General features: G+C 33.3%; 2 protein-coding genes and 1 long non-coding RNA gene across 3 annotated transcripts; 2 read left to right on the top strand and 1 right to left on the bottom strand.

Moving 5' to 3' along the window:
- The first annotated feature begins 26,913 nt into the window (after window positions 1-26,913).
- Window positions 26,914-28,240, top strand: LOC127726446 (muscarinic acetylcholine receptor M3-like). Its single transcript, XM_052233822.1, has 2 exons — window positions 26,914-26,924; window positions 27,334-28,240. The coding sequence occupies exons 1-2, from the start codon at window positions 26,914-26,916 to the stop codon at window positions 28,238-28,240; spliced, it is 918 nt and encodes a 305-aa protein (XP_052089782.1).
- A 9,285-nt stretch (window positions 28,241-37,525) lies between these two features.
- LOC127726445 (uncharacterized) lies at window positions 37,526-45,391 on the top strand. The gene is made up of 7 exons (XM_052233821.1): window positions 37,526-37,556; window positions 37,956-38,033; window positions 38,773-39,000; window positions 39,545-39,772; window positions 40,493-40,600; window positions 41,419-41,590; window positions 42,995-45,391. Exons 1-7 carry the CDS (start codon window positions 37,526-37,528, stop codon window positions 43,491-43,493), a joined length of 1,344 nt encoding a protein of 447 aa, XP_052089781.1. The 3' UTR covers window positions 43,494-45,391.
- Window positions 45,392-53,048: 7,657 nt separating this feature from the next.
- LOC127726245 (uncharacterized) lies at window positions 53,049-57,436 on the bottom strand. Its single transcript, XR_007993419.1, has 2 exons — window positions 56,871-57,436; window positions 53,049-53,624 (listed from the first exon to the last, which is right to left on the bottom strand). It is a non-coding gene; the product is annotated as an uncharacterized LOC127726245 (long non-coding RNA).
- Window positions 57,437-72,089: the final 14,653 nt, after the last annotated feature.

Raw genomic sequence — 72,089 nt, 5'->3', positions numbered from 1 at the left:
TTGGTATGAACAATAAGATTTAAACAATTGTTCAAGCTTGCTATACAAAAAAATAGTTCTTATTTTTTTATTGACAATACTTTTAATTGATTTAGTTATTCTTCCTCATAAATGCGTTTGATTGACGTTGAATTTCTTGCACAAGTCAGAAATTAGGAGTAAAAATATCATAACAAAAATACCAAACTCCAAGGTAAATTAAAAAAAAGGGAAGTTTATAAATACTGACAAAATCAAACGCTTAACAATATCAACAAATGGAACGACTGGAAAACAACTGTCATATTTCTGACTTGGAACAGGTCTTTTCCGAAATTAATAACATGGTCTTACAGCTAGCTAAATCACCACTTGTATGTCATTGATATATATTACTGAATTAAATAATCGATTAAGATTTGATAAATTCTATCAACTGCACGGTAGGTATAGTGTCCGGCTAGGATCGTGGTTTTTCGAGTGAATCGGTGCATTTTTTTCGAGTGTAGATCGGTTTTTTTTCGAGTGATAAAACATGCGATAAGGTCAATTAACTGCTATTTCGTAATAATAAAAGTTTTTTACATGACTACCCATCTTTTTTAATATTATACATGTTTTAGCAACAAAGAAGCACAATTTCCTTGTATTTAACCAAAACATTCAATGTTTAATATTGTCCGGGTTTTTTCGAGAGCAACAGTGAAACCGTCCGGGTTTTTAAACAAATGGTCCGGGTTTTTTTAAAGAAAATTTGAATAAGAAAAAAGGTATTCTTGACTTTTTCTAGTTTATAACTAATTAAGTGAAGGACAATATCATATATTCCCAATAAATCACCACAACATATGTAATAGTTATACACTGAGGGATAGGTGTGTCTGGATAAGAAACCCCGACGGCCGGAGGCTTGAAGGGTTTCTCTTCCAGGCACACCGTACCCCGAAGTGTATAACTAACTTACACCCGATGTTGGTATGAACAATAAGATTTAAACAATTGTTCAAGCTTGCTATACAAAAAAATAGTTCTTATTTTTTTATTGACAATACTTTTAATTGATTTAGTTATTCTTCCTCATAAATGCGTTTGATTGACGTTGAATTTCTTGCACAAGTCAGAAATTAGGAGTAAAAATATCATAACAAAAATACCAAACTCCAAGGTAAATTAAAAAAAAGGGAAGTTTATAAATACTGACAAAATCAAACGCTTAACAATATCAACAAATGGAACGACTGGAAAACAACTGTCATATTTCTGACTTGGAACAGGTCTTTTCCGAAATTAATAACATGGTCTTACAGCTAGCTAAATCACCACTTGTATGTCATTGATATATATTACTGAATTAAATAATCGATTAAGATTTGATAAATTCTATCAACTGCACGGTAGGTATAGTGTCCGGCTAGGATCGTGGTTTTTCGAGTGAATCGGTGCATTTTTTTCGAGTGTAGATCGGTTTTTTTTCGAGTGATAAAACATGCGATAAGGTCAATTAACTGCTATTTCGTAATAATAAAAGTTTTTTACATGACTACCCATCTTTTTTAATATTATACATGTTTTAGCAACAAAGAAGCACAATTTCCTTGTATTTAACCAAAACATTCAATGTTTAATATTGTCCGGGTTTTTTCGAGAGCAACAGTGAAACCGTCCGGGTTTTTAAACAAATGGTCCGGGTTTTTTAAAGAAAATTTGAATAAGAAAAAAGGTATTCTTGACTTTTTCTAGTTTATAACTAATTAAGTGAAGGACAATATCATATATTCCCAATAAATCACCACAACATATGTAATAGTTATACACTGAGGGATAGGTGTGTCTGGATAAGAAACCCCGACGGCCGGAGGCTTGAAGGGTTTCTCTTCCAGGCACACCGTACCCCGAAGTGTATAACTAACTTACACCCGATGTTAAACCCTTTATTTTTTTACATTGAATATTAAACAAAAAAGAATGGATAGCATTTTCATTGACAGTATCAAACCATGATTAATAAGAATTTTTACTTTTTTAAAAATGAAACCCCACTAGTAACCTTACTTTGCCATCTTCATTCAAACTTTGACAAGTGAGTAGATTTAACAAGTGTCAAAGTTGCCGTTTTGCATATTTCCGTTAAATCAATGTCCTAATATGGATCAGCAGGTCAAGGTTGGACGTATCGTGCATTCTTATTACCAAGAAAATACATCATGCTCATGGTATGCAGTTGTCAATATGGACGGGTATAAGACGGGCGACATTTTGAGTCATTCATTGAATTTGGCAGAAGAGACTGAAGATAACGCAATATTTATAACCAAAAGTACTTACATGTATCAGTTTAATGAAGGTAATCATAAATGTATTTCACATGTGACGGTTTTATAAAAAAAAGGCCCCCTTTCTCAACATTTAACAAGCATTCATAGTCGAACATACTGAGGCATAGGTGTATTTGGATTAGAAATTCGACGACCGTACATGCTTAACATATAAAAATACATTGCATATGTAGGAACCCCCTTTTTGGGGGCAATCCAAGGGGATGGGGGTCCTGGGGTTGGAACAACCTTTTTTTACGATCAATACTTTTGAATGGGACATATGACTGGAACCCCCCTTTTTATCTTGGGTTGGCTACCCCTTTTAAAAATGGCTGGATCCGCCCCTGGATGCCATCATTAGTCTTCAACAATCTTTATATTTATTTTATGATTAAGACTTAGTCCGAATGAAAACTATATATATGTTTTGAATGTATAATTCAAATAAAAGTTCTTTACATGTATGTTCTTTAAGACATTGCCATATGGGATTCAAGCAAAGGAGTATTTGAATGATTTTTTTGATTAAAAATAGAAGCTAAATATTTTTTTCGCTATCAGAATTTCCTGAAATATGTTTTTTTAATATGTTTTGAAACAACTTGTAGTGAATACTATTAGTAATCTCTTATGTTCATGCTTAAAAGAAACAATGTTTATTGTTATGAATATCAATGAATTGTGTTTACGGTATGTAGAAGCAGTGGTTTCCAGAAACCCCACTAGTCACACCGTGTGGTCAAAATCCATTGTTATTCCTAATAATAGATCTATTCAATCCACACGTGTTTCAGAAGTAGAAACTATGAAGTATAACAATAGAACGGGGGTGTAATACTACGTAGATCAAAAAGCCGGACTGCTCTCGAAAAAAACCCGGACATATAGAAATGAACTTAGTCTCAAAAAGTCGTTTTTAATGCAATAACAAGAATTTTTGTAAAGTGTCTGTATATCTAAGGATATATAGATTCCATGTATGCATTTCCTTCGACATTTGCATTGGTATGTGTATATAAATGGCTTAATTTATTCTGTATTTTGGAATAAAAGCATTTTAAGGCTAAATTTAACTTTTTATCTCAAATACTAACATACCTTGTATAACCTTGTATATTAAACTGAAGCTTCTATATCACGTCTTGTCAAAAAGGAAGTCTGTTTGTTTACATTTTTGATCATATTCACTCGAAAAAAGTGGTCAAACTCGAAAAAACCCCGATCAAATCACTCGAAAAACCACGATCCTAGCCGGACACTATACCTACCGTGAACTGGCTCTTGCTAATAAATGATGGCCATACAAATACCTATAACTGTGTGTGTTATTTAGTTTAGAAAAGGTGTATCAGAAACAATCATACAACAGTTCATTATTTTTATATTTATTTGCTTTTGAGTACTTGAATGTCTTGTCCTTTCGTATAAATATCCACATATATATTAACTTAAGTGGTTTAAGCTACACGCAAGCAGGAAATACAAAGCTTTTTGAGATATTATATATGCATGTTTTCCTCTTATCCATGTTATCAGTAGAAGTTGAAATCGAAATGAATATAATAAACATATGAATTAATAACTATAATGTCTTCCACTGTTATAACTACATTTGTAAAAGGTATGTTTCAGAAAAGTGGGAAAGCACAAGCGACTCAACACATGTTGTGACAACAGGTGGTAGTTTTTTAACAGCTGATAAAAATGGTATCTAAACATCCGTAAAGTTGAAAACACATTTAATTTTATGGCATGGTGTTGAATTAGAGAATTAAGTTGTATCATGATTTTTTCTTTATAATAATTGTCACCGGCATACCATGCATGTAAACATGCAATTATATATGTGATTCTTCTCTTTTGCTTTATGAGCGAATCTGCCAGAAAACAATGCGAAATCCAAAATATTGTCCAAATGGCATGTCGGAACTTTTGAAATATTTTTATATTTTTGAATAAAAATGTGTCACACCGTGTGGTCAAAATCCATTGTTATTCCTAACAATAGATCTATTCAATCCACACGTGTTTCAGAAGTAGAAACTATGAAGTATAACAATAGAACTGGGGTGTAATACTACGTAGATCAAAATTAACCTTTTTTGAATTTAATGCAAATTTTTTGTTTTGAAAACGTACCACAACTTTGCAGTGTTAAATTGGAAATTATTGGATCCTTTATAAAACCATCTTTAGAACATAGTGCAATGGACTCATAATCTTTTCAACTTCATTTCTTGCTACTTTTTGTTTTTACAGTTAATAATATTTTTTGTGGTGAACCCCTGAGTTTTTAAAAAAAGGAATAAGAAACCTACTGGACAGCAGTGAAGAATCAGAAAAATGCTATGTAATAAAAATTATTCTACTAAAGGAGGCCTGCCTCCCCCCCCTAATGTGGCACGGTAGTATTTACATTCCGGAATTTAGGTTGCTCTTTTGTGTACCCTACTTGAGTCAATGTATCTGAACAGTGTGATTGGACAAACAATAATGTATTTACTGAACATACTTTCCCAAACTGAGGGATGAATCAGGTGTAGAAAAATAAAATATAATTTTACATGCAGATGAAAATGATTTTTTGAGAATTTTTAAAAATTTGTATTCACTGCATGATAAAAGACCTAAAAGCACTAGTGGCCTTAGGTTTATGAAGATAGCAAAAAAGTCAACGGTCATGATACATATTCAAATTCATTTCTGAATATATTATAATGAAAGTACTTCAGTTAACTGTGTATGTAGAATTTTGGGCAGCGTTAGAAAGTGGTGAAAATTCTAAAAAGTCTAGCCTATCATTATCCCTATGGGCCAGGAAATACTACCGTACCACTTCATACCCATCATATGCATTTTCTTCGTGGAGCAAATTCTTGATGATTTTTATTTTTTACTATTTGCAGGTCCAGGTCAGTACTATGAAAATGGCTTAATAAAATTAACTACATGAGTAGCTAATTACGTTCATGAATTTGATATGGGTTATTATTATGGGAAAGTTATAACAAATTGCCATTGGAAGCATGGAAACCTTCTCGAAAGCAGTAACATGTCAAACTGTACTTTAGTATAGAATCGTCAACCAAAAATAACAAATCTTGAGCAGATCCATTATTTGTGTTTCATACCCTTTTTTGGGGAATTTTTTCAACTCATAAACAATTAATGGTAAAATCCACACTTAAAAAAAGTATAAGGATAGGCATTAACTCACATTTCAAATGAATTGCATACGAATTATAAATTGAAGTTATCAATACAAACTCAATAAAAAAAACTATAATAAAAGAAGGTGCTCAGGTACTTAGGAAGGGTAAGTTTGTCGTGCTCCACTAGTAGTTAACCTTGTATTGTTCTAAAAAAAAGCAGTGTCAGTAAACTTTCTGGTCTGTTTGAGACAAAAATATGTCTCGGGTCATTTTTTTGTACGGAACACTATTCTTTTAGCTTTTAATGTCAATATTACCTGTACGAAATGTGACGCCTGTAAATGACACGGAAACCAGGCGTAGAAATCATACTTTATCCTGACGTCATTGCAGTGTTTAAGGAATGCATGTCCAGGCGGAAACCAGGCGTAAAATTAGGCGTAATATTTAAATGAGTACGCCTGGTCGACAGAAAACCAGGCGTAATATGCAATGAGTACGCCTGGTCAATTATAAATGAACCAGGCGTAATATCCTTACACAATACTACACTTAATTTAAATCAGTGTATATATTACCCTAGCTGTGTACTTTCTGTATTTGATACATTAACTAGCTATATTACGAAAGCCTATTAGGGTCACACAAAAAAAAAGATTTATCTCGTAATTACGAGATAAATAATTTTTTTTTGTGACCCTAATAGGCTTTCGTTCTATATAGTGTACTGTTGTTTAAATTTCTCATTGTTTGACATAAAACTTCACTGAAGAAGCTATATAAATAAATACATGTTAGACAGACACTGGCTCAAATAAGTTTAAGTTTAAATAAGAATTATGACAATTATTTTTTCTTGAAATAAAACTAGCATTAATTGACCACTGAGTAATTGACTAAGTTGTTTTGAAAATTAATGTCTTTTGAACTAAAAAAAATCAATGATAATACTGCAATTTAACTTGTGAAAGATTTAAACGTTATTATCCAAGGTGGAAGGTTTCCAGAATTTGAAATTAATGTTAAAAAATAAAAGCTTAATAACTTAGAGACTCACATAATTATTATTTACCAATTAGTATAATTCTTTCCTTTCATTTCACAATTTTCATTCATCAATTTGATTCCATAATTCCAATTTCAAATTCTTCCAAAAAACACAAAAAAAGCTAATTTCCCCTGAATATACCAAACTGCCATATGTCCAACTCTTGCAAGCTAAAACTAGAGAGCCAAATTTTGAAAAAATTTCCCATGATCCTTTAAACAAAGCATTATGGGTATGATGATTTACGCCCTTCCAACAGTTTTGCGCCCGTTGGAACATTTACGCCTTGCTTATTTCAATTTACGCCAGGTTTACCACTATTTTCTACGCCTGTAAGTGCTACAAATTTACGTTTCCTGCTCCATTACACCTGGATCTGGACACGTAACTACCATTTACGCCTGGTTTACGCTAAATTTCAAGTCGTAATATATATATATATATATATATGTACAATTTAGACTTTCTTATATATATAGGATTTAAGAACATTTGTTGTTCGACCTGTTAGTCAAATGCGTTTTGTTAAAATATACTTTTTCACTTTTTTGATCTTTTGGAAAATGTTGTTTGTGCTGTATTTATACCCCTCTAATAAGAAATTTGTTTTGCATGCACACGTATAAATGTGGTTTTTATCCAACGCAATCATAGGTTTGAACGTTGTTTTTAATTTAGACTTGTTTATATTTTTTCGTTTGGGCTTGTATTATATTTGACTTCGGGTTTATATGATCCGTTCATCCTATTTTGACTCCTCAAAACTCAAGAGTCTATCCCAAATTGAGGTAAATTATATGGCCTTCCAATAACCGTTTTGATTCCTAACATCACTGAAGAGACATTAATTGTCGAAATCCGGATATGGTGTACAAAAAATATTTGCACCTTTGTTTGCGGTATACCATCTTCGCCGCAAGTTTATTGTTTTCTGTTTGGTATTAAATTTAAAGTTAAGAGCCATTTATTACACCTTGTGATCCGTTTATTTGGCAATCGCCAATGGCAGTCAGCAGGATTTAAGAACATTTGTTGTTCGACCTGTTAGTCAAATGCGTTTTGTTAAAATATACTTTTTCACTTTTTTGATCTTTTGGAAAATGTTGTTTGTGCTGTATTTAGACCCCTCTAACAAGAAATTTGTTTTGCATGCACACGTATAAAAATTGCGGTTTTTATCCAACGCAATCATAGGTTTGCACGTTGTTTTCAATTTAGACTTGTATGTATATATATATATATATATATACAAGTCTAAATTGAAAACAACGTTCAAACCTATGATTGCGTTGGATAAAAACCGCAATTTTTATACGTGTGCATGCAAAACAAATCTCTAGGTAGAGGGGTCTAAATACAGCACAAACAACATTTTCCAAAAGACCAAATGAGTGAAAAAGTATATTTTAACAAAACGCATTTGACTAGCAGGTCGAAAAACTGATGTTCTTAAACCCTGCTGACTGCCATTGGCGATTGCCAAATAAACGGATCACCGATGTAATAAATGGATCTTAATTATAAATTTAATACTAAACAGAAAACAATAAACTTGTGGAAAAGATGGTATACCGCAAACAAAAGGTGCAAATGTTTTTGTACACCATATCCGGATTTCGACAATTAATGTCTCTTCAGTGATGTTAGAAATCGAAACGGTATTTGGAAGGCCATATAATTTACCTCAATTTAGGATAGGCTCTTAAATTTTGAAAGAGTCACAATAGGATGAACGGATCATATAAACCCGAAGGCAAATATAATACAAGCCCAAACGAAAAAATATAAACAAGTCTAAATTGAAAACAACGTTCAAACCTATGATTGCGTTGGATAAAAACCGCAATTTTTATACGTGTGCATGAAAAACAAATTTCTAGGTAGAGGGGTCTAAATACAGCACAAACAACATTTTCCAAAAACCAAATGAGTGAAAAAGTATATTTTAACAAAACGCATTTGACTAGCAGGTCGAAAAACTGATGTTCTTAAACCCTGCTGACTGCCATTGGCGATTGCCAAATAAACGGATCACCGATGTAATAAATGGATCTTAATTATAAATTTAATACTAAACAGAAAACAATAAACTTGCGGAAAAGATGGTATACCGCAAACAAAAGGTGCAAAGGTTTTTGTACACCATATCCGGATTTGAACAATTAATGTCTCTTCAGTGATGTTAGGAATCGAAACTGTATTTGGAAGGCCATATAATTTACCTCAATTTAGGATAGACTCTTAAATTTTGAAAGAGTCAAAATAGGATGAACGGATCATATAAACCCGAAGTCAAATATAATACAAGCCCAAACGAAAAAAGTATAAACAAGTCTAAATTGAAAACAACGTTCAAACCTATGATTGCGTTCGATAAAAACCGCAATTTTTATACGTGTGCATGCAAAACAAATTTCTAGGTACAGGGGTCTAAATACAGCACAAACAACATTTTCCAAAAGACAAAATGAGTGAAAAAGTATATTTTAACAAAACGCATTTGACTAGCAGGTCGAACAACTGATGTTCTTAAACCCTGCTGACTGCCATTGGCGATTGCCAAATAAACGGAATTTCGTACTTGTAGCCTACGTTATGCTTAATCAGTTCCATATATTATGATAATATGGTTACGTTTTTTTTGTAGATAAAAATACCATTTATTATACAGACAACATAGATATTTTAAATTTACATTCATTCTTGTTGCAAAAACTGTACAGTGCTACTCCAAAAAAAAATTCCACCGTCATTGTAATAGTGTTTTACTTTCCTGTTTAAATTTCCTTGATACATGTATTTTGAATTAATATAAAATGAAAATGATCGAAACTTGTTATTTTATGTACATGAAAAGTTGACAGTTGAAGTCTTAATGAAGTTAAACAGTGCTAAGAGGTCATTTTAAACTTGCTGTGAGCTTTTTGCACATGTTGAAAGCATCACTGTGACTTTTAAAGGAAGAACAGCAACAAAAGCTCTGTTAATTTGCTGGGATTTTATCAAGTAAATATAAAGGTTTTGTGTCATGAATCGATACAAAATATCCCTCCTTTTTAATTTAGATATAGTAATTTGTGATTTGACAAATTTTCTCTGCATGTCTTATTCCAGTGGAAAGATTCATACGCGTATCCACAGTAGTGGACCCACCATATCCCCTCAGCGTTTTTCTTTTAACAAATTATTTAGCAGGCCAGAAGGGCTAGCTTGACCTGTAATTGTATGTCCTGAATCCATGCGATCCGTTTGTAAAGAGACTTATTATACGCATGCTAGTGATTGCTTGGGTATATATATATTAATAGTGTCGGTCTGTCTGTCCGTCCGTCTGTTTGTTTGTTAAATATCTACAATCCTTCAGTCCTTTCAAAGTACAGAATGGATTTAAACCAAACTGATAATATGTCTTGTGAAGGTTGTGAAATTGTGCACTATATGTTTTTTTTTTCTATTGAGGGTTGATGGGGGTAACTATGGATCAAAAAGCAGAAAACCAGTAGTGGTGTAGTGTAACTATACCTGCGGTCCACAATTCCTCCGCAACCACTAAAGGGTTTAATGTGAAAGTTGTATCAGATACTAATATTTTAGTTGTGCATCATATCTTTATTTTCTACAAGGTGGGGCCCCAGAGGGGGACGATTGACGGGTCCAATTAAGAGAAATGTCATTAATATAGGATAACACCTACTAAATCACAATTCCTTCCATGCAGACTAATAAAAGAGTACTATGATCATTTGCCGAAATTGGATTTTTTATATTTTGTAGATATATGATTAAGGTTTAAGAAAAAACAAATGGCATTAAAATATTTTTGCCACTTTAGAAAATATAGACTTTTAAAAATTAGCAAATTTCACCATTTTAGCAGTTTCGTAAAACTTCGGATATTTGGACCAGAATGAGCAAATATAGGAAAAAAATTTAACATCAGGTATTGACATATTTTGACAGTTTAAATACAGTATTACAACATGTTATTACCAATAAAACAGTTACATGTTGATACACACTGGTATTTGTCAGCTTAAAACTGCTGAAATTGGCTAATTTTCAGCTTTATTTTGAACATAAATGGCTATTTATAGATGGCGCACCATATGGAGAGTAACATTGAATACTTTTAAAAAATATTTTGCACAGAGAGAAGTTGCTATGAAGGTATCATGTATGCCAAATTTCAGGTCAATATAATAACATTGCATTTGGAGCCTATTGTATGGTTTTCTGGTAGATTTGCTCTTAAAACAAAGCCATGTTCTAATTCAAATAACAACACGAGTAGACATGTTTGACATCACAATTGGATTTTCAACATAAGTAGTATTTTGAACAGTGTTGGGGATCCAAATGGGTATTTCTGCGGGAGTTGCTCGTCTTGAAATTTAATGAAATCTATAGAAAGATGCATCTTTTATTTCTAGACTTGAAGTCATGTAACACCTGGTTGTTTTATAATGTTTTCTACTTCATTTCTAAATGAGTGCCTTATGAATATGTCGTATAGGCCCGGTTCGAACGAAATAATAACATTAACGGCACCAATTTTACTGCATGCGCATTTCGAAGTTCTGAATTTTTCTATCATAATCGAAATAATTCTTTTTTTTTTCTCTACGCCAACTTTAACAAGGGTATACATTATATTTGTCAATATGTTTCACCATACTAATATTAGATTTATAGAAGTTGACAAATATACCTACCTATGTTGAAGAGCACAACACAAGAGGGTTGTTTCTTAATTGTCTTTTAACCAGAACTTGTATTGTCACTAAATTACGCAAAGGTGTTATAATGCAATATATTGGCAACTATACATTTAAAAAACAAAAATCAATCAACTAATAGTTCTTTCGCTCGCTTGTGGCGCGTGCATGCAACGTTTATTTAAAAAAATTCTGTAGTTCTTAAAATCATAGAAAGACAGGGCTAGCATACTTATATAACAAATTAAATTCACATCATTTCCCCTAAATATTCATTACTGTTTTGTTTTCTTATTAACTAATATACATTTATAAAGAATTTATTATTTACTCAATGATTGCAGGATGTATCAAAGGAATGATTTGTCTAAGTGCAGTAAGCATTACAGTGAGCGTGGCTCTAGTTGCTTGTTGTTTGAAATACAAAAAAAAAGCTGAACATTTCTACAAGTTACAATCTCAAGGAACACACCATAATCAAACATCTTCCGAACTGCCAAACGTACAATATATCCGAAACACTGAAAATGCCTATGATCTGATTGATGAGAATCATATGATTGGTGATGCTACCTTAATAAACAGCAGTACCAGAGTTGAACGTATGAATCAAGGTAGGGTCAGACATTCTTCAACCGTCGACCAAGAAGAAAACAGTAGTTCAAATTCTGAAGGAGATATAGCAAATCATCTTACTGAAGGCTATACAAATCCATATCAACCGATGATAGAAGTCGATGTACATGCTTATAGCATATTAACAATATAACCACAATATGATAAGCGCTAACATGAACACGGTTTTGTTGTGGAAGCCAGCAAATTCAGAGACGACTACAATAATGAAAATCATTTTTTTGTTTGCCATATTGTTGACAGAAAGAGTGTTATCACTTAGATACACGTCGTGTTACCTTATGAGTGAGGGGTTTCCTTTTTTTTTTTTCGTTCTAGGCCTTTTCTGGTGAATAATATTGTGTGTGATTGCGTCATTGCAGAAAAAAAAGAGAAGAATGTGTTTAAACTTATATCTTGATATATTTTTGAGCTTTTTTCTAATTGTATTATCCATATTATATAAAAAAAAATAAGGAACTATTTAATTTGCTTATCATTGTACTGATGTTGACCATAACATGCATCTTCTGGAAATGAAATTTATCCTTTCTGATACTCAGGATTTTCTACCCCAGGAATAAATTACCTTAGCTGTATTTGGCAAAACCTTTCGAAATTTTGGGTCCTTAATGCTCTTCAACTTCGTACTTGATTTAGCCGTTTTACGTTTTTAAATTGAGAATCACTTTTGAAGACGAAACGTGCGTCTGGCGTACAAAATTATGAGCCTGGTATCATTAATGAGTTTCCTATCTTATGTCACTTAAAATATACATTTGCTCCATATCATTCGACTAAAAGTGAATAATAGCAATAACTCTCAATAATATTGCCAGTACAGCTTATATTGAAAAATATATAAATGAGATATAAGAAATTGATAATTATCTGCACTTAAACTGGTACTCGTCATGACTATGTTCCCATTACTATTTTAGGTTGAAAGTAATTGCCGGATTAATTTTATTTGAATATTTTACGGGGACTTGCAAGATGTATATGATAATTCAACGTCATCTAAAGGGAAATTTGATATTGAAGCAAACATTAGTTATTTAGAAAATTTATTGTTTACAATTGTATGACAAAAGAGAGGCGGAAGATACCAAACGAATATGCACACACATATGTCGAAGACAAACTGGTAACGTCATGGCAAAAATTAAAAAAAAAAAGACCAAAAGACAACCAGTAGTCTACAAAACACAACATTAACAATTGAACAACACGAGGCCCTCCAAAAACCTGAATTTGATCTCAGGTGCTCCGGAAGAGTACACAGATCCTAATACGAGAACAAAATTTTGTCCTTACATATTAACACAAGCACAAGATGGCCAAATGAAATATTTGTTTTGAAATTGATATGGAGAAAACTACTTACAAATATAGACATGGTAAAAAGGACAAAACTGGTACTTAATTCGGGGTTGACGCATTCATTTTGATCATGACAGGCAAATGCGAAACTGGTAGAACGCATAGCAAATGGTGTATATTATTATGTATTGTTACAAATGAACACGATAGAAATTGAAAATTAATTGCATTTTCTCCTGAATTGCACTTCACTTAATAATGAAAGAAATGCACTTGGAAATATTTAGCTAACTTTGATCAATTGACTATCAATAATCAGTTTATCTGATTAGTGAATAATGAATATTATGATATTTCGCTTTCATAAAAGATAAAGAATCCTCATATTTGATCCGTGTTTCATAATTTTGTTTATGAATTTTTCTCAGAGCGTTCAGACAAGTTATGCTAGAGGCTGAATCAGTATTTTTTTGCACTAAAACGTCAACAATACACATTAAAATGTCATTCGAACATATGCACTTGGTGATTCTTGCGTTTGGGTGATTGTTTAGTATACCTGTTCATGTGCATCAGTCTCGAGGAGGAATAGATAATATATTTTTATTTAAATTTGTTTATAGATATATTGTATACATGCTTTATTATTAATTTTTATGTTTATTTTTATTGAATGTCGGTTGAGCACAAGTCCTTGGTGACTACAGCATTCGGATAGCTATCATATTTGTTCATCAGCGACCAGGAGGACTTAATTTCATACTGGGTATGAAGCTGCTTCTGCTGTTTAGATATAGAAAATTCGATATATTAAAATTTCCAAATGGCTACAATTATATTTCAAAATGTAGAAATAAGTTTTGTAGAAAGTCTGGTGGTTTAAATGTAGTTTTAATAGAGAGTTTTTAAACTACTAAAAATTTCCTAAACCAGATGACAGTGGGCTTTATTTTCTAGATATTGTTTTGAAGATCAGTTTTTGTTAGGATGTGTATATATACCCTCAGATAATTTAACGTATTCATCCATAGATGCCTTCTCTGAAGTTGAAAATTTCATTGTTAGATAATGATAACAGATATGCACTGGTTGGGGATTTCAATGCAAAAGCCACTGATCTTCCAGATTTGTGTAGCCATGATGATAACTTTTTTTGTTTTACAGATAATGAACATTAATAGTGTTGAAGAAATTTTGAAATATTTTCGTGACCATATTAATATTGTTTAAACCGGAATATCATTGTACAGATAACATACACATTGTAAATTAGACCTGACACTTTCGGACATAGACTTGTGGAGCAGAACGTGACAAATATATAGGAAATGTTACTTGCCATGATACAAGTGTTGTGGAGTACTTGCTTTTATCCTGTAATATGTTTTCTAATATCAACATTTGTTTAAAGTAGAGGTTTTTAATCCTCTATTTTTAGATGTTCATTGTGAGTTAGGTTTCTAACGCATATTTGATGAAAAAAATGAAATCGTTACAAAAAAAAAGATGGAATAGTGATAAGAAATAAGAATGTACAGAACACGTAAGAGTAAATGAAGCTATTTATATTATAGTGTTATTAACTGGCTGTTTCTGTATTGGCCCTGTTATAGATTCGAGGTTAGCTTTATTGGACCCGAGACTCGAAGAGAATCTATAACAGGGCCAATACAGAAACAGGCAGTTCATAACACTTTTATTAAATGATTTTAATTCTTTGATTCAAATAAGAAACTTACCGTGAAGAAAATACAGAAATTCATATTTGAACTTGTCTTTTCGCAGTCACGATGGATCTTAAGCTTAACTGAGTTTTCATTAGCTGTTTGTCAACATTGATGTTATTCATCATTTCTCGTCCAAGTACTTACTCTTATGCTATAACAATTCATTTTATCTAGCAAATATAAAGTAGCTGGGAAGAATAAATCAGACAGTTTAACCATTGAATCGTCTGCGTTCTGATGATGATTGATAAACGGAAATGAAACAGTGATAATATAGAAAGTTTTGCTCGAAAAAGCTGTGAAATATTTCCGATTCAAGAGTTACAAAACACGTAACATCATTTAAACTTTTTTTTATGTTATTTTAAGTTAAACAAATATGATACAAATGTATTTTATGCAGAACGATACGTCCAAAGTTAATAAAATTGAGAATGGAAATGGGGAATGTGTCAAAGAGACAACAACCCGACCATAGAGCAGACAACAGCCGAAGGCCACGAATGAGTCTTCAATGCAGCGAGAAAATCCCGCACCCGGAGGCGTCCTTCAGCTGGCCCCTAAACAAATAAGTATACTAGTTCAGTGATAATGGACGCCATACTGAACTCCAAATTATACACTGGAAACTAAAATTAAACATGATGCAAGACTAACAAAGGCCAGAGGCTCCTGACTTGGGACAGGCGCAAAAATGCGGCGGGGTTAAACATGTTTTTTGAAATCTCAACCCTCCCCCTATACCTCTAGCCAATGTAGAAAAAAACAAACGCACAACAATACGCGTAAGCTTAGACGTAAGAAAATTGAAACCGGGAGTGAACGTCTCGTATTAGCCCATGAGCCAATACAGCTTTTTCCATATTGGACCGGTCCGAAAAGCAATATTATCTCTTGATTTATATCGACAGCGCAACGTCATCCGTATTACGGCTGATTTGCTCATATCATTTAATAATAGAAATATACGAACTACGTTGGATGAGTTGCTCTTCAAAACAAAATATATAACAGTCTGATTTTGATACAGTTGTGAATAATTTGTATGATATCTTTTAAAAATCTTCTGTTAATGTATTTGGTATGACATGTAAAAATTCTAAATATAGGAAATTTAATAACAAACTTTGGTATAATACAACATGTCCATTTAAAAAAAAGATTTTTCACAGGGCCAAAAGAAAATATGGGCATTTAAAAAGTCAGCTTTTTAATAAAATCTCAATGAAGAAGGCAAGTAGAGAGTAAAAAAGAAAGATGATCAAGCATTTTCAAGATTATCAGATAAAACTGCTAATACTCTCAGACAAAAATCATACACTGATTCTAATGGCTTATGGAAAATATTAATCAATATTGACAAACCCAAGTCTAGTTATAATGAAAAGGTTACTTTGGATACTTTTTATGAATATTTAAAAAAAAAAAACAAACAAATAAAAAAAAAAAAAAAAAATGAGGATGTTGATGGAGATGAAGAACTTGATATTGATTTTGATAAAAATTCTCCGGAGAATATTGAGAATATTCTAAATTCGCCAATTTCACAAGACGAAATTCTGACTGTTGTGACAAATAAAAACAATAAAGCCTCTGGGTATGACAATATTATAAACGTAAATATTAAAAATACAGTTCCTTTTATAATGCCAATATACTATTAACTGTTTGATATAATATTGAAATTCCGGAAAAATACCAAACTCGTGGTCAGAAAGTATTATCCTACCAAATTCATTTATATGTTTTGGAGTTTAGTGTGACGTCCATTTTCACTGAACTATTACACAATTTTATTTAGGGGCCAGCTGAGGACCACCTCCGGGTGCGGGATTTTCTCGCTGCGTTGAAGACCCATTGGTGGCCTTCTGCTGTTGTCTGCTCTTTGGTCGGGTTGTTGTCTCTTTGACATATTCCCCATTTCCATTCTCAATTTTATCAAAAAATAAAGGTAATATATATATATAAACCAAGTTCATATAGACCTATCACATTTGTGTCTGGTATGGGTAAGACTTTCACTGCTATCTTGAATGAATGACTTAGCAAATTGTCAGACAAGATAGGACTAATAACATAAGCCCAAATAGGTTTTAGAAAAGACAATGCACAACTGATATTTTTTTCACTTTGTTTGCTTCACTTTTTATTTACCAGTCACTTGGCAAACAATTCTACTGTACCTATGTGGCTTTCTCAAGGTCATTTGATACCATATCTAAGGCCTAATCGTGGATTAAGTTACAAAATTGTACAAATATAACTGGGTAAATGTTCAAAGTACTGCATAGTTTTTAAGTAAGTAAGTAAAATTTATTGAAATAAAGTCATGACATTGGACTATCATCAAATACAACAATTACAAATGAACATATAAAAGTGTTTTTAAAATGGAAAGAAATCTTAAAAACAACAATACATTGAACAGACAGATTCATATCATACATCTTGTTGACACCTAAAATACATATTTTACATACATCTAAGTCATTACTGCTTACTATAAATTTAAATTTCTCAAACTCAGAAAAAGAAGGTATAACAGAAATAATGTTTTTTTAATAGTTCTTCCCTTGGCTTTTTTAGTTTGGTACATATAATAATAAAATGAAATTCATCTTCAACTCCTCAATTACACAGTTTACAAATCCTCTCCTCTACTAGCAGTTTGATATATCGACATCTTTCAATATATAAGTTACTATTGCTAATTCGTATCTTAAAAAATGTTGTAATGCTTTTTTTGTCAATATCTGTGAATAAATATTTTTCTCTGCAAAAGTTTGTTTTAAAATTACGGTATGTTCTCTACTTATTACCGCCTGCCTTTTAGTTTGTATGATAATGTTAAATCTTGTGTTAAAAGCAGTCAAGAATGTTCTGCATTCTTTAGGTGTGACATAGGAGTAAGTCAAGGAGAGAATCTGTCTCCTCCCCTATTTACAGTTTATCTAAATGCACTAGAAAATTACTAGGAATAGTAAGGATGCATCAGAGTGGAAAAATCCATAGATTTACTGTTATATTTCTTGGAGTCTGCATTCATCAGCTCTTTTCCAATTTTGTGTTTTATTGTAAAATTCATCTGATAATTACGAAAGCGAATTTTCAATTATATTTGGACAAAAATCCTATCTTTTGCATAATAAATGCTTATTTATTTGCTAATATCTTTACACTGAGACTTTGCTTAACATTAACAATAATTAATGAGATACAAATTCAGACCATGAAAAGACATCTTGGGGTATCTAGACTTTCTTAATTTTTCAATTTGCGCAGTAGCTATGTGTTATTTTTACATGCTATATACATGATATAGTTGAGCAACTAGATTCCATGTCTGTTTTGTTAAACTGACCTTTTAAGGTTTTTGGCTGAGCTATTTTTAAAGTCTCGAAGATGTTGTATTTTTTGCAATGCAAGTGTTGGTCAAGGAATCTGATTTAATATACTCTAGAAACCAGATGGTGGTTATTGGTCTTTTTTCTTTCTATAAAAGTCGGACCCTAATTCCCTTTTGACGCACACAAGTTTGCAACATAAATCCTATTTCTTGTTGAGTAATTTCGCTGCTTTTATGAAAAAGCAAATTTGCATATACAACCATTCAATTGCCAAGTAAGGTTAGATATTTCAGAAATGCTATTATCTGCACTCTCTTTTCTTTTTTCAAGGCCCTGCAAGTTAGTGTCGGGGCCATATAGTCCGTCATTACGCAACGAACAATTATACGGACATTTTTTTCTACACTCCTTTACATATTGAGCTGATTTTTAGTATGTGAGTCTACTATGATGAGTTACCGATTGAGTTTACGTTTAATTCCGCTCCGCTGATTTTTGCCGAAATTACGGGCTATGGACTTTGACAATTTTCATGAAGATAACAGTTATTCAGACTTTTTTCTAAACTCTTTCACATATTGATCTGATTTTTAGTATGTGAATCTACTATGATGATTTACGTTTCATTCCGCTTCGATGAGTTTTGCTGCAATTACAGTTTTTCATTATCAAATTTCCACTTCTAAAAATGGCGTCAAGCTTTTTTTGCGAGCGTGGCGATTCCGACACATCTAGTGTTTTAAAACTAATTACCCAGTACTAATTGCAAAAACAATTTTTATACGAAAAAAAAAATCTACAAAGTTTGTAGCAAATGTATAAAAATTACTCTAAATGGACCAAAAGCCTAGAACTCTATTAACAGACTTTTCTCCTGTGTAACCATGCAGAAACCATGCAAAAACGCGCTTGGATTTTTAAAACAGTTAGATTTACATCAGATACATTGTAACCACATTTATTCTTTTAAATACGCTTATCAAATTAATCAACGGAATCACTTTCTCTAGATTTGCTTTTATAAATATTTATATCTTTTCACCACATAAATCCAATTAGTGATGCTAACTACATTTACAAACAATATTCATAAATCAACTGAACTAAAAACAAACAACCGTAAAATATAATGTATATCGATTATAATACTAACATCTATCGGCTTCGCCTCGAGCAATAGTTGGTATCTCAGGGACAACAAATTAAAAAATAAATATCTTTTAGCTGAAGCAATCTTCAATAAAATGTTTAGTACCCCTCATTTGTCATTCTTTTTACCTCCAATAATGTAAACATTGTAAGTTTCATTAGAACATCAGTTGTATCTCCCTTTGAAACTACTACCCAGTGCCTAATCGTTTGAAAACGTCATCGGAATTAACAGTCTTTATCTAAATCTACAAGTGATTAGCACTGATCTGTAACAAATTATCAACATATAATATGTAAATTCCGTGAATTTGTAAGCTATTAAAACAATGACAGTAATTAGATATTACAAATCAATTTTACATTTTCCTGATGTTTATAAAGTGGGATGTTTGGAAATCCTTGTCGACATAAAAGTTATAGTATGTAGATGAAACAAGTATCTATAGATTATCGTTTACATTGAAGACAAAGATGAGAGATTTAAACAATTGTAAAGGTAAGTGAAATTCATTAAAAAAAAAAACTTAATAAGTACCTACATGTACATTTATGCATGTGCGACTCTTAATAATACACAGGTGTTACATGTTTATAATAACAAGCTTGATGACAAAAAAAAATAAAAAAAAACATCCAATACTTCATATAGAAGCTGGGATAATTTGAAAACTATTTTAAATGTCTTTTTGATATGATGAGAAAAATACACCCAATGCCCATCTGTTCACTATTGTGTTGTATGGGCATAAACACTAAAATCTAATTACAGAAATTTCTATCAGTATGTATGGGGAATATAGATTCAGACATTTATAAGAAAAATGATACCAAACTAAGATAAAAATTTTAAAACAAAGGTTTAAATTAGGAAAAATTAGGTTAAGTATAGAGAAGACTGGTACTTTACTTTTGTAAGCATTTGTGTATAGTATTAGAAATGTTTGCGTAAGCATGACGTACATTGGTAAGCAACTGATATCTATATTCATAAATTGTAAGTAGTTCTGTTATTGTTTTTAATAAGCAGGGTGAGGGACAAATGACTATCATAGTCCTGATTTGAAACAGACACAATCTCTTCAATGATCTCAAAGTCGTGAAGTATCAATTATGAGAGGTCTTGGGTTCGATTGGGGGTCCCAAAGACACCAATGGTATTTGATGCTTCTCTGCCATGCACATGGCAGTAAAACAAAATGAATATAAAAAAAAAAAAAAAAATGTGGTAAGGATGAAATCAGAAAATTGTGTCCGAGTAGGGTATCATATCCTTCTGTTTGTCTTAAACTTTTGTACTAGTCAGTAAATACCCGACACAGCATTGTCGGTCTATCAAATATACCGGATTCATTTGATATATCATTTACAAATGAGACAACTTTCCATCAGAGTCTAAATGACGTGTTTGTTAGAGACAATAGGTATGAGCAACAAACACACACACACACCGTATAGTAAGCTTAAAAATGCAAAGTCATTACAAAATGTGAAACAATTCAGGTGAAAAAAACCAGCAGCTTGATTTATGACAAAACAATAAACGAAAAAACCCAAATATACAGACCTTCTAAAATTCAAACTGACCACACGCACGATACACGCACGGTGAATGGACGATAAATGCACGGTGAATGCACGATGAATGCACGGTGAATGCACGATACACGAAGGTCTGTATGACTTAATGATATACCAGTTAACCAGGTATCGCGTTCGTTGATATTCACAACTTCACAACAGACACGGCGGTTTTTATGCTAATTATTCATGAAATGCCGTTGGACATTAGATATATATTATTTCGTAACTCAGATAGTCAACAAAACAGATATATGAACTGACCAAACGACCATTTTAGTTCAACAATTTCGGGTTATGTCCTTTCCGGCTTAAAATTCACTTGAATACATTCAAATTTATGATTCCGTCAAAAAACCAGAAGATAAAAAATGTTATGAATACGATTTAAAGTTTCGCTTTCATTGGATAAGCCATGTTCGTAAGATATCGTGACTGGTAAAAAACCTTAATGACGGTACTTTGTACATACCATAATCCTGATGTTTGCATGTTGAAGTACTATTACTTATAGATCGTTTAAATCTTCTTATACATATAATGTCATATCTAATAAGGTCTAACTAAAAATAAAAACTGAAAATGACATAACGTTAACTTTTATATGCAGTGACATGCAAGTTAAGATTTCACCTCAAGTATACGTATTTAATGACCTTCAGTTTTCTAGTATGTAGACTTATTTGTTTTGTCATTTCGTCGTTTACGGCTTTTTAAATGATATTGCCAGTTTGTCTTCGACTTTGGAATTTTGATTGTCCTTTCGATATACTTTATATTTACGCATTGGAGAATTCCTAAAACACCTGAAAATAAACGAGGTAAAATGATTTAAAAGTGCTTTAATTTTTTAAAATCTGGTCGTCTGATAAAGTAATATTGGTATTGCGCAAGGTCGTGTTTTTCTCTGACTGTTAATGACGTCTTTACACTAAATCCATTTGATGTTGGATGTGTACTGATTGACATTTAAGTCTTAGATGCATAATTTTTTTATTATTTGTTATTGGCTTTGAACTAGCTGTCAGTAACTGTTAGTACTCTCAGATCTGTACTTAGTGTCTTTTTGTTGTGGGGATGTACATGTATAAGTACCCTCCGACGTCCACTCTGTACTTTTGTTAGGTGTATTTCTATTTGTACCCATCTGATGAGTTAAGCCTTTCCAACTGAATTTTATAGTTTGTTCTTATGTTGTATAGTTACATCACTGTCCCAGGTTAAGGGGAGAGTTGGCGCCTTCAAACCAGTTTAACCCCGCCACATTCTGTATGTGCCTGTCCCAAGTCAGGAGCCCAAGTCAGTGGTTGTCGTTTGTTGCTGTGTATTAATGTTGTGACCTAATTAAAAACTAACGAATATTATGTCGCAATTATTGAATTTTTTTTTATGTCAACAGGCTTTCGTAATCTCAAGAAAATCTTTATAATATATTTGTAAAATGTTTGCTTTTAATTTTAATCGTCAGGAAAATATTTAATGATAAATATCCTTTATTCTTCTAAATGAGTAGCAATTAAATTCTGTAAAATTTAGAAGGTAAACGTTTTGAAAATAAGACAGTCTTAAGTAAACCATTAGCAATGATAATAAGTTATAGGTGTTCATAGAAGGTAAAAGTTTGGAAAATAAGACAGTCATAAGTAAACCATTAGTAATGATAATAAGTTATAGGTGTTCATAGAAGGTAAAAGTTTGGAAAAATAAGACAGTCATAAGTAAACCATTAGTAATGATAATAAGTTATAGGTGTTCATAGAAGGTAAACGTTCGGAAAATAAGACAGTATAAGTAAACCATTAGTAATGATAATAAGCAGAACAATGTCAATTATAGACATCGTACTATAACAGCTGGTAGTTTTCTCGTGTCAATTATAGACATCGTACTATAACAGCTGGTAGTTTTTCTCGTGTCAATTATAGACATCGTACTATAACAGCTGGTAGCTTCTCGTGTCAATTATAGACATTGTACTATAACAGCTGGTAGTTTTCTCGTGTCAATTATAGACATCGTACTATAACAGCTGGTAGTTTTCTCGTGTCAATTATAGACATCGTACTATAACAGCTGGTAGTTTTCTCGTGTCAATTATAGACATCGTACTATAACAGCTGGTAGTTTTCTCGTGTCAATTTGAAAGACTTTAACATATAACTAGAGCAGCTATCATTTGAAGCTGTTTTCTACGTGTGGAATAAGTTAGTACCTTAGCTGTAATTGGCAAAACATTTCGGAATTTCGGGTCCTCAGTTATCTTCAAACTTGTACTTTATTTTGCCTTTTTAACTTTTTTATTCGAGCGTCACTAGTGAGCCTTTCGTAGACGAAAAGTGCTTCTGGCGTATAAATGTTAATCCTGGTATCTATGAAGAGTTTATTCAATATAATTTTAAGATATTTTTTTATCTTTGGGTGCAATCAATATATTTCCGAAGAACATACTTCTTCAAAGTTTATTGAAAAGAAAAAAACAATTTTGGCTACAACTGGTGCGGTCTGCAAGAAATATTCAATAGAAAAATGTTTGTTTTATTAGCTATTAATAAATAGAGATGTCATGAAGTATAATAGAAGATATCGACCCTACGAGATTTCGAGGGAAACATACAATTATCAACAAAGAACATTTCTCTATTAGTTTATATAACTAGAGGCTCTCAAGAGCCTGTGTCGCTCACCTGATTCTACTTTGGTTTTGGAAATCATGTAAAAATAGATTAAAATCATAACAGATACCCTAATAATGATTGAGGCCAAATTTGGTTTAATATTGGCCCCGCAATTTAATAAAAAATCCTGGTGGCCATCTTGAACAGTAAATCGGCAACAAATTAGCAACATTTCATGCACCTCATAAGGAACATTTATGCCATGTTTGGTTTCATTCCATTCAGTGCTCCTCTAAAAGAAGCATTTCTATGTATTTCCCATAGTGTCTTATGTTAAACTAAGTCCCCTGTTGGCAGTTATCTTGGATGATGGTTCGGCTACAAAGTAACAACATTTGGTCAGCACCTCATTAGGAACATTCATGCCATGTTTGGTTTCATTTTATTCAGTGGTTCTCTAGAAGAAAACATTTGTATGTATTTCCCATAGGGTCCTATGTTAAACTTACTCCTTCTGCTGGCAGCCATCTTGGATGACAAATCAGCTACAAAGTAACAACACTTGTTCAGCACATCTGAAGAAACATTCATACCATGTTTGGTTTCAATCCATTAAGCAGTTTTCTAGAAGAAGACATTTGTATATATATTTCCTATAGGGTCCCTTGTTAAAAACTAAGTCTCCCGTTGGCAGCCATATTGGTTGATGGATTTGTTACAAAGTAACAACACTTGGTCATCACCTCATAAGGAACATTCATGCCATGATTTATTTCATTCCATTCAGTGGTTCTTCAAAATAATACTTTTGTACGTATTTCACATAGGGTCCTTTGTTAGACTACGTTCCCCGCTGGCAGCCATCTTGGATGCTTGATTGGCTACAAAGTAACAACACTTGGTCAGCACCTCATAAGGAACATTCATGCCATGTATGGTTTCATTCCATTCAGTGGTTCTCTAAAAGAAGACATTTGTATGTAATGTCCATAGTGTTCTTTGTTAAACTAAGTTCCCCGCTGGCAGCCATATTGGATGATTTACTGGCTACAAAGTAACAACACTTGGTCAGCACCTCATACGGAACAGTCATGCCATGTATGGTTTCATTCCATTAAGTGGTTCTCTAAAAGAAAACATTTAGATATAGGAAGATGTGGTATGAGTGCCAATGACATGAATGAGACAACTCTCCATCCAAGTTACAATTTATAAAAGTAAACCATTATAGGTCAAGGTACGGCCTTCAACACGGAGCATTGGCTCACACCGAACAGCAAGCTTTAAAGGGTTGTATGTATTTTCCATAGGGTCCTATGTTTAAATAAGTCCCTCTCTGGTGGTCATCTTGGATGATGGATCGGCTTCAAAGTAACAGCACTTGGTCAGCACCTCATAAGGAACATTCATACCATGTTTGGTTTCATTCCATTTAGTGGTTCTCTAAAAAAAGACATTTGTATGTATTGTCCATAGGGTCCTATGTTAATCAAAGTCCCCCACTGGCTGCCATCTTGGATGATTAATCGCCTACAAAGTTACAACACTTGGTAAGCACCTCATAAGGAACATTCATGCCATGTTTTATTTCATTCCATGTAGTGGTTCTCTAAAAGAAGACATTTCTTATAGGGTCCTACGTTAAACTAAGTCCCCCTCTGGCGGCCATCTTGGACAATAGATCGGCTTCAAAATAACAACACTTGGTCAACACCTCATAGGGAACATTCATGCCATGTTTGGTTTCATTCCATTCAGTGGTTCTCTAAAAGAAAACATTTGTATGTAATGTCCATATGGTTCTTTGTTAAACTAAGTTTCCCGCTGTCAGCCATCTTGGATGATTTATTGGCTACAAAGTAACAACACTTGGCCAGCACCTCATAGGGAACATTCATGCCATGTATGGTTCCATTCCATTAAGTGGTTCTCTAAAAGAAAACATTTAGATATAGGAAGATGTGGTATGAGTGCCAATGAGACAACTCTCCATCCAAGTTACAATTTATAAAAGTAAACCATTATAGGTCAAGGTACGGCCTTCAACACGGAGCATTAGCTCACAACGAACAGCAAGCTATAAAGGGTTGTATGTATTTCCCATAGGGTCCTATGTTAAACTAAGTCCCTCTCTGGCGGCCATCTTGGATGATGGATCGGCTTTAAAGTAACAGCACTTGGTCAGCACCTCATAAGGAACATTCATGCCATGTTTGGTTTCATTCCATTCAGTGGTTCTCTAAAAGAAGACATTTGTATGTATTGTCCATAGGGTCTTATGTTAAACGAAGTCCCCCGCTGGCAGCCATCTTGGATGATGGATCGGCTACAAAGTAACAACACTTGGTCAGCACCTCATAAGGAACATTCATGCCATGTTTGGTTTTATTCCATTGAGTGGTTCTCTAGAAGAAGTTCAAAATGTAAAAAGTTAACGACGACGGACGACGGACGCCAAGTGATGAGAAAAGGTCACTTGGACCTTCGGGCCAGGTGAGCTAAAAATAAGAAGATGTGGTATACTTGCCAATGAGACAACTTTCCATAAGAGACCAAATGACACAGAAATTAACAACTATACGGAACCGTAGTTTGTCTATTTTAGAATATTTATATACGTTTTTTTCTTATTAGATATAACCTACTTTTGAGTTTAGCACAAACTTATATCTTGGACCCTACTCCTTTAAGACAGGACAGTTTAAATTCATATATTTGAAAATTAATGATATGATCTCAAAGTATGTATGACTTTAAAACAAACGTTAGAAAACTAAATTGAATGGAATAGGGAAACTGTCCCCTTGCTTTACATGCATCACCCATCATACGATTTCTGAGTCACATCTAGTTACAACAGTAAGTTTTTGTAGTCACTTCAGAGAATTTTGTGTTCTTAAGGATGTACTTAGGTGAAATTAAAAAAATCTAGAAGTTAAAATTGATACTGTAAGTCAGAAGAGCATTAGTTAAGGAACAAAATAAGCTAAAAATATTGATAGGTTATGGAGCTCCTTTTCGAGATATTTAAATTTTTTTTAAAATGGGGACTTTTACCTTATATTTGCATTGGTCTCAATCGAAAGAAAAGAAATCTAGAATCTGCTTGAATTTTGGTAAATGACCTTATATGAGCTATGAAGTCTTATATGAAAGTGTTATAGCAAAATATTTTACCCTGTATTGAAGGAAAAATACCAAGGAGTCCGAACATCTGACACAAATTCCTGAACCTGACCTAAGTACAATCCTTAAGACTGCTACAACACAACTTAATGTTATGTCATTACATATACAAGGTCAGGCTATCTAGATCCTGTGGACCATGTCAGGCTATCTAGATCATGAGGACCAGGTCAGGCTATCTAGATCCTGTGAACCAGGTCAGGCTATCTAGATCCTGTAGACCAGGTCAGGCTATCTAGGTCCTGTGGACCAGGACAGACTATCTAGATCCTGTGTTTTCCGTTGTTTTTTTCTTTACTTGGTTTGTATATCAATCTGTGTATATTTTTCCGGAAGAGTCGGGTGTTGGTAGATTTGACGATATTTTCGGCTATTCCTGTTATCCGTTATACATATATCCCGATTCCAAATAAAAATTACTTATCAGCAATAAAAAGTGTTTTTTTTTTACATTTAAGGTAGTCGTCAAGATGGCAGAAAATACAACATCGAGTGCCAACATCGAAGACGAAGACTTCGTGGCGTCAGATGGACTTTTGATCTTTGCTGGTTTTATCATAATATTTATGATATTACAGGAACACATTAACAATATTTTCTTATATACGAGACAAACATTTACGTACGGCCTATAACTTATATCTTATCAATTTAGCAATAGCAGATTTAACAATAGCAGCTGTAAGCATGACGGTCTATCTAACGTACACACTGAGGAAAAATACCTGGGTGTATGGTTACCATGTGTGCAAAGTTTATCTTGTCCTCGATTTTCTTGCTTGTACTGTTACAGTTATACTAATGAATGTTATCAGCTATGACAGATTGATGCTTCTAAAACAGGGTGCCGCCTACTATGTTGAACAAAATGTTAAGAAAGCCATTTTCAAAATGTTTGCGTCATGGATTATTGGTTTCTTACTATACGGACCTGCTATAATTGGTTGGGATCACTGGACTGGAGAAGATGTAGTTGAACCAGATGATTGTGACGTACAATTTGTCAACAATACTGCGTATACAACTACGACAGCGGTGGTTGAATTTTTCCTGCCGCTTACGTCCCTTGGCGTGTTGAATATATTGGTAATAATAGAGATCCGAAAATTACGTCATAACAAAGTTCATACAATGCAAATATCGACCGTTCAGAGCCATGGTTCAGAGACTGTTCAAAATGAAAGCTTTAATAAGAAAGAAAAGGCTAAACAAAAGTCAACAAAAAAAGCAACAAAAGCGGCCAGGTCCCTTGCAATACTTGTTCTCGCTTTTTTCCTTACATGGGCACCTTATACAATACTGACTGTTGTGATATCATTTTGTGATGGTTGTGTTATTATCCCGGTTTATGAAGCTTTTACATGGTTTCTTTGGTTTAAATCTGCATTGAATCCGTTTCTGTATGCATTTAGCAGCGCTCGATTTCGAGAAAATTTCTTATATTTCCTATGTTGCGGCAAACGACATTTCCGGCAAGTTAAATGACATATTAACTGTACGTTTTAAGTACAGTTGCAAAATCAAGTTGTTATCAGATATGGTTATTATCAAGTCATTTATTATTATAAAATTTTAATTTCAAATGACTTTCATTTTTATTTACGAGTTTGAATATCCCTTTGGTATCGTTCGCCTCTCCTTTGTACCTGGCTTAAAAAAATAAGGTTGACAATTTGATAAATTTGTCCACTTTTCACATGTATGTACTCGTAAAATTACCTTGAGACCTGAAGAAAAAAAACAGAAATTGAATGTGTTACATACAATGTAAAGCCCCCGTCAAGCTAGGTTCACACTGCCGATCATATCAACTCGATCAAGCCCGATAAAGACAGATTAACCGATTGGGAGACTGGTCTGACTCGTTCGACAAGAATGTTCGGGGTGGTCTAACTTGCTCGTCATCGCTCTGACTTTCTAACCGACATTTTTTGACATGTCAAAAAAGTTCGAGAAGGGGTCAAGAAGCCAATCACTCGAGAAGAGATCGGGAATTCGTCGAGTAGCGGTCGAATTGATCGGGAAAAGATCGTGTAGAGATCGAGTTTGGTCGGAATACAAATATTTAACCGATCAGTAATCGACCATCTCGACCTTAAAAAAAAAGTTTTCTCGACTTATATCTGATTGCTTCCCGACCAACGCCATCATGTTTCATCTGTTGTTCAGATTAACTCGACCAATGACCGATCGTTTCCCGATCGCTTCCCGATCACTGCTACTACTATTGTTTTTGATCCCAGACCAACTCGACCAATATCCGATCTCTACTCGACCAAATTCGACCACTTTTCGATCTCTACTTGGTCATACACGAGTTCACATGACTGCTTCAAGATTCTATAAAAAGGTGTGCAGATCTGATAAACTCTCATAACTTGCTGGTGCTCCGGAAGGGTAAGCAGATCCTGTACTACACGTTGCTCCCGTCATATTGCTAAACATAGGTACAAATCTGGTGACAAGTCTCATTTGGTGGTGTCATTCTCAATAAGAGAGGATTAAATTTTATAAAAAAGAAAATAAAATCGGTTCAAATTATTATTATTATTATTATTATTGATATTTTAAGTATTTCCTTAACTATAAGGATCTCCTAATGAACGTGCAATCAAGAAACTACTTTTTTTTTTTAAACGCAGAACAAAGGCAAAACATATACCAAAGCTAAAGTTAAACTTTAAACAAAACAAAACATAAATACCTTTATTTTAAAACAATCTAGGCAATTTTATTACACATGAGAACAAGATGTCATACTAAAATATCTACTTCGGCGGTTTCATGGTGAAACTACAAGTAACTGTATAATTACACTGCTGAACTTAATAAATACTCTATTGCCACTCAACTGATTCAGAACCTGCTGGTGAATCGAAATAGTGCTTAAAAGAGAGACGAAAGATACAAACTCATAGTCGAAATAAACTGACAACGCCATGGCTAAAAACAGAAACAGACAAACAGACAAACAGCAGTACACAAAACACAACATAGAAAACTAAACATGCTAAAGACTGAATAACACGAACCCCACCAAAAACATGGGATGAAACTTAGGATAGTATCTAAGACGGACCCCAGTGGATGTCACAGCATTCCTTCCACGGATATGATCAATACTTGCCATCTGCCTTCCCTGACGCCATTCACCAGAATGTAGTTGATTGTGAATGATGGAATCAATGGTCTCTGGGGACTGATTCAAGCAGCCAAGCAGGCCTTGAAACCGCATGGCAAGGATACCTAATACGTTTTACACCACTCGCCTTGCACGGGAAAGTCTGTACTGTAAAAATAAACACTGGGTGATTATACAAAATGTATTCAAATGCAAGACTATCGCAAATTAATAACAATAAAACAATTGAAATTCCGTTGTTATATCAAATTAAGAGAATTCCTTCTCTTTTGCATTTTATCAGTACTGGTAGAGACTAAAAAGGGAATGTCATGATGAAAAATTCTTTTAAAAAAAAATATGAAAAATTGATCTACTGAATGATAACCAAAATAAATGAATGTGTCCATGGGACACAGATGATGCCTCGCTTGCAAATAACGTTATAAAGGGACATAACTCAAGAGCGATAAAAGTGACGCAACCCAAATTCTAACTTGATCTGAGTTTTCTTGTAATAAGCATTGTATATAAGTTTCATACCATTTGGTTGAGGCAAACTTAAGATAGAGAACGGAAACGGAAAATTCAGCACATTTTTTCCATTTGTAAAAGGTACAAATCGAGATCTAGAACGGTAAAAGTGTCGCCACCCAAATTCAAACTTGATCTGTGCGTTGTAGTAATAAGCATTGTGTATAAGTTTCATAACATTTGGTTGAGGTAAACTAAAGTTAGAGAACGGAAACCAATTTCGGGACGTGCGTACGGACGTACAGACGGACAAAGGTAACACTTCATGTCTCCTCCGCTGCGGCGGGGGCAAAACACTCAGAATGAAATTAAACACCCGACCAATTGCCGTCTATCCCTACGACCCCTATACGATCAGGTCGATCTGGTTTGGTCGAAATCGGGATGAGATCGAGTATAGTTGATTTAGTCTAGCTGGTCGAATATAGATCGTGTAGAGATCGTGATTTGGTCGGGATCATCGAATAGATATTCAATTAGTGGTCGGGTTTCAGTCGTGTAGAAGTCGTCAAGGAGTCGTAAATGGTCGAGTTATAGTCGTGTACGGTCTGATAGCGGTCGGATAGAAATCGTATACGCCGGATCAAGAATTTAGTTACGCTTGGTCGTGGAAATTTGGGCAATCGGGATCATCGAGTTAATCTGATCGGCAGTGTGAACCTAGCTTCACACTAGACCAAGACCATGAAGATCCCACTACGATCTATAAAACAAAATAAGATCGTGGTGAAATCGTGGTATGGTCGGCTTAATTATTCAATATTTCATAGTTTTCACGTTTATACCACGACCTTGCTACGATCCTGATAAGATCCTGCTACGATTTCGCTACGATAGTAACACGCTCTTGCTATATCTAACAAGACCTAACCACGACTTACACGATCTCTATACGCTTCTACCAAGACCGTCCCGATCTCAATACGAGTCTACTACGATCGAACCACGACTCCACTACGTTTCTACGACGCAGACTACACATTTTTATGGATAGATGTAGGAGGATATGGCGTCCGAAATAGAACCATATCATCCTACATCTATCCATAAAAATGTGTAGTCTGCATCCACCAAGGGAAGGAGAACTAATGAAAAAAAACCTTTATAGTAATGAAACAAGGATCCGCTTTTAGGCGGCCTTCTAATAGCAACATACTTTCTATCGAGTGCGCCACAAGCGTGTGGCACGTTCCATCTTCTCTGAAAGTCTTCGGCAATAGCCCACCATTCATCTGGTTCTAAGATATGACTTTATCTTTAGATTTCTGTAATATTGCCTGTCAAACCTCAGGAATAAAAGTACTTATAGTATTGCGCGCGACCCTGAAATCGTACTGAAGGGTTGAATACCTATCGCTAGAAGCTAAGTGCTTTAAGATAATAGCAACTTTCACACCGGGATATTGTGCCTTTCTGAATCGGGTGTCTATCTTCTGAATTCGAGGACTTACTCTGTTCAAAAGTTCATCAAACATTTCTGGAGGCATCCTTGAAAAATCAAAGAATGATTGTTGATCCTCCATTCTTAATTCTTTCAGAAGTCGGTCGTTATGCCCAAACTGGATTCTCCTTTCAACAGAAAGCCAAGGGCGCATCCAACAGGACCTACTCTTTCTATTATGTCTTCTCCTCCTTCTTATAACTAAAAGTGTAGCCTGGTCAGCCAAATCGATACAGTGCAGCTGAATTAAAGATTGCAGAAGTAGGTTTTGCTCATGTTTGTCCATGGTTGAACTAAAGGTAGAAGTTATTGCATCCGTTTTAAGCGTAATAAAGACATAGTGAAATCGGGATAGTCGCAGTGAAATCGTAGTAAGGTCGCAGCGAAATATTTTCCATTGGCTTCCCCGATTGCACCACGTTTCCAATACGATGCTACTATGCCCATCCCGATCTTACTACGTCTTTACTACGACCTTCCTACGCTTCTACTACGACTAGTTTTGGCCACGACTGCACTACGAACGTTTTGAGCATGTTCAAAATTGGTAGTTGACCTCCACGATCATGAAGACCTTGGCACGTCCTTACCACGACCACCACGGTCTTACTACGACTTCCAAAATTTTTCATAATTTCTGAGGTCGTAGCAGGATCGTGGTCCTAGTGTGATGGGGGTATAACGAATGACACCTTCTAGCTTGATAGTTTGTTTGCTTCTCTTTGATCGTTTGCCAAGAATCGTCTACATAAAAAGTGCATCATAGAGAAGTTGTCATGGTTCGTTTCTATTTTGTAGGAACATAAATACACGATAATTTTATTATTATGTTATTGTGCAAAAAAAGGCAAAAATAATGATGGCGGCTTTCAACTGATCTTACCATATTGTATATCTGTTCTAAGTTAATAACAGCATTAGATATACCAATTTACGAAGTATGTCCTAAGTATTGTCTAAACTATACATAGATAATGAGCACTGTTTTTACTTATCTGTACACGGGTTTTAATTACCTGTACATAAGAATTGTTCAAACGTGTAAACTAGAAGTAATTTAAATGTACATTACCACAACTAATTACTGATAATCACAGTAGGTATAGTGTCCGGCTGAGATGTGTTTTTTCGAGGGAATCGGTCCACTTTTTTCGAGTGTAGATCAGGTTTTTTTCGAGTGATAAAACATGCGATCAGATCGATTTACTGCTATTTCGCGAATATAATAGTTTTATTCGCGACTGTTCATCTTATTCTGAATGCTATACTTGTACATGTTTTGAGCACAAACGACGCACAATTTCCGTGTAGGTCACTCATAATTCAGTGTTTTATATTGTCCGTGTTTTCTCGAGAGCAACATCTCAAACGACAAATGGTCCGGGTTTTTTTAAGAAAATGTAAATAAGAAAGAATACAATCTTGGGCTAAAAAAATGACTTTTTCTTGTTTGGAACTGTAATTTAGAGAAGGACAATATTATTTATTCTTTATAAGTCATAAAAACATATTACTTTAATGATTAATTTAACCCTTTTCAATTTAATGATAACTTTCTGTTCTGAAAACATAATTATTACCATAACCTTGCAGTGTTACGATATATAAAAAATCACTGGGTCCTTTTTAAAACCGTCTGTAGAACCGAGGAGAGGAACTCATAATCTTTTCAATTTCATTTCATGCTACCTTTGCTTTTACTGTCAATGATATTTTATGGTTGATATATATATTACAGTGACGAAAAAACATAAGAGCAAGAAAACTAAGGAAAAGCATTAAACAATCAGAAAAATTCAATATAAACCCAAATATCCTATTGAAAGAGGCTCCCCCCCACAAAAAATACAATAACAGTTGAATTGACTAGAATATCTAATAAAAAATAAAAGAACAGAGTTCCAATGTCCCCCGCGTTGCACATATTTTATCTATCCAAGGTACAAGGGCAATGACTAAACAAAGCACTTTAAAACTTTTTATTTATATCTTAACAGAAATGAAGGCTTCAGAGCAAATGCAATGTGATTTCCATTATAATTAATATTTCCAAGGGGCATAACTTGTTAAAACTATTTGATCAGAACTTATTTTCGAAAGTGTCAAAGATTTTGCTGATATAAACCTATGATAAAAGTTTCATAAAAATCTGGCAAGAATTGAACACATGAGAGTGCTAACGATGCAATTTTCCATATAATCAATGTTTCCAAGGGGCATAACTCTTTTAAAAATAATTGATCGGCAATGATTTTCGAACTCGTCCAAGACATTGCTAATATAAACCTATGATATAAGTTCCATAAAATTCTGGCAAGAATTGTACAAATGAGAGCGCTAACGATGCAATTTTCCATACAATAAATGTTTCCAAGAGGCATACCTCTTTTAAAAATAATTGATCGGCCCTGATTTTCGAACTCGTCCAAGACATTGATAATAAACCTATGATATAAGTTTCATAAAAATCTGGCAAGATTGTACACGTTAGAGCACTAACAAGACTGGAAGGACAGACGCACGCACGAATAGACGGACGCCCGGTATTTCTATGTCCCCCGTAACGCGTTGCGCGAGGGACAACACTTTATAAATTGCATGCGTCCGAAATGCTTTTCCGATTGACTTTCATCCAGAACGCCCAAAGCCGAATATTTGAAAGCCAAGGATACATAAGAACCGAAACATTTCAAGAGCTATATGACCAAAAGGGCCTTAAAAATAGCCTAATCCATCTAAGGTCGCTTTTGCCTGATGGAGTTGAAACTTTAGTTTCTTTATAATTTTTAAATTTATAAACGGACAATTTTAAATGATTGACTGATGGTTGCTCAACGTCCAGTGGCTAATATTTCATGCATGTTCAAGACGAGAACCAATTAACAATAAATCCAATATTTAGGTCCTGTAACAGAGGACGTTCGGGATCTCTTCTCCTTATTTTTCAATTGAGCTGCTATGTCCCCTCCCTAAATTATCGTTTTATTTTTGTAATACTATGAAATTGTTTCTGCACAAGATCCTGCTGCCATTATCTATACTACTAAAATAACGAGGTTCAATTGTTAGCCGGCATGACGTAAAAAAGACGAATCAAAGAATTCAACTTCATATATAACTAATATAGGACAATGGTGTTGTTTAAAAGTTACACCATTCAAGGCCCATTTGTTTTCGTCATAATTAATATTACCAATAATTAACAAGTTCCGGGTCGAATCCGATACCGATACCAACAGTATATGTCACATGTAGATTCCGTTTGTAACCTGTTACCTTCTTCCAGTAGTTGTTTTATATTTATTTTACACTATAGACACTATTTTACGCGTCTGTTTTCTACTACATCAATACAGAAAGATTTTGAAAGCAGAGAAAACTGTGCACCGAACAATCAGCATGACTTTATTAGATGACAATACGAATACTAAAAATTCAGGCTAAAAATAAAGCATAGGTACTTTATTTATTTCACTTGTGTTTTATAATTCATTAATGTATCAGTTTCTGGGCGTGTCCACTCAGTTCTGGAGGATATTTTAGAGATAACTTTATTGTATTTCAGTGAAGCTTTGTGGACGTCCATCGGTAGTTTTACTGTCGCAAATTTAGTTTACCTGGCGAGTCGTAGCGGAAAATAATTTCCAATGTTTGATTATTAAAGACGCCTTTTTAAACTGTTAATGTTAATTTCTGTTAATGTTATTCCTGCTTCCAAAAAAAAAAGTGTTCACCAAATAAGTGACCATAAGTTACTCATTGGAAAAGGTAGATATCAGACAATACCAAGAGACCTATAAGAACATATCTAACTTGTAAATACAGATTCCTTTATAAAACATTCTTAAGAACAGAAGGAAGGGGACTGTTATAGGTCTTTTTGCCTGTATATATATGTATATTCAAATTAGTTATTTTTAATTTTTTGTTATCATTTGATTTTTGTCACAAGAAAGGGATGGGGGTACCTGATTAGTGATTTTGTGATAAGTGATTAGGCAAAAAAAAAAGAATGTCCGGTATACTTTACAGTTTGTATTTGCGATTACAAAATTATGCATTTATGGCGATATACTTTCTTTGAAGCTTTAATTTATATTTCTTGCGGACTTTTTGTTTTTTTGAATGTTCCACTGAAATTATGCACATATTAATTTATTAACTGTTTGTAGTTCAAGAAACGTAAGTAATCACCTTTTTTTTTTATTCGTGATTGTAGGTGAAAGACAAATCAACAGACAACCTGCAGAATATTTCCAACACAGACCTGCTATTATCCACCTTAGTTGCTAGTTTGGGATTAAAGGTCTTTCAATGCCTTGTGTCAGCTTGCTTCCATGTGCCTAATATTTTCCCAAATGCAAGCTCAATAATTGCAAAGATAGTGAATGTTCAGGACAACAACTGTATATCTCCAAGTGAAGTGACTCAGTACTCCTCCTTGATCCATAAGATTAATGATATGACAGATTATCTTCATCTTTCTGACAACATTTTATGGAAGTGCCAGTATAAATACAAAGAACCATTCCACAAGTTCCTGGTTCCACCAGTTAGTGACTGCCTGCAATGCCAGGGAACACTGTACACTTTCAATGTTACAAATGTGACAGTTTTCACTTTGGAAGGACCACTACCAGCTCGCAAGTTAACATTGCGTTGTAAGAAAGGTTGTGGTGCCACCTACTCCATTGATACATACAATAGTTCAAGTACCACCAAGTTTTATGACTTTCCAACAAAATGGATCGGTGCCTCAAACAAAGTTTTTCTATCCGACGCAGTGCATGAGCTGATGTGTGAATCTGGGTAAGTCATTGACTTGTAATTATTTAGAAGTGGAACAGTTGCCAGAGTATTATGCTGAGCTGAGAGTTGAAATAATACATAACTTAAGTATTAGTTGACTAAAAATGTTCAATCATTCTAGGCAAGCAATCACCACACTTATTTATATATATATATATATATATATATAACCAGTCTAAAAGGGTGCAACATCACCAAAAAATGACAATAAACAAACAAATGTAACTATAAATATTTCGGATAACAGATATCCATGTTATCCGAAATATTTATAGTTACATTTGTTCGTTTATTGTCATTTTTTGGTGATGTTGTACCGTTTATACTGGTTATATATTATATTTTGTAGTGTACTCTATCCTATTTATATGATCCATTGCCCCGTAAGATTTATCGTTGGCTATTATTCAGTCATTTTATATATATAAATATATATATATACAAGTCTAAATTGAAAACAACGTTCAAACCTATGATTGCGTTGGATAAAAACTGCACTTTTGATACGTGTGCATGCAAAACAAATTTCTTGTTAGAGGGGTCTAAATACAGCACAAACAACATTTTCCAAAAGACCAAAAAAGTGAAATATATATATATATATATATATATATATTGGGAATATCAGGTTAAAATTATTGTGCTATATTTTTATGCACTTTAAAATGCCATAAGAAATGTTGAAACACATACTAAATCATAAGGAGAAGTATACTTTAAATATTTTAAGGCAACATTAATGTCAGTTTTACAGAGTTCTAAATAAAAACCAATTTTTTTCAGGAACCATGCATTTGTTTCCCATCATGCATTCAGTGAGATATATGCCTCAGTGTTCAATGAGACTGCCAATGGGATAAAATACATGGAATGGATTAAGGAGTTTGCTAATCAAGGTAAGACAGTCAATTTAGATATTTGAACATAAATGAAGACATAGTATTTCAGATATAATTTTTCAGGACATGAAATTATGGTTAAATGGTATGGTAAAATAATTTTCCTCTACTTTCTGTTATCTGTACAATTTTGGGGCAGAAATGAAAGGAGTGTTAAGTTCAATCTGATGTATTCACTAGAAGACCTATGGACTGCAAAACAATTTGGCAAACAAGGTGATTTTTTTAGGAAAGTATCGCAATATGGAATATTGTATTACTTAACTCCACCTAGATATTCTCAAAAGGGTGTACTTCCAAAAATAGGTTTGAGCTTGGCACAACCTTAATTACACAAATATATTGTACAACTGGGAACTATTCTTGTTTAATTGTTATATGATATAACATTTTCAGCTTCTGATGTTGATTCTCCAGAAGATTCAACGCATGAAGACATAATAGATGATGATGACCATAGTAATGATAGAGGAGGTAAATTTTTAATATAAGAGCAACGAATTAAATCCAGATTTTTTTGGTTTTTGTCAGTTTATTGGTTAAACTGATTTACCTGATATATTAATCTCAGTTACAGTCATCAAAGAAATTTATTATACCTCAGTTATTATCTATATAAAAAAATATGAAATAGTTGTGCTATTTCATTCCATAGAGTCTTTGCCAGTCACTAGCTTCAAAGAATATAACCCTGGTTAATAGTTTTATAATCATATGTCCCGTACTTTTTCATGCTTATTTTCCAATGGACAATAATGACGTCATTAACTATTCTGCTTGGATTTTGTGTGCTTGGCAACGTCAAGCTCTAATATCGACAACGGTATAATACGTTAATCTAATAATGATTGTTTTGTTCAGTATAATAAAACACCTAATGACTGGTTGTGCTGGTAATAGCAAGTTTGTTGTCCCTTCACATACCAACTATTGCCCTCCACCCTCGCCTTGAGCAATAGTTGGTATCTCCGGGATAACAAACTTGCTATTAACCTCACACCAAGTCAATAGGTGTATAATGTTTTCTTTGAAACAAATAAATGAATGAACATTATTTTAAGAATTGATGTATACAATAGTAATCAGTTTTGAACTCCCAGTTTTACTAATACCATATGTCTGGATTGACAACATATGCATTCTATTAGTACCATCTTTTTTTAAAGTAAATTTTCATTATAAATGTACTTAAATTTTTTTATTTATGTTTCAGGGAATGGTAATTCTACCTACCAGCAGTCTTTGACTAGGAAGCAGGCCATGAGTGCCTATTTGAATGGGGAACTTGCAAATGAGCTGCGGCAAAGAAATATGTCTTCAACATTAGGAATGACCAATAAGATGTCAAGAGAACTTGTGATGCAGGAGATAGACAAGATGCGAAGACAAGAGCATTATCCCCATGACCCAAAGCATTGTACTGATGAATGCAAGAAAAAAGGTATGTCTAAAAGTTGATATATATAATTTTGGAAAAGAATTAGGTATTAGTTAAAAAACAAACTTAAAATTTTTATCAGTTTTGAGCTCCTTTTCTAGATAAATGATTTGTAAAAAATGGCTGGAAAAGGCTGACTTGGACTGTAACGTTATATTAACCATTTGATTATTTGGGTCTCAAATTAAAAGAAAAGAAGTAAAGAATCTGCTTAAAATTTTGTTAGTGACCTTATATGGGCTTTTAAGTCTTTTATTAAAAGATAAATGGATGTTACAGGGCAAGTTATTGTACCTTGTATCGTAGGGGAAATAACCGAGTAATCTGAACATCTATCAAAAATTCCAAAACCTCTGCCAAGTACAATGAAATGACTTCAATGACATTCATGAGCCTGCAAAAAGCATTTAATTTTCAAGAATTTTTTATTGAATTTACATTAATATTTTTAGGATTCCAAAAAGTGTTATTGTTGTGATGTTGACATATTTATTAGATTGTTGTTGACCTTCTAGCAGCATATTAATAATTGATTTTTTTTTTACAGGTTGTGAAAACTTGAGAGTTATTGATGGGTGCTGGAAAGTTTGCATGCCCCATTGTATGTTTGCCATGGAGATGGAAGTTCAGGGATTCCCCCTTTTGAATTTCCCAAATGTGTGCACGTCTGAACCGAAACCTGGATCTGTGTTTTGTGCAGACCACTACCAAATTCTGAAAGACAAGAACATACCCACACAGAAAGAAGATTTTCTTCAATTCATAGGATGTAAGAGTAAGTAATATTCGCCTAAGAAACCAGTTTTAAGCAGTTGCTGTAAATATATAAGATAAATCACATTTCTTTTCTTATTGTGGGTCAGCTTGGCAGGTGTTGACTGTTGAAGTGGTGAGATTTTTGCAATAAAACACTCATTATTTCTTAGTTATATTTTACCCTAAGGAATGTCTGAATATTATTTGTTAATTCTTAATTTCTGTATCATGTCATAGTGTATATTATAAATGTAAGACTTCTCACTTGAACGTTTCAAACAAATCAAAAGTGATTGTGAATGCCCATTGTTCAATGGGTTTAGACGTTACATATTTGTGTATGCATTGTTCAACAGTTATTGAACAAAGTCGGCAAATCTGAAAATAAACAAGCAAAGAGCCGGAGAACAAGCATTCTTTACATTTTGGATACAGTTTTTGTAATTTAAGAAAAAGGAGTTATAGAGGTGTCTGTTAATACAACACTAACCATTTTGGATCCGACTTGTAAAATTTGTGAATCCTATGATTTGGTGATATGTTGTAAGGGGTTCTCATTCCGCTTCTAGTTGCCATAATAGTGCATGTTATCTCCCTTGTCCTAAAGGGACAGCGTTTCCCGTTTTGCTGCAGAATTATTCAACTTATATGTCACATTTACAAAAAAGAAGGGCAATCCCGCTTCACGTTTAGACCCCAATGAGACCCCCTTGTAACCATTTTTGATTTTGTTTTCCAGAGAATCCCAGTTCAACAGAAGACATCAAGGCCGTTGATGATAAGATAAAGGACTTTTCAAAGCAGTTAGCATCATCAACAGTAGGGGTGTCATCTCTGAAATACCAGAGTAAGTTGAATGTGTACTTTTTTAAATGAACGAAAACATCTGATTTATACCGATGAATTTTGAACTCACTGCCTAATACTGCAGACTTCAGACTTTAAATACCTTCATCATTAAAACTGATTAACAATTGAATGTAACTATGAAGTTGTGGTTTAAATGGGAATGAGGCAATTCTCTGTAACTGAGATCCAATGTTATGTAGGGAATCCTTTTGTTGTCTTGTATAACCATAACATGTATTTTTAGCACCTACTACAATTAGGTAAACTTTTAAAAAGCCTCAGTAGACAATTTACGTATAAAACAATTCAGGTCAGATTTGTCAATCAAACAAAATAAGAAAAAAATTGCATACGTCTTGAGCATCTTCAATTAAAATAGTACAATTTTGTTTCTGGACAAATGGTGTGCATTTCTCAATTTTATGTGGGGGTTTATATGACATAACTTTCTAAGTACCAGAACGTTTTTGTGTTCAGATTGCATGGAATCACAATTTTACATGTAGTGTTGATCTAGATATATATATTGTGATTTGAATATTTCTTATCAAGGTCACAACTAATTCAGATTTTGGTGACCACCAAGCAAAATCAAGAATTAAGTTTCACTGCTGTTTGAAATACACTAAAAAGTTATGATTTACTAATAAGGAAACATTTATTGTGTTTTTTTTCTTCACAGAATTAACAAGGTATCTCTTTATTGAAACTTACATATAAGTAGAATAACCCAGTATGATAGATTAATTGATTGACCTATATGAAATGTGGATATGTTTGTATAATAACAAGTTGTACCAATTGTATTTCTATCAGACACAGAACAAATTGTTAGCAAGGTGAGCCCTTCGGACTGGCAATCAACCTCAACAGATACTGTATGCAACAAAGACACTGGTGAAAAGGCACGGCTAAGACAAAGGAGCAGGGGCCATTTCGTATGTGTGACCGGAGGAGGGCACATTCAATATTTTGAGCCTTTATTCAAGTAAGTTAACCTTATTTAAGTTAATTATTGTAATCATTACAGAAAATCAAAAGCTGTTGCCAGCAATTCAAAAGTACTGGTGGTGAGGATAGACATCAAATATTTTAAGTCATATGAAAAACAAAGGGGAGAATCCAACACCCAGCCACTGCCTCATTTCTTTACAGCACTGGAGGGAGAAGGAGGCTCTTTTTTATGAATCTGCACACAATAAAAGCATTTGGCCTTGTTGTAATGAGTTGAAATTATAAGAAATTCAGAAATATATATAAATACTAATAAGACATTTTATCTCAACCCATAAATTATATTGAAAAATGTATTGTCATGCCAGACATTTTTATAGAGAACATTATCAAGGCACTTTCCAAAACTGAACTAAGTAAATCAAATGTACGAATTGTAACTTCAAACTGTTATGTATACATTTGAGTTGAATTTCTATGGTCTACATGTGTGGCATAGGAAGAAAATTTTCAAAATGTGCTTGTTTACTTCTGATTTAGTACTATTTGTTATACTGTAAATTTATAAATAATTATGACGTTTATTTTATTGCAAAAATTACTACATTGTTACTATCGCATTAATTTCAACTTACATTTTGAAATTGCTTATATGATTTAAACATGATTTTTCCAGAAATTGCAAGAATCAAAATGTGCATTTTAGTCTAAAAAGGACAAATGCATCAGAAAATTTATGAATTTACAGTATTACAATTTTACTAGCTTTTGAATGGACCAGTGATGCGCAATTTAAAATAACAGATTCTTTTGTTACTGTTTTTCTCAGTTTCCGAAAATAAAAGAATCCACAGTAATATAAAAGTTTGGTTATCAATAGTTCTATTCATGCAATGTGATTACCAAGGCAATAATGTGAGTTGATTAGATTTGGTGTATGAATTAAGTGCACAAGATTATTTAGAGTCATGATTTATCTTATGACATTTACAACAGAAAACCGTATTCCATATTTCGGCTTTAATATTGATTCACTTGTATGGTCCTTGCATTGGAATTAAACACATTTATTCTAAAACCAATTGTTGGCAGGACACGGATTATCATCAATTGTTCTTCTCATATATTTTATGATGGTATAATACTGAACCCCTAAAGGTCTGGATCACATTCTCCATTTCCATTCTCAATTTTATTCCAATTGCATTATTGTTAAACTGATATTTTTCTGAATTGGAGAACGTAAATGCAATATAATAAAAAGTATGAATTTAATGTCTTGGACTCTACACTATTTATTGGTTTTTAGAAGACGTTATTTAATATTTCTAATCCATTTGTCTTATTTGAACAATGCATGGACTGCTATGTTTGTTTTACACAATTATGTTTACAATATGTACTTTAATGGTATGAAATTTATTTAACTTATTTCTAGGTCAGAAGGACCGTGCCAGGTATTCATGATTACCATAAGAAGTTTGTTGCTGGAGCTGAGTACAGTGCCAGAAGATCAGCTTGAGGCAAGAATGGAGTCTTTAATTTTAGCATACGACAACATGTGCCACCTTGACTGCATCAAAGCAGCTAAAGAAGACTTGCCATTTCCCGCCCCTCTTAACAAGCTATGGAAGACCATTAAGAAGGTTGTTGACCGGTTACATCTCCAAAACCACAAGGATGCCCGGTGTAAAGTGACCTATGATCCGTCAACAATCCCGGAAAGCTACAATACCATGATAGCTGAGCAGACCTTTTCTTGGTTTTCCCGGTTTAAAAAAATCGCCAATTCGATGACACAAACCCACCATCTGTTCTATATTCACAGACAAATTCAGAGGCGTAATAAGTACTCTGGATCATGTCGTCTGCGTGGTAAGGCACCACTTTTACCCGGGATCAATATTACTTTGCAGAAGAAAGCTATTAAAGACTGATGAACTGTGTTAATGGATACAATTTTGTAAATAATGTCAATTTGTTGAAGGCTTTATTTATTGAGGGCATATCCAGTAGTTCTTTTTTAGATATGTTTTCCAGATTGTTAACAAAATTCAAATACCATAATGAATTTGTATTTATTACTTCACTTGTTTTATGTACAACAGAACAACACCATTTACAAGTACTTGGTGATTTCCTTTTTTGTTAATGAAAATTTTAAATCTTAAATTCATCAAGTAAATAAGACATCTTGAGAAATATTTAAATATTTAGCATATATCATGGAGAAACAGCAATAAAGTGTTGAATTTCGGACAATCTAATAATTAAGATTTGAACCATGATACTGTTAATATTGCATTCTGAAACGGAACCTAAACTTGAGGCTGTATTTGTTAAACAAGAATTATCTGTTGATCTTTCAAAGTCTTTTCTTTTGATATTGTGACACATCAAATTCCCAAATAAATAATTAAGTTAAAAATGTAAAAACAAATGAAATGAGTATTATTTTATTTACTTTTATTACGTTATCAAATTTACACCATTTTTCAACTAGACAAAAGGTCCCTTACCAATATATCTTATAACAAAATATTATTATATTTGCTTCAAACCAAGTATAATGATAAATAAGTGTCTGAGTAACAGTCAGAGAATATTGTTGGATATGGCCTTCACAAAATACTATAGTGCAATTGTTGAGGTATATAAGCATGTAATGGTAACTTGAGTTTTAAGTCACTTCGGTTAATACTCATATAGACTGTCTTCCTCTTTCATATCAGAATGTCTTAATATAAGAAATAGTGAAGTAATATGATACATCAATATGTAACTTTTCATTCTATCATGACATGTTATCATGTAACTTTTTATTCTACCATGTCAATTAATATAATTATATGTATGCAATAGGTCTTTAAACCATTTATTGTTAATGAGTTTGTGCGAATAAAAATATTTTTATTTGTATATCCCAACATGCTGTATTTCCTAGTGCAGATAAATAATGTAAGTGGTAGAGTTAAGTCCCTTATACATTCATGAAATAAATGATTGCCTTTTTATTCTAAAATTTGCTTGTAAGCCTTGCTTTAATAGCTCTAGTGAAAGTGTTCGTCTTTGCGGTTGTATGATCAACTAGTTATTTTGAGGGATATTGAAAATATGACATCCAACTGCATCTCAATCACATGCCTCAATGCATCACTAGTTTAAGGCAAGGCCCATCTGTTGGTTCATTCAAAATATGATACCCATATATTTGAGAAGTGAAATGTATGTAATCACACAGATATAAAAGGAAATTGCATAAATATTTTTTTTTTGTACATTTTGTAAGTACTGGTAGTTTTAATGCAGTTCTTTTAAGTGTAGGTGCATGTTTTAATTAACTGATAGATGACTTTTAATGAATGAATGAACTAGATTCGATCTTTACTATAAAATGTTCTGATATAATACATGTACTACTATGAACAATTCATATATTTATATAAGATTAATCACCAATTGTTCACTTAGGCTAAACTGAAGGACTGACCTGTGTAAAAAAAAATGAAAGGTTTAACTTAACATGAGCTTGTACAGTGATAGCATTGCTGGGTGTGAAATTATCATTTAATAAGGAGATTGTATTACTTTTTATGAATTTTTAATTTACCATTACCATTACCATATCTGGATATTGAGTTCAACGGGCTAATACCAATTTTGTAACAAATGCTGAATAAAAATGTGTGGTATATTAACCAGAAGTATACTGAACATCCTGATTTTTCTTTAATTAGTAATGTTAGAAGCAGTCCTAATATGCAGATTTTTATGATGATTTTATAAAAGATGCTTTAATCTGCAAATACAAATAACATTCTTCCTCAATGTAAATATCAACTGTATTGTTTATTATTGTTATTTATTCTCCTTATGCATTTTGCTGAATGTAATTTATATATATATATACGTAATTTATTCCAATGAAGAAGGTCATTATGGAAAATTGTGTTATAGTTTTTATTTTATTTTATTTATATAAATATATATATATATATGGCCTTCCAAATAACCTAACATCATTGAAGAGACATTTATTGTCGAAATCAAATCTGGATATGGTGTACAAATTTTTGCACCTCATGTTTGCGGTTTACCATCTTCTCAGCAAGTTTATTGTTTTCTGTTTGGTATTGAATTAAGAATTAAGATCCATGTTATATCTCATGACCATTTTTTTTGGCAATCATTAATGGCAGTCAGCATGGGTTAAGAACAGAAGTTGTTCAACATGTTAGTCAACAGCGTTTTGTTCAACTATACTTTTCACTTTTTTGTTCTTTTGGAAAAATGTTGCTAGTGCTTTATTCAAACCCCTCTACCAAAAATCTGTTTTACATACACACATATAATAATAACGGTTTTCATGAAATGCAATCATAGGTTTGAACGTTGTTTTCAATTTAGACCTTATATATATTTAGATATAGGAAAATGTGGTATGAGTGCCAATGAGACAACTCTCCATTCAAGTAACAATTTATAATAGTAATATGTAAAATCACAAAAATACTGAACTGTGAGGAAAACTCAAAACGGAAAGTCCCTAATCACATGGCAAAATCAAATGATTAAACACATCAAACGAATGGACAACAACTGTCATATTCCTGACTTGGTACAGGCATTTTCAAATGTAGAAAATGGTGGATTGAACCTGGTTTTATAGCGCTCTCACTTGTATGACATTAGCATTAAATTCCGTTATATTTACAACGATGCGTGAACAAAACAGACATAATAGGTAAAATAGTCACAATATGGGTACAGCAGTCATCATTGTGACACAATCTCCAAACAAACAAATATTAAACAAGAAAGCACAAAAAAGTAAAATCACAAAAATACTGAACTCCGAGGAAATTCAAATCCCTAATCAAATGGCAAAATCAAATGATAAAACACATCATTATAGGTCAAGGTATGGCCTTCAACACTGAGCCATGGCTCACACCAAACTGCAAGCTATAAAGAGCCCATAAAATTACTAGTGTAAAACCATTCAAACGGGAAAACCAACATTTTCATCTATATTAAAATGAGAAACGAGAAACACTTATGAACCACATAAACAGACGACAAGCACTGAACATCAGATTCCTGACTTAGGACAGGTGCAAATAATAGCAGTGGAATTAAAAGTTTAATGGTACTAAACCTTCTCCCTTTTCTGAAACAGAAGTATAACATCACAACATAGAGCCCCCCCCCCCCCCCCCCCTTCTGGGCAAAATTTGGTTTATTTTATAGGGAATCACTGAAACTTGACCGGAGCTGGTCCCCTCTTAGGCAGTCAGTGTGCCCCTACTCGTGAAAATTTCTTGATCCGCCACTGATATTTGCATTTACAAAAGTTTAAAAATTCATTTTTAAAAAAGGAAGATGAGGAAGATGACAATTTATGTAAAGGGAAAAGTCATGATCAAGTAATAAAAAAAGGCAGGACAACCACCAAATAGAGTGAAAAATAAAAAGGCAGGACAGAGATTATAATTAACAAAAACAAGAGTTTTTTTCATAGTTCCACCCAAATATGAAATTATATGGTAGCCCCATAGTATGAGGTGAAAAGTTACACCAAAAAATCAAAATATTTTGGAACAGAAAAAGGAGCATAGAGATAAGTTAAAAAACAATGAAAAAATAAACTAGTCAAACATATTAATGAGCTGCCAAAAGAAAGCTGTTGCTTTCACTAACAAATCACCACTGTTACCCTCATGCCATCATTATAATTATCATTAAAGACTCGATCCGTACGGACGATTTATTTATTTAAACAGTATATCGGTAAACTACGGAACTAATACCGATTTACCGCGTAACCGATTTCTATTTAGACACCTGCGCAAGCAAGCGCAGATCATCTCTCTTGAAACGGCGTATCTGCGCATGCTCAGATCGATGTTTATTTGGTGTACCTCGAAAGTTTACTTAATAAATAACTTTCCACACAGATCCGTCGACAACCTTTCATTTTTACCCGTTTAAAAACAATTGGTAGTCCGGTACGTTTCGTGTGACACAAACATTACGTGGTTCACAAACGTGTCGCTAAAATTGTCCCTGTATGGTAGGCACTGGCTGTAAGCGAATTTCCCGTACAAAAAATAAAAAATTAAACAGTGTAACCCTCATCCCTAGTCAAGTTACCATTGTAATCAGACTTTTCCGTGCATGTAACCAGTGTAACCTGACTTTCCCATGCATGTAACCATTGTAACCTGATTCCCCATGTATGTAACCATTGTAACCCGACTTTCCCATGCCTGTAACCATTGTAACCCGACTTTCCCATGTATGTAACCATTGTAACCCGACTTTCCCATGCCTGTAACCATTGTAACCTGACTTTCCAATGCATGTAACCATTGTAACCAGACTTTCCCATGCATGTAACCATTGTAACCTGATTCCCCATGCAAGTAACCATTGTAACCTGATAAGTTACCATTGTAATCAGACTTTTCCGTGCATGTAACCAGTGTAACCTGACTTTCCCATGCATGTAACCATTGTAACCTGATTCCCCATGTATGTAACCATTGTAACCCGACTTTCCCATGCCTGTAACCATTGTAACCCGACTTTCCCATGTATGTAACCATTGTAACCCGACTTTCCCATGCCTGTAACCATTGTAACCTGACTTTCCAATGCATGTAACCATTGTAACCAGACTTTCCCATGCATGTAACCATTGTAACCTGATTCCCCATGCAAGTAACCATTGTAACCTGATTCCCCATGTATGTAACCATTGTAACCCGACTTTCCCATGCCTGTAACCATTGTAACCTGACTTTCCCATGCATGTAACCAGATTCCCCAGGCATGTAACCATTGTAACCTGATTCCCCATGTATGTAACCATTGTAACCCGACGTTCCCATGCCTGTAACCATTGTAACCTGACTTTCCCATGCATGTAACCATTGTAACCTGACGTTCCCATGCCTGTAACCATTGTAACCTGACTTTCCCATGCATGTAACCATTGTAACCTGACTTTCCCTTGCATGTAACCATTGTAACCTGACTTTCCCATGCATGTAACCATTGTAACCAGATTCTCCATGTATGTAACCATTGTAACCTGATTCTTCATGTGTGTAACCATTGTAACCCTGATTCTCCATGCATGTAACCATTGTAACCCGTAATCAACTATTGTAACGTGACTGACTTGTGTAACCTCCCAGCGAGGAATAAGGGGTTGCCATGGTAACAGTGATGGAATAAAGTAGTCTTGCATGTGTGTAACCAGTGTAACCATTATGTCAATGGGGGTTACAAAACAAGGTAACTGAATTATGGTGCACATTTTGTGCCTTGTATGTTTCCCGATGTCAACAAACCATGCAAAACGTTCTACAAAAGCCACAAAACAGGAAATACGTACGGTCAGGACTACAGAGTGGTTTGTTCATTTTTCACATAAAAAGGACAGAATTATACATGATATATTAAAGCATAACATAAAAAAAAAAGAAAATATAAATATTGACTTGTACGACGGTATCTGGTGCGTTCGCTCCAAAAACACATTCTCACCCTGCACGTTCGCCCCTTGGATCCGTTCGCACCCTATTTTCATTTAAATACTGGTTGAATATATCAAAAGATGTCTTTTAGATGTATTAGTATGATATATGAAAATATTTTGCCAATGACGCAATGTTTAACCGTAAACAAAGGATAGCGATGTAAACTGCATGTCACCTTTCGGCTTTCAAAAACGTTGTTCAAAGTAAAACCCGTATAGTATGATGATAGTATAACGGCATCGGGATTCATCTGCACGCTATATAAAATAATAAATAAATGAAAAATAATTAATAAGCTTTATTTAGAGTCGGCAAAGTGTACAAACAGAGTCAACATAAGCTTTTAACCGTTTTATCCGTTTGGCGTTTTATAACATTTTGTTACTGTCATAAATCTCTTTTTTACTTGAAATATCTTCATTTCCAAGTATTGCTGGGATCTTATTCCGGAGTATGTGAAATATTTTCCCACTGCAAAATTTTGATAATATATATAGTTACGTATTTTTATTTGCCAAAAATTTTTGAACATAACAATTCCGGAGTATGGGAAATATTTTAACACTGCAAAATTTTGATAATAGTTAAGTATTTTTTATTTTCCAAAATTTTTTTTGGACATTACAATTTTCAAACAAAGACTAAATACTTGACAGTCACACATAACATTTTAATTTAAAGATTTATATACTTTATCAAATAATGGGCACGAAAATATCTAACAAATTTTCTCGTATCATGATTCTATGAAATTTGGAACTCTAGTACTATAACATGAGACTTCGGGGCCAATGTTTTCTATTTATAATATTTTCCTTTTACTTATTTTCTATTTTCTGTTGTATCTATCAATATGCCAACAGAGTTCGCATTAAAAAAGAAAGAGGAAATATCAGCGTAAAAACTAAAATAATTGATTAAGAATGAGTTATTATAATAGACTTACGGAACTCGAGCAACACATTTGTTGTTTTACGCAGAAAAAAAACGGACATTTCAATAATTTGCAGTTTTCAACCTTTGATCATGTAGATGAAAATTGGTCAATAGCAACCGGGACCTTACTAGTATTCCGGCCTTATATATCGGTATATGCTATTATCCCTCAATACCACATGCTTTGCGGCGCAAAATATTTGGCTTGACCAAGTCGGGATTTTGCCTAGGACACACATCCGCAGTCTACCGGGCAGTTCCAAACACTACCAGTTAAAGACAATATATATACACAAAATCTATACTACTTACTAGGTTCAGGAAAAGTTGGGATTGTAATTTTAAAACTCCGCCCAGTACACAGGGACGCTATAATAGTCGGTGATATTGGCAAACGTTAACTTCTGTCTTACTTTTTGACATGCGTTTTTTTCAAAAGGGAAGCTAATAAGGAAAGTTCTTGATTTAAAAAAATTAAAGTGGAGTGTGTCATTGCGGCAAGAAATATGCATGACAACTTTTTTAATGATGTGTGGACACTGGTTTGACCCACCTGCTAGCTGCAAAGAATCGTAATTATCGGCCTATGATGATAATATGGAGATGCAATTTTTTTTAATATTGACTTTTAAATGTGAACTTTGGTGGATAGTTGTCTCATTGGCAATCATACCACATCTCCTTATTTTCATATCGTAGGGTATAGAAATATGACTTCCCTAAGTTTGACAGATAATCCCTTGCTATGGCAGGGTGTTCATACAGCTGGATGTATAAATACCTCCGGGGGGGGGGGGGAGGGGGGGGGGGGGGTAGGAGGGGGCATTTCAATACTTAATTGATAAGGGGTGCCGCTGGGGCCCACCTTTTTCAAAAATTTAGATTTCAAAAATGTATACCTTTTCATATATTGCGTAGGTAAGAATGTAACCTTTTCCCTATAATGCTTGGGTTTCATGTAGTGTAATGTAAGACTAGAATACCAAAGTGTTAAAAGAGAAAATTTGGTTGATAAAATCACACCCGGGAACTCCAAGAAAGATGACAGACGAAGAAGTTATGGAAACTTTATTGACCTTATCATATATTTTTGATAGTTTTCCCCGACCTTTTCACATATTTTCAAGCTTGAAAAGGTGACCTATTCCAGCGGCACGTCCCATCACCTTGAATATAGGAAGTGCCCCTTCCCCCCACCCGAGATAAATACGCAGCCTCGTATGGTAAAAAGGAGGAATTTTGTCCATACCAAGCATGCATTGTCCATTCATTTTCTAGCGACAGTCCATATAATTTTTGTGTTAACAAGAGTGCACAAGCTGAAATGTCTCACCTGCTTTACTAATCATCATTCATGATTGGTTTTATGTTGATATTCCTAAAGATAAAGTTTCACTACAAGTATCAGAAAAAATTAATATTATCAATGATCATGAAAATGATCAGATAAACCAATCCAAGCCAACCTTACACAGTGGCGGAGCCAGAATTTTTCATGAAAAAGGGCGGAGGGGGGTGACTGCCTAAGAGAGGCCTGCTCCAGTCATGTTTCAGTGATTCCCTATATAATCAACCAATGGGCCCTCCCCCTAAATCCGCCTCTGTTACAATCACCCCATCAACCAAATATTTTAAACATATATATAGTATGCCAGTAACAGACAAAACCATGAACATCAGGTTAAGTTCAGATAGACCCTGCAAGACAGGCATATTTGTTTTTCATTCATTATTTTGTACATAAGTATGCCATTAGTTTTCTCATTTGAATTGTTTTAAATTGTACATTTGTCATTTGGAGGCCTTTTATACCCAACTATGCAGTATCGGTTTTACTCATTGTCGAAGGTCGTATGGTGACATTTAGTTGTTTATTTCTGTGTCATTTGGTCTCTTGTGGAGTGTCTCATTTACAATCATATCACATCTTTTTACTTAATATTTCAATATATACATTTAATAATCATACCATACACCAAATATAATAACCCATTGATTACACAATGTAGCATGTTAAAAGAGGACTTACCATTGACCAATGAACCATGCAAATGTGGTCAATGACAATTGCCAGACAGACAAGTACTCCTTACATTTGTGAATCATTGCATACATATAGTTTATCTACTACATGTACTTTTAGTATTAGAAAGAACAGACAAAAACACAAAAACATAACATGACATTGACAAATGACCTATTGCTAACAGTATCTGATAAACAACCCTAATCAGGTAACTTTAACCTTGAAATGTGCTTGAGATTTTTGTAGCAATCTGTATTAATTTGAGTGCATATCTAAATTTACAAAACAAAATTAATCTGGATTATTGTGATACTGTAAATTTAGAAATTATTGTGAGGTTATTATTAATGCAAATAATGCGACAGGGTGAATATCGCAATAATAAGAACTTGCATTCTGATAACTGAATTATAGATCTTTATGCAGATTTTTTTTGTAATCGCAATAATTAAACTCGCAATTTAGTCCATTCGTCAAAAATCGCAATAATAAATGCACGCAATAATTTCTGAATTTACAGTAGGTAAAAATGTTGTCAGTTAATAGTGAGACACAAGTTTTCCCAGACAATATATAATTCTTTTGGTTGTTTTGTTTGGTTGCTGTCTCATTGAACAAAACTGTATTTTATTTCTCCTTTCATCCAGAAAATATAACTTTTGAAATAGAAACTGAATAGCATATGGATGGAAAACAAATGCCAAATGATGAAAAATAATTCAAGTGGCCATTTAGGTCAGGGGTTGGTGAGGTAAAAGATGAGGCAAAGGCATGTGCATTTACCACAACTGCCACTTGGTATTATGATTTCCAAAATTTCCAAATCTCATAGCTACCTTCTGTATTAAAGACAACTGCATATATTGCAGTTTGCATATCATGAATTGTATTTGCAGCAAAATTCACTACAGAAAGCAAAAAAAGCTCCATTAAAATTCATTTTTTGAAAATTTTTGATTTTTATTCCTAAAATGTCTATGAGATCAAATTTATAAAACATTTATTAGCATTGTAAATTTCAATATACTAGTAATTGTTGACATGTATACATCATGTACATGTACAATCATTAGTTGATCAGCTCTATATTTTCATTATTTTTATATCAATATTCTTCATCAGTGTTTTTTATTAGACTCAATAATCTGTATTCATCATTGGGACAGGTAGGTAAAGTAGGTCCTTTTGATCTTGGATTTTTTTTTATGGATTTTGACAGCACTAAAGCATATAGTTCCAAATTATAGTTGATCTTGGCTTCTTAAGTGGATTCTGACAACACTTTGCATATAGACACCAAGTGTAGATGATCTTGGGTTCTCTCATATGGATTCTGACAGTACTTTGATTATACATGTAGTTCCAAGTATTGTTGATCTTGGCTTCTAATGTTGTTCTTAAGTTTCTGCACTTTACATATAGTTCCCAATTGCAAGACAAGATGATACTGGCTTCTCGTGTAAATTCTGTCAGTTCTTTGCCAATAGTTTACAAGTAAAGTTGAACATTCCAGGATCTTTCACAACAAATCACTCCTTCCTCTTACATGTACTTGAAGCCTGAAATTAAATGTCAGAGTAATTCTGTCAGAAAATCAACCATGATTGACATTTAAAAGCATAATGCAGTTCATATTTTAAATAAATGGGGAATGTGTCCATGGGACACAGATGATGCCCCCACTTGCATATAAAGTTATAAAGGAGCATAACTAAAGAACGGTAAGAGTGACACTACCCAAAGTTTTACTTGATCTGAATTTTGTTGTAATAAGTAATGTGTATAAGTTTCATAACATTTGGATGAGGCAAACTAAAGTTAGAGAACAGAAACAAAAAAATCAGCAATTTTTCCATTTGTAAAGGGGCATAACTCTAGAACAGTAAAAGTGACACCACCAAAAAATAATTCAAACTTGATCTGTGTTTGTTGGTAATAAGCATTGTGTATAAGTTTCATAACATTTGGTTGAGGCAAACTGAAGTTAAGAGAACGGACACCAATTTTGGGACATACGTACAGACAGACAAGGGTAAAACTTAATGCCCACTCCACTACGGCGTAAATGAAGAATTTGTGGCAACAATAATGAGCAAACAAAATAAAATTACATGCACAGCAAGTGTAAATAGTGATTTTGTTTTTATACATATGTTGAATACAGACTTCTCAGGGCATGCTGTTTCGATGCCAGGGACAAGTTATTTCTATGCCTAAAAATTCTAAAATGCAGCTGAGCTACATTTGTACTCCTCGTCAACCAAATTATGCTGAGGTGTCTTGTAACCTGTTTGGAATATGGGATATACAAATTTTGTGTTTAAAAATAAAAATACTAAGCACAAAACAATAATGAATTTTTCAACTCAAATGTATGTGTTATTTGGTAAACAAGATAAGCCCTACGTGTATGTTTAAACCTGATACTCGACGTTATGAAATTTTTTATACAAAAGAGAGACAGGGGGGGGGGGGGGGGGGGGGGGGGGTGTTTAATTGTAAACAAATTGTGATCAAGACGAATCCATCAATAAAATGTATTGCCTCGTACTGTAGTGGTTATAATTTACAAATCAGGCCATTTATATATTCTCAAGAAAACAAACGAAACAATCGAACCCCTTGAGCGGGTAGTCCTATAATATATGCCTTCGCATTATATATTCACTATTTAACGTTTTCATGCTGATATTTTCATTTTTTTTTTGGAGGCACATTGACAATAAAAAAAAAAGAAGAAAAATAGCAAAATCAGTAAAAAGAAAACAGAAATAGAAAATAATGCCCCCCGAGTTCATATATTATAGGTCTACTTGAGCGGGTGGACAGGGATAAGGGAACATGGGAATGAGGGATCAGGAAGCGAGAAAAGGGGGTATCATGTGCAGGTTTGTTACCGTTAATTAGCCTGGTCTGAGTGAAAATAAAAGTAACCAATTTGGTAGAAGTAAATCTTATGAAGATTATAAATAGAAAAAAAAACCTTAAATCTCGTGTGAGTCACTTTATTTTTAAACAATAAAAAATAAACTTAATATATCTTTATTTTATTGTTATAGAACTATACTAACAAAAGCATGATTTAGATAAAAGGAAGGGTACAAACAGACTCAGGGTGGGAATGTAAAAGGGATGAACGTGAATTGGAGTGAACATGATTTTGGGTGAAAGAACAAGAATTCGAAAAGAGGGGGGGGGGATGAATAATCTGGGAAATATATTTTGCAATTTTTTTGTCTGGGAGCAAGGGGGATGGAAGTAGAAGTTAGGGGAGAAAATTTTAGAGTAAAAGGGAAGAGAAATGGGAGTTGGGGATAGGGAGTGGTAATCATGAACCCCTGTCCGAGGGAAGTTATGGGGTACCCCATTTTACAGGTTGGGACCAAACCCTCTATATGGTTTTCAGGGGTGGATCCAGCCATTTATAAAAGGGGGGGGTTCCTAACCCAGGATAAAGGGCGAGTTCCAACTATATGTCCCCATTCAAATGCATTGAACGTCAAAAAAAAGGGGGGGTTCCAACCCCCTGAACCCCCCCTGGATCCGCCACTGGTGTTTAAATCTGTATAGAGGAATAATCCTTCTATAGAGGGGAATTTTTGTTTAGACTGGATTTAAAGAAAAATAGGGCAGAATGGCATTTTCTACTTATTATGGCAGTAACCTGCTACATTTGATGCACCAATTGATGTACTTAATTTCATTTCACATGCCCAGTTTACTACTAAACTGACTGAATATACAATCTATTGTACACCATAATTGAAAGCTGTGATGATCAGGTAAATTCCACTCAGTTATGCCTCACTGAACAGAATTTCTATTGTTAGATTTAACATAAAAGGCCATTTTTTGGTAAAGAAATACAGAATACAGTAAAGTGCAATAATTGATGCATATAAAGTGCTATAGATTATAGCAAATATAACTAGAAAATGCCATTCTGCCCTATTTTGCTTTAAATCCAGTCTAAACAAAAATACCCCTCTTTTATCCCTCTATAGAAGGATTATTCCTCTATACAGGTATAAACACCATGTAGAGGGTTTGTTCTCAACCTGTTTTACTAGTCATTATAGACGCTAACGATAAATATTTAACTTCATTTGACCCTAAGGGAGCTACAAAATGTACCATTTGATTTTTATGGGGGGGGCTAGGATGAAATTTGAAAAAATATGCAGGACAGGAGTTTGGAGTAAAAAAAAAAGGCAGGATGAGCAACATGGGTAAAAAAAAAAATTCAGGATGACAATTTGTGTAAAAAAATTCAGGATAAACTAGTAAAAAAATAGGCAGGACCGAATAGAGTAAAAAAAATAAAAAGGCAGGACAGAGATTACAACTAAAAAAAAAAAGAAGGACAACATTTTTCATCCTAGCCCCCACCCCCCCCATAAAAATCAAATGGTAGCTCCCTAACATGGCTACGAAATTAGATTTTACGAATGACGATATAAAATCAAGACTTATTTGACGCTAACGATAGCGCTGATCATGAGATGCTGAAAATGACCATCCCCTCCTCTTTGACTGTTTGACACGGATATTTTTTCAAAACAGGCTATACATGTTCACAGCTTGCCAGTTAACAGGTTAAGGGTCATGTAAACACATAAATAAGATACCAGCCATAACGATTATACATAGAACAGAAATTTAGCCCATGCAAGGTTTCAGCCGCAGTGATTTTCTACAGTATCGAGTATTTTGAGATAACCCCCCACTTTGTATTTTTCGTGATACTGATAACATTTGGCTGTCTAATATATTAAAATCTATGTTTTCTTATGTAATGACTCAACCTTCATCGTTGTCTATTCGCCACTATGTCTGTTGTTCATGCACATGGTCGTATTTATCAGTGCAGTATGCTGCTCAGCAATGGCGACCCTGAAATTTCTGTTGTCCGATTATGGCGCCAGATTAGAGGGAAGCAACTCGCGCCAGACAAAATTACCGTATTTTACCAAAATAATCAAAATTTCGCTTTTTTATAACAAAACAGTAAAATGTTCATCACATTTATATTCAGCTTTCGTCCATTGATATAATTACAAACATTATTTATTTAAAGACATTAATAAAAAAAATCACAATCAAGTAATTAATGGAGTACATTGAAATCAGACCTCATGGGGTAGAGGGGTTAAACAAAAGCTCGTAACTTTTTTAAAAGCCTGGTGACCCCCATTTTATTTTACCTTAAAATGCTCGAAAAGTTCATAGCTTTGACATATCCGTTTTTAAAAAAAAATCTACCGGGGAAATTTTACGAAAAATCGATTTAACCAATATTTTTAGCCTTAAACTGAAATTAAAAAATGCCAAATTTAGACATAAATCTGTAAAATAATAGGATTTTTACGTCTAAAACAACCAAGGGGAACGTTTACATTTCAAATTTAATTGTTTTTTCACATAATAATCATACTGACATGGTTCTAAAAGTCTTTGAATTTGATGTAGTCGTTATTGTTGAAAGGGTGTAAAAGTTTGGAAATAGGGTCAAAATCGAACATTTCGCTTCCATTTGAGGGGAAAACGAGCCTGGTGAGCCCCTTTTTTCTTTGCATTTTTGGATTCAGCATAAAAAAATCTACAAAATATGTGAAAATAAAAAAATTCTACCGGGGGTCCTTATTGGGGTGAGCCACCTTAAATCGGCCCGTGGCACAGAAAACATTAAATTTTATCTTTAATAACAAAGCAATATCTTCAGTTTTGGTCAAATAATTAGGTATATAACTTATTGAAATCCAAACTACTTTAAAATGAATAAGTTTCATTTACATGTATATACTGAACATTTGTAGAAGTTGATTTTGAACATGCATGCGATATCATAAAAACAATTTTTGGGAATAACATGAACAATTTCTATTGTGTTGTAATTGGTTTTGAACTAGCTTTCAGTGTGCGAATACTGTCAGAGTCTATACTTTGTGTCTTTTGTGTTTTTGTTGGTTGTTTTTGTTTCGATCTGACGAGTTAAGCTCTTTTCAAGTGATACGGGAGTCGGATTTATAAAAGTTTCCAAACTTGTTTCCGAATCCCATATTTGAATTTTATGTAAAATTGTACTACTGCATTGTTATAATTTTCCAATAATAAATACTGTTCAAGCAATATGTTTTTTTTATAATTTGTTCTTACTGAATGCCGTTACACCACTGTCCTGTGGGGGAGGGGGATGGGCACCCACAAATATGTGTATATTCATTCTATATGTGTCTGTCACAATCCAAGAGCCTGTAATTGAGTGGTTGCATGGCGTTTGTTGCTGTTTATAATATTTGTTTTCGTTTATTGTTTTGTACATAAATCAGGCCGCAAGATTTCTCGTTTGAATTGTTTGCATTTGTCATGCATTTCAGGGCCTTGCTTTGCTGTATGGGTTCTGCTCATTGTTGAATGCGATACGGTGATCTCATATCCAGAAATCAACGCCACTTTGCTTATTTGAATATTATACTAAAGAAATCGGATACGGGTCACGGAAATTATATTGAAATGATAGGGAATTTTGAAAAAAATATCTGTTTTAACTTTAATTTGAGTGATAGAGACAGGTAGCCGGGACAGAAAATAAATATACACAACAGAATACACCATTTAAACGAAACATAATGACTGTCGTTGCAAAAATCAAGGTTCCTGAGCTATTTTAAATCGAAGCGAGAGGCTTTTAACAGTGCAGTATAAAATACAGGCTAAAATGGCTGAAACGTCAAATTTGCAAACTTCGTGTTGAAAATTGGCTAACAAGGTCATTCATACACAAGAATTGCGGACGGCTCAGCTGGATGGCTTTATCAGCTACCACACAGAGAACCGTAATCATTGAAATTTTTTTAGCGTTATTGTCTATGGGGAATTATGACCACTAGCTAAATAAACGAATACTATGTCTATTTTATAAATCTCATATAAAATTAATAAATTATAGAGATCTCACCATTTTTTTAGCTTTGAAATGGTGTAATAAAATCCACTTTATCTTGATATTTACTGGTGTCCCTATCATGTTGAACGTCGGGTTCTCTTTTGGTTGAGATATGTTAAATTACGAGGGATACATATTTTATAAAAATTCATATTAAATTCGTTTTTTATTGTAAATCAAATTAACAAATTATACAGTATTGGCAAATAATTTTCCTATCAAATGGTGTAAGAATCGCCATTTTAAAATAATGTTTACTGTTGTCCCTAAGCATTTGAAAGTGAAACTTCATTATTTATGAATACGATGTATATTCATTCAACTAAGATTGACCGTATTCCAAGACAAATTGGTCTTGTTATTTAGTTGAATTCTCATTTTTATGATGTGAACTTCTTTTCTAATTACATCCATCATTTTAAATATCTAGTTAGGTTTTAAACAATATATTAATTTCTATTATACCAAAGAGTTCTTTAAACATCAACATTTTAAAAGTAGTGTGGTTTTGTTGACATCTTGAAGAAAAATATGCAAAAAGTGTTGGGTTTTTTTTTCGTTTTTTTTAAAGGCTCTGTCTAATTAATCTTATTTTGATTTGAGTAATTATATAATTATTATAAAATATTTGAATACACAATTGCATGATTGTATTATTGAAAAAAAATGTCTACGAAATCTGAAAACTAAATTGAAATAGAAAAGATGACATCGTGCACTTTTAATGTTATTCAAGCCATTCAAAATTTAATACAAGTTTTGTATAATGAAAAGGTATAGGGAATATTATTCTTATCATAATAAGAAATGATCAGAGAAGTAAATGCAAGTATTTTGAATGTATACAGTAAGATATCATAGCATGAAAATCATTGTTAGGATATGCTATCTTTATGTTCTCCTTCATACATTTATCTTATTGTTTAGTACAAGGATTTGTATAGTACTATACAAATCCTTGTTTAGTATATTCATAAAATGTCGTTTAATAATACAAATGACGAAAAACATCGAAGTCCTTTTTAAGAAAAGCTCCATAATTATCGATTTCATCAGCTAACATATAAACACGAATGTGTCAATATTTACATAGTATATTGTTTAAGCGTCCCATGGTGCCACGGCAAATCCTTTCCGGTGCGGTATCACTATTCAATACCATATGTTACTATTTTATCTTATCATTGAAGTATTATATTGAAAATATAGTAGTCCATGCAAAAGAGATTGTTGGGAGACCCCCTAAGGCCTTTTTTATTTTTTTGCAGTTAATTTATAATTTGAAAATAGTCTTTTCACATCAACTTTTTTACCTTGTCTTAAGTGTTCAAACTCTTATCAATGCGATTTAACAATAATAATTTATGTATGTTGCCCTCTATTCTTATGTTTAAATGTTTAAGAGTATTCTACACATAAGAATATAGGGTAACACATAACCCATATAAACTAATTTTATAAAGTAAAAAAAAATTGAGATGCGGCTGAAATATGAACGAATTTTTTCAAATAAGATTAATTACAACAAAAAAATAATTATAAAATTATCTAGACAAAGTGATGCCCCGCACTTCATTCTGAAGTAACTGTATCATAACAAAGATAATGTAGAACTTTATCTGAGATTTAATTGTGTCTGGGAGAAACAAATGATGCCCCCGCAGATGCAAAGTGTTATTTTAAAATAACTTCAACTATCTCCCAAAAGAGCAAATATTAAACCCTGACCACATGCACACCTTCAATATATGTACAAACCACTAAACTTTAAGGAGAAAGTCTGCGGTTTTATTTACTGATATCTATGTCTAATTAAGGGTAGTGCATTATGTACGTTTTATGTTCCTAGAGGACAGGAAAATATTACAATTTAATCCACAGGTGTTAATGAGTTTACGTGTTACCTAGATCAAATAAAATTCAGCATGGAGTATACATCTGGCTTATACAATGTCAATGTCGAATACATGTGACCTACCCATATCAAATAAAATCTAAAATTGACAGTAAAAAAATGTACATCTGGTCATATTTATGATATTGCCTTCTGTAGCTTTTATTTATATGTTTTATGAGATTTCAACCCTCCCTCTATACCTCTAGCCTATGTAGAATAAACAAAACACAGCAATACGCACAGTAAAACTCAGTTTAAAAGAAGTCCAAGTCCGATGTCAGAATAGATAACAAAAGTCTTTTAAGACACTAAGCAAAATGGCAATGATACATGATAAATTAACTAAAGGACTACTACAGCAATAACTGACATGCCAGCTCCACACTTCAATTAAACTGATTGAAAGATTATGTATTCGTCATATTCATAAATTGTCTATCCTTTTCCAGAATCACGTTGAAGAGTTAAATGCTATTTTTTTTTTATATAAAACATAATCTAGATAATACTCAAGCCTGCTTGATGTTGAAAGGATTTGTATATTGGATTTTCATCTAACCCAATTAAAAAGAAATTTACAAGGATAGATCAGTTTGCCTGCGGCTTTTATTGAACTTATTGAAATCAGAAACACCGATGATAAATTATTTGGACTATCTTAAAGCTTCCGAAAAGGTCGTGTGTAGTATAAACAGGGTTACAAATTTCATACAATAAGAAAATTTACTAGATTAAGAAAAAAAATTAAAAAAAGTATTGATCAAGAGATATACATATATTATAAATATAGGAAATATAATAACATGTAAACGTATCTCTTTTGAACCATCGTTAACAGAAAATATTCTTTCTACATCATAGGGCATGCAAAACTTTTCTTTTTTTAATAATTTCTTTCCTATCGGAAATTTCTTCATCATTCATCTGTGTATAGTGTACGCGGGTTTCTTTCTTAAATCCAACTGCGTTCGGAGTTATCGTATAACTGCTAATATTATAAATTACCCATTAGGCATAACGTCAAAGTGACATCTATTGGCGGGGTGTTCGTTTAGGGGAGTTATCTATTCTTATCTACTGGTCACCAGACGATGAGAACAAGATGGGAACCAGAATAGAAAAGTAACACGAGTTATCTCGCCTTGAAATGTCCGTAATTCTTGTACATGACAAAAACAGGTTGCCGAGATGAAACTTGAAACTTGAATGTCCAAAGAATAAGCAAGTCCAATCCTTGTATGTGTAGTCGTTGAACTCTAGGTTCCCACGTAAAGTTAAAATGCCCCTATTTCAAGAAGAATAAACTCACGAAAACACGAAAAATTCACTAAATTCGCGTTCATTGTTTTGATTTTGACCGCCTGACAACTTTACGGAAATAATCAGAGTGATTATAAACAAGGACTCTGTGACGGGCAACTTATAATATCCGTGTTTTAAAGATTTTAATGATATCAAGATATCAAGCCAGTCCAGTTCAAACTATTATCACGTGGTACAATTCTCATTTACATATGAATATTAATTAGCAAAAGTACTACTAATTTCTGGCTATGTATAGTTGCTTATTTCTACGCCATTTGGTTTCTGGTGGAGAGTTGTCTCATTAGCAATTATACCACATCTTCTAAGTTTGATATCATGTGTACAATCAGAAAGAACGATTATTTCATGCAAATCTACGATCTCTTAAAAGTTCGATAGAGTTGCAACAGTTGGTGATCGGATACACAATATGAACTTTTTGCAAGTTATATTGACCCGGTAGAAAGTAAAATAAATTATTTCGAATTCACGATATGTACCACATTTAATTAAACCATGGGAGAATAGTTCTATTGAACATAGATAATACAGTTAACATGTATCACCATGATTAAACAGGACTGTCAGGATTTCTCTCCTCCTGTCAATAAATAACTCGCCAAATATTTAAAGAGCCATTTAAAAAATTCTTTGAATGAAAAACATATACGGGTATTAGTGTGTTTGGAGGGTGTTCATTTTGAAAATAAAATTTTTAAGGTAGATCGGATTTCTTCCACCAGCTCGGATTTGTAAATTACAAGAAACCAATCGATCTACAACTTTAATGAAATATGCATTTTAAATGAGGAATGCAATTCATTTGTAAGACTTTTCATTTCAATGAAGATAATAACATGTTTAATACTAATATTCCGATCATGGCGATAGATTTAAAAAAAAATTGCAAAACCTGCAGCTTGAAAAAAATCTCTGTGACTTCACTTTTTATCAGAGTTTTGAAAACAACATGAGTCTTCATTTAAATTATGAACAAATTCTAATTTTTTTCTTTTAACTTTATAAACCCTGCTCTACTTGACTTGAATAATTATATGTGTTTTAAAAGACTGTATAGTTGTCCTGCTTGCTTCTTTCACATTTTTCTTGAAACGGCCATTATTTTACGATGCGGTCTACAGTTATGACGTCATATTTTAGCATAACGTCAAAGTCATATGACAGCAGCAATGGGAATTCTGACCCTTGCAATAAACCGAAATATTCCTGAATTGAAATCCTGTGTCGAGCCTCAATGTATTACCCCTACCCATCTGTGACGTAACATGTATTGTTACAGAACAGACGAAATAGGCAACCGTTGCCAAGCCTAACTAAAGACCGTTGGCATTTGAAAGGAGTACAGAAAGCCTAAATTTAGGCTTTACGGCATAGTATAAGTTATCTACGTTCATATCCGTAGATATGGATATTTTAACACCCTGAAGTATCCAAGTACATCCTGAGGCGCAGCCGAAGGGTGTACAGGGTACTATAGGGTGTTAAAATATCCATATCTACGGATATGAACGTAGATAACGAATTTATCCCCGGTCTTAGTCTAAATCTGGCGATTTTTAGAGAAATTCGATCATAAAGTTAAACGTGAAAGCAACGTTTTTTTCATTTTTTAAATATCTTTTATTGAGATTTGGGAATTTGACATATTTTTAACGGGGTGTAGGGTACTACCAAAGTACCCTACAGGTAGACAAATATAAGACGTTTTTAAACTAGAGACTGAGAAACTGAAATGGGTCGAATTTGGCGCGCAATGTTGTGAGAGTTACATCATAAACGGTGTGACGTCATCGTGGGTCATTTGCATAGCTAGGTCAGTAGTACCATTCATTGACAATGTGGCTGCATAGTGATGCATTTACTAAAATGAGTGCAAATAATCGATATAATAAGATAAAATCGTTAGTGGATTAAATATTTAATTATACAGACATCATGGAAAATCTACAGAATTCGATATTTCATAAGGAACAACCATGGAACTAAGGAAAACGCGCGTGAAATTCCCCGATGTAATGGGTAGCAACGTCCGGGGATATGGGTTAGCAACACCCAGGGGCTATGGGTTTTGTAACGACGTGCGTTAACCAATCAGAATCCTAGAAATATACTACGCCGGGGATAATAAGGGTTAAACTACTGTCCTATGTTTGATTGGCGATTAGGGTGGGATAGTTAAGTGCTATTAAAAAATAAAACATGTACATTTAGCATTTTTAATGTTCCAATTAAGAAGGCTGTTATTATGTGGTTGTCTGTTGTTGCATGCCATATTTATTTCATTGTTATTTACTTAACTCTATAGCTGTCATTTTTGAATTGTTTTAATTTTTGCCATCTCGTAGTCTTTTACTGTATACTATACGGTTGAATGTTAATTAACCTATGAAGATATGTGGAGACCTGTAGTGTGTGTTAGAAATCTTCGTTCTATGGTGGATAGCTGTCTCATTGGCAATCATGCCACGTCTTCTTATTTTCAAATTTAACTTTAATTATGTTTAAGATATTGTTCTATCCCCAATGAGCCTCAAAATGAGGAACTTAAATACACTATGTAAACCAAAATTTTCTGTGGATATTGGACATGTTACAAATTCTAAACCATTGACTGAGCTTAACCATTTGTGGAGATTTGAAGAGCAGAGGACCATATAACATAGGTGAAACAACTATGGAGTTTTTAAAAGTATGCAAATAACTGAATTTCCAGAGAACTTTTTATGTGAATATAAGGATTTTTACTTCGAAAAGCCACATTACAACGGGATATTCTGGGTATGACACATTACGGGGGAAAAACCTCACTTCGTACTCTGACACTTCAACCACATATGTAAAAGTGTATCCCATATAAACAGATTGTATCTGGGAAAACTCTTTAAACGAACATTGGCAACTGACTGTACTACTTATTAAAGAAAATTTTGAGTTAAATCGCATCAGACTTCTAACTGGTATATGCCATATCATCTCAATTTTGGTATCTTTGAGTCAACACCTGCAAAAGAGTTTGGCTGATTATTCGTCGATAAAAGTGAATGCAGTATGGTAACCTATGGTTGCTTTAACATCAACGTCATTTTGTCTCGGGTGGATATTTGTCCAATTGGCAAACACCTCACGTCTCCTTATTTTGACAAGGAATATCTTGAAATACTGAAAGTACCTGCTACGAATTTATATCTTCCTTTATCACAACAGTCTCATTATGAATTATACCAACGAACTTTGAATTGAATAGCTTGGTTTATGTTGCCACTTGATTTTACTGGAAATCAAATGATATTGATTGGTAGTAAATGATATTTTTAACAACAAGACAGCAACCTAACAACACAAGTTAACAAGCAAAGACATATATATATATTAAATATAACTCGTCTCAAATTTAGGCCCTCCAAATTTGCGTTAGCAAATTTTTGTTCTTCCCTCAGCGGGATTCGAACCTTTGCTTCTGTGACATCGTGGCACATTATGTATAGTGACAAGTAGATGGTGTACCTTTCAGATCAGCTATTTTGTCTGTGGTAAAGGATGATAATGTTAATTACCATGCCGCCACATCAAATTTTGATTTTATTATACACAGTGTATAGAAAGTGCGGATCCTAAAATACCATTTTCACTGTATATGCCATACATTTCTATTATAGAATGATAAATAAACAGACGAAACATAAATGATTTGGGAATAAAATGACAAATAATATGTCAAATGGATTGTTTAAATAAACTTGTGATATAGGTAAGAGATACAGAAGTGTTTATATAGCACATACAACGATCAAGGTGTAAAATCGTTACACAAATAAGTAAATATTAAGAATATTTCACGAACAGAGCGTGCATGAGATTTAAAAGCAGCAGTAAAGTTTTATTTGCAGAAAAATATACCATGTAACATTGTCATTAATGTTGTATAACTTTAAACTGTTTTTGTTACTCAGTTTGCTGATATTGAGTTAAGTTCCACTATGCTGCTTTCGTTATGCGATTCATGTTTACTGTCGAATAATGATATAATACTTTCATGTTCACTGTAGGGGAGATTCATTTCTATTGTATATGCGGTGCATTTTCACAGTAGGAATCTTTATCATTGTCATCAAATAGAGTTTTAGTTCAGCTGACTCACTGACAAACTAAATAAAGTCAGAAGGATTTGATAATGCTTACTTTGTGAGTGAAAGACTAACGAATACAGAAATGAATTCCATAAAAATAAGAGCATTTATTGCTAAAAATATTCAATTATATTTTTCTAATAATTCATCAGGATATACATGAAGAGTTAAATTTATCCATTCGATTGACATTTCATCATTGAATACATATACCTTGCACATTTAAGCACATTAACGGCCACCGAAAACTATGCTTAAGTTTTGAGTTTCGGTCTATATATATTGTACTATACATCAAATACTAATGAAACGTCATTATATTTGAATGCATCTTGGATAATGAATAGCGTTCACACAACGACCTACATTTTACGCTTAAGTGACTGGTTGCGTTTTCACTTCAAATTATGTTTAAATCTAAGGAGCTATACATCACGTATCGATGCAACTTCATCAGTGCGTATATTTTGGACATAAAAAGAATACGTAATTTTGAAATTACAATTCTATATTGAGAACAATTTATTGTTACAAGTTTTAATGGTCAATATCACTGGTATCTCCACCGTACAGTTGATTTCGGATGTTGCTGTGGTTCGAAGCAAAGTTGATAGATAGAACTTCAAATATTTTTCTTCAAAGACTTATGGCAGTAACAGTAGGTATAACATGTTTAGGAAAACAAAGTTTACTGCTTCCTGACAGCATTGTTTTTTTTTTTTTTTTTTTTTTTTATAAAATATGAAAACCCATTATTAATTTACACAACATCAAAAATCATTTAAACACACGGTCACATTTAGTTTTCGAGTCAACATACCATGCTTTTATTTATAGTTAATTCAAGTTTGTGTTATACAGAATCTTTGTTTCGCGATGTTTACAAGTAATTTATACACATGTTTATTTAAAATAGTCATAACGAATGAAAAACTCGATGTTATATTTCATTTATACATGTTTAAATTTCGTCATTTTTCTTTGTCTTTATGGTGTTTTTGTTTAGTACCGTTTATTGCAAATCCTTGAACCGTTTGTTGTGCATTTAGACAACTCAAAGCCTATCAATATGGTAAAAATATGTATACAACATAAAAATACTGCTTAACAACTTTTCAAAGCTTGTTTAATCAAGTACTACAATTTTTTTAAGGAAAATTCGCCCTAAAACTACGTTGCACTCATGAATTTCTGCTCCCGAATATTTTCAAATCCCTGACACACTAATAGCAAACTCAGGACGATGTGTCTCATATCATCATGACCTTTGTGTGACCTTTTAAATTACCTCAGATGAAAATACTAGATTTTTAGAGTTATTTTTAAGCGAAATCTCTCAGAAACTGGATTGCATTCAGCTGCCCCCGACGATAGGATTCCATTTGGTCCCACATTAAACATACACAAAGTTCAGGTGCTTAAATTTTCATTATGAAACTTTAGAAATATTAAATAGTTTAGTCATTACGAAAAATATAAGATGGGTATTTCAAAGTAGACAACATATTTTCTTCTCGATACTTTCAGCAACGAAGGGTACAGTACTGTTACGAGAACGCGCAACGCACGGTACAGTATAAACAATTTCATAAACTGATGACTTATTTTTAGAAATTCATAATAATTACAATGCACTAGGTATGTGGGGGTATATTCTGGAGGAATAATATTTTTGATATTATATACCGGCTTCTCTCGGCTTGTTCTTTATCGCTTAAAAACGCACAACGTCCGCACTCAATTGTACGGTGGTTAAGCATGTACGACAAGTTTGGATGTTTAAATTGTAAACATCATCAATATTTTATTCATCAAATGAATATTGTCAGTTTTTGCAAATTTGTCCAATTATCACATAAAACCACAATGAAAATCCATCGCAATAAAAAAAAAAAAAAAAAATCCACATCAGAAATGACCGCACTTACAGTGATAATGCATCGCACAAAATGTCAAAATGAATCGCTTTCAATAACTTTATCCTAGATTTTGTTGCTTTAATGATATATTTTTGGACCTAAATCATATTATTGTACATTGTAAAGACATACCTTAATGAAATTGTGTTAAAAAATACATTCAAATCAATTATTTTGTATTTTCAAAACGTAAACAAACACAGTTTTTCCCTCATCCTTTATTCTACAATAGTAATACTCGCATATGACAGTGAAAATGAACTATCTGGATTCGCACTTTATATACACTGATACACGTCTAAACATGTGACAACTTTATGACAGACATTCTCCATCGTGGTTATACAGGACTAACACCATAATATATATATATAACTCGTCTCAAATTTAGCCCAACAATTAATGTTAGATCTCCAAATTTGCGTTAGCAAATGTTTGTTCTCCCCTCAGCGAGATTCGAACCTTTGCTTAAGTGACATCGTGGCAACACTACCTGCATCGTGCCCAGCGCCGTAGACCATTCGACTACCTAGGCTACATAAAAATATAGCTTTCGGTGTTCTGAAAGGTACACCATCTACTTGCTTCTATACATAATGTACTGTGTTACAACCCTAGATAAAGCTGACGAGGAAAGGCATTACATCGACGACCGAAAGCTATATTTTCATGTAGCAAAGGTAGTCGAGTGGTCTAGCGTTCAGTATCAAAAAGTAAAATATCTAAAATATCGAACTCTAAGGAAAATTAGAAACGGAAAGTCCATTATCAAATGCTCAATCACACCAAACGAATGGAAAACAACTGTCATATTCCTGACTTAGTACAGGTATTTCCTTATGTAGAAAATTGTGGATTGAACCTGGTTTTACGGGTAGCTAAACCTCTTATTTGTTTGACAGTCGCATATAATTCCATTATATTGACAACAATGTGTGAGCAAAACAAACAGACATAATAGGTTAAACAACAGATTTTGTTTCTTAAGATGTTCTGTTTTATACCGAAAACTCAGATTGCTAATTGACAATTACAACCAGCAAATTCAAAGCATGTCTGTCTCTTTTTAAAAATTCAACTATAAAAAATCGGTTAAACTTTCAAGTAAGAAATGGGAAGGACATCCTTCTAAATTGGGCTAAACTGAGAAGTGCACCCCAGGACCAAAATGACTTCATGAGCCAGCTTATTTGGTTTAATACACTTTTAAAAATTGAAAAATAAAAATATTTTTTATGAAAAAATGGTGTGAGTCAGGAATAATTTTGTCAATCATTTACTAAATGAGAACAATGAATTTCTCTCTTTTAAACAATTTAAAAGAAAATCAGCATTACTTGTGATAATTTAGAGTATTTGAAAACAAATCAGAAATTATGCCCATATTTTTATAAATTATGTTTGTCTATTTATCATGAAAACCCGATAAAATCCAAATAAAAAAATGGAAAGCAATGTTACATATGGAAATATATCACTGGGATCTTCTCTATATGCATCCTTTCAGGTGTATTTTAAGTAATAAACTGATCATTTTTCAAGAATTTTAAGAACTAATGATCTGCTATATAAGTGTAAACTTAAAGAAACACACCTATGTAGTTTTTGCAATGAAACGAAGGAGACAATAGAACATATTTTTTGGGAGTGTTACATTGTCAAAAGTGTTTGGCTTCAACTAGTTGATATATTACAATCAGATTGCAATTATGAGCTTCTGATATCAAAACAAAACATCCACTTGGGATCAGATATTATAGACAACTCTGGAAATGTGTTCATTGTTCTCATGAAGTACTATACTTATTCTTGTAGATCGAGCTCACTGTTACCTTGTGTTAAGATTGCACTTAAGAAGTTAAAAAAATATTACATTATTGCATATTTATCTTCCACCTTTCACAGTTCTCCTGCAATAGGTGAGAAAATAGAAAAAAAAAAATGGGAACCATTTAAACAATTAATTTCATGATACAAGAAAGATAACTCATACTAAACCGTAAAATAAATATGTAACACAACTGGATGCACATCACAATTAGACAGTGGTTAGTGTGCATTCTGTAGATATATATGTATGTAAGACTTAAGTGGTACATAACGCTACAGGGAGATAACTCTGTAAAAATCAGCTGAACGTTTTAATCACGTTCTATTGTTAATGTAATATTAAGCTTCTCAATGATCAAAAAACTTAGTGTTTGTCAAACTGCTATATATCCAATGAAATTTTTCCGATAAAGTATGTGTCAAGTTTTTTGAAATTTTTATATTTTTGTCAAAGGGTCAAAGTAAATATTTTGTCAAAATTTTATGAAAATTAAACGAGCCAAATTAATTTTAGTCAAGGTGTTTGGTACCACCTTAAATATGTGTTACTATGTTATAATAATTTAGTTTAGATAATTTTTGATACAATTTCCAATCTTTGATCGAAATATGTACTTATGTAAAAAATAATGTATTTTTTCTACATTTGTAGAGAAAATAACAACAAAATATGTCACTATATGTTTTTATGAGTACATGTACAAATATACTGCGTCAATAATACATCATTTTAATCATATATGAATATTTTTTTTTGTTGCTTTTGTTTTTTGTTTTTATTTGTTTTTATTATTATTAAACATGTATTGTATCCTTCTTTAATGGAACAAATGCATAAAATTATTGTAATGAGATGACTCGGAGGTAATGCAAAATATAGAATTATAAAAAAATAAATGGGAACTTGACCAAACTTTATCCATACAGTAGTTGTCAAAATGATGTTAGAATTCTTTCGGTCATCGTGTTAGAATCTGCTAAGTATCCATACAGTAGTTGTCAAAATGATGTTAGAATTCTTTCGGTCATCGTGTTAGAATTTGCTAAGTATCCATACAGTAGTTGTCAAAATGATGTTAGAATTCTTTCGGTCATCGTGTTAGAATCTGCTAAGTATCCATACAGTAGTTGTCAAAATGATGTTAGAATTCTTTCGGTCATCGTGTTAGAATCTGCTAAGTATCCATACAGTAGTTGTCAAAATGATGTTAGAATTCTTTCGGTCATCGTGTTAGAATTTGCTAAGTATCCATACAGTAGTTGTCAAAATGATGTTAGAATTCTTTCGGTCATCGTGTTAGAATCTGCTAAGTATCCATACAGTAGTTGTCAAAATGATGTTAGAATTCTTTCGGTCATCGTGTTAGAATTTGCTAAGTATCCATACAGGAGTTGTCAAAATGATGTTAGAATTCTTTCGGTCATCGTGTTAGAATCTGCTAAGTATCCATACAGTAGTTGTCAAAATGTTGTTAGAATTTATTCGTGAAATTATATTTTTCGAGGATGAAGGTAAATAACAAAAAACGTTGGACTACGAAGGTATCATCAGCTCAGTGGCTATTGCTTCGATACAGACATCATTTATAACAACTATTCCTCGTTGAGAAATTTTGAAATTATTAAAAAACAAAGGTTCCGACTTTCTGAGGCAAAGTTGACCTTAGATGAAATTGGCTCTTTTTAAAGACCCTTTTGATCATATTGCTATTGATCTTTTTACGTTTTTATACATCCCCGGTTTTGAAATATTTAGACTCGATAGTTTCTGATATAGATAAACCAAAAAATCGCTTCCAACGCACGAAAAGTGTCATTTCGGAAAGCTGAAAATTTACATGCATGGACAGTTTGTAGCTGGACGATACCCATCAACAAACAATCACTTATTTTATTTGAAAATCTGCAACTTTAAAAGATGAAAAGACGTGACTGCATACTTAAATGCCATATTCTTACCCGGTTGGTTTTCTAAACAC

Source organism: Mytilus californianus, unplaced genomic scaffold (genome assembly GCF_021869535.1).
Source record: "Mytilus californianus isolate M0D057914Y unplaced genomic scaffold, xbMytCali1.0.p SCAF_17, whole genome shotgun sequence".
NCBI lineage: Eukaryota > Metazoa > Mollusca > Bivalvia > Mytilida > Mytilidae > Mytilus > Mytilus californianus.
This window is presented reverse-complemented; position numbering and strand designations above follow the sequence as displayed.

Bases quoted from the DNA above. Each gene is read 5' to 3' on its own strand.
- LOC127726445 (XM_052233821.1), top strand. From the start codon at position 37,526: ATGGAATGGATTAAGGAGTTTGCTAATCAAG. The intron at 40,601-41,418 runs GTAAGTTGAATG...TATTTCTATCAG, and splicing joins GTCATCTCTGAAATACCAGA to ACACAGAACAAATTGTTAGC. The intron at 41,591-42,994 runs GTAAGTTAACCT...ACTTATTTCTAG, and splicing joins TATTTTGAGCCTTTATTCAA to GTCAGAAGGACCGTGCCAGG.